This window comes from Arvicola amphibius, chromosome 5 (genome assembly GCF_903992535.2).
Source record: "Arvicola amphibius chromosome 5, mArvAmp1.2, whole genome shotgun sequence".
NCBI lineage: Eukaryota > Metazoa > Chordata > Mammalia > Rodentia > Cricetidae > Arvicola > Arvicola amphibius.
In genome coordinates this window covers 45,721,205-45,792,977 of record NC_052051.1, presented here as the reverse complement: position 1 = coordinate 45,792,977, position 71,773 = coordinate 45,721,205, and the positions used below count along the sequence as shown (strand labels likewise).

Here is a 71,773-nt window from a genome sequence, read left to right as displayed (position 1 = left end):
AGAACCAGAGCATTTGCAAATAAGGATCCTCTGCTGTCTTCCTTTCCCATTTGCATCTCTTTATTCGCTTCTCCTGGCTCCCGCTCCAGCTAAGATGCCAAGCACCACATTGAGTAAGAGTAAATTGAAACCCTTGTCTTGTTTTTAGTGGAAATGATTTGAGCTTTTCTTTTCTTTTTTTACTCTAATATAGTATTGGATATAGATTTGTCATATGCAGCCCTTATCCATTCAGGATTATTCCCTTTTCTGAGTTTCTTCAGCCCTATTAATTATAGATGGTTGCTGGATTTTTTTTCAACCGCCTTCTCCACAACTATTGAAATAACCATCTGATTTCTGTCTCTGAATCCATTTATGCAATGTACTAAATTAATTGGTTTGCTTATGTTGAAGCACCTCTGCTTCCCTGGATTATGGCAAATGAACTTTTTAACATTTTATTGCGCGGATCTCTGTGAGTTCGAGACCAGCCTGGTCTACAAGAGCTAGCTCCAGGACAGGCTCTAAAGCTGCAGAGAAACCCTGTCTCGAAAAACCAAAAAAAAAAAAAAAAAAAAAAAAACAAAAAAAACATTTTATTGCATTAGGTTTGTAAGTGTTTGTTGAGATTTTTTTTGTATCTATCTTTATTGGAACTTGGTCTACTCTTTTTTTGTTGTTGTTTCTTTATCTTGCTTAGCATCAAGCAATGCTGAAGAGTCCTGTGGCATTTTTCTATTTCATGGAATTGTTTGAGAAGCATTAGTGTTAACGCTTGTTTGAAGGTCTGATAGAATTTGATAGTGAATCCATCTGGGCCTGGGCTTAAAAAGAGTCAACAGGTATCTTTTAATCAGTGCATCAGTCTGTACGTTTTAATTAGCTTATCTTTATCTTTGACTGAGCTGCAAGTCCTCTGCCTGCTCTGAGCTCTGATAAACTTTCCTCCTGCTCTATCAGTATGACTTTCCTCTGAGCATTTTATTTGGCTTATCGAATTTTTTGTTTTCAGTATTTCAGATTTTCCTCGAATTTTCCTTTCTCTTTATATGGAGTTCCACTTTCGTATCCTATTTTTGTTCCTTGTTTCATTCAGCTGTGTGTGATGTCTTGGATCTCATACCTATAGTTTTTTGTGTTTTTGATTACTTTAATAAACTTATTATGAGGCCAGGTGGCAGTGACATAAGCTTTTAATCCCAGGACTTGGGAGGCAGAGACAGGTGGATCTCTGTGAGTTTGAGATCAGCCTGATCTGCAGAGTGAGTTCCAGAACAATCTCCGAAGCTATGGAGAAACCCTGTCTCAAAAAATGTGTATGTGTCCTTGCATACATACATATTTAGTGTGTGTGTGTGTGTGTGTGTGTGTGTGTGTGTGTGTGTATATATAATCATTCTTTTGAATTTTTGCCTGTATTCCATACAAATCCTTGTTTGTAGGCCACACTCTGGGCATGGTTAACTTTGGAGGATACATGTTGCTTTTGGTTTTCTTGTTACTTGTGTTTTGTGATGGAGTTTGCACAACTGCAGTGAAGTTATGGTTGAACTCTGTATTCAAGCCACCTTTCTTAGTGAAATGTCTGCAAAGCTGAAGAAGGCTAGAAAAGAGCAGGGCGGAGGTGTCAATCATTTAGGGAGGAAAGGGACATCGACAGGACTTTGCATACTGAGACTTTGTCACACTGAGACTTTGTCACTGTGGATACAAGTGGAAGGGAATGAAGACAGAGGCAGAGGAAGATGAGTGATTTGTCTTGGGCTCAAAGAAAGTAGAGGAGAAGAAGGTAAATAGGACAGGGAATTGTGGGAGCAAATGAGGGGAGGGGAGGAAGATGAGGGGCTTTGCCTAAAGGGAGATTGTCCCAGGAATGTGTTCACAGAGGGTCTCCAGCTGCAAAGCTATTGACACAGCTGAGATCTTTTGGAAATGGTAACTTGCTTCTGCTCTGCGTTTGTCTAGTGCTGAGCACCTAGCACCAGGAAGAGGGGTTTTTCTTAACATCTCCCTCTGCTGATTCTGCTGCCATGGGTATGGCATCCCGCCCCCCCAGTTTTCAGACTGTTCATCCTCTTCTGATATCCTTTTATTTTTCAGATCTCCTTAGATTATTCCCTAGAGACTATGGCAGAACATGCCTGGGTATCACTCATCATTTTGAAAAAGAAAATAGAGTCTTCTGAGACCCAAGTAAGTTTCTTGAAACTGTGAGTTTCTACAAAATCAAAAGACATGTTACACACTTTCAGCATACTATGGCATAATACATATCCATTCCACAAGGACAGAGTGTAGGCAAAGGAGACCAAAGAAAAGCACAACCAAAACCTAGCAGTGCAAATACCAGATTCTTCAGTTCCATGTTCCTCATCTAGGATATAATGGGGTGAATTTTCCAGGCTCTAACAGGTTTGGATATCCTTGAGCCAACTCCTCTCTGTATGTGCAGTTTTCATTGGTAGACATTGCATGGTCCCTGTCCCTCCAGCATCCTGGGGTCTCTGTTGACTTTCAGTTTCCCCTTACCAAATTCATGTAATGGCTTCTCAGGGCCCCACGAAAGGGCCCCACATTGCCTGGCAATAGCAGCTTTCTGGAACCTCGGTGCCAGAAGTCATGGCTCCTCAATATTGTGTCTTATATTCTTTTTTTTATTACTAGTTGCTTATTTATTTATTGTATTTTTCTCTCCCCTGAATCCTCTAAATCCTCCCCTATCTCCCTATCCACCCAACTTCATGTTTCTTCTCCCTCTCAACCCCCACAAACAGAAACAAAAATACTAAAACACCAAACCAAAACAACAACAAAGCACACAGAAAAATAAGGAATCTATGTTGTGTTGGTCAGCTGCTTCTGAGCTTGATGCCTGCTTTGGTGTGTGGTTGATATATCCAATGTCAGTCTATTGAAATATTTGACATTCTCCTAGTAGGTATCAAGTACAAATACCTTCTTGGTTAAAGGACTTTGCACCATCTTTGTTAGGGTTTCTATTGTTGAGACAAAACACCATGACCAAAAAGCAAGTTGGGAAGGGAAGGGTTGTTTAGGCTTACACTTCCATTGAAGTCCATCGTGGAAGGAAGCCAGGGCAGGAACCTGAAGGCAGTAGCTGATTGAAAGGCCATGGAGGGGTGCTGCTTACTGACTTGCTCCACATGACTTGCTCAGCCTGCCTTCTTTTAGAACCCAGGACAACAAGCCCAGGCATGGCACCACCTATAATGAGCTGGGCTCCCCCATCAATCACTGATTAAGAAAATACTCTACAGGCTGACCTACAGCCCAATTTTATGGAGGCATTTCCTCAATTAAGATTTCCTGTTCTCAGATGACTATAGTTTGTGTCAAATTGACGTAAATCTAGACAGTACAGGCCTACTTCTGCTTTTCCATGCTGGGATTTTGTTTGACTTGAATTTGTGGAGATGTTATGCACAGTGTCACAGTTTCTGTGAATTTGTATGTGTATCAACCCTGTTGTATCGGGAAACAGATACAACTCTGTTGTATTTCCTTAGAATCATCCGACACCTCTGACTCCTTTGATCTTTCTGCCTCCTTTTCTGCAGAAATTTCCTGAGCCTTCAGGAAAGGGGATTAACAAATCATCCCATTGAAGGGCAAGTTCTCCACCGTCTCTCATGGTCTGCCTATTGTCCAGTTATGGGTCTCTGTTCATTTCTATCAAAAAAGCCTCTTTGATGAGTGATGCACTGATCTGTGGGTATATCAGTGTCATTAAGAGTCTTTTTTACTGCTGTTTTCATTTTTTAAAAAAGAATAGTATTAGGTTTTTCTCTAGGCCCATGGCCTGTCTAGTCTCAGGTCTCATTAACAGTGTCAGGTATGGATTCCATCTCATAAAGCGGGCCTTAAATCCAATTTTTTTTAAAAAAGTGGTTGGTTATTCCCATAACATTTGTGCCACTATTGTACTTGCATGCAGGTCGCTGTTATACAGGATTCATAGCTGAGTGAGACTGTTGATAACTTTTCTCTTTGGATAGCATGTATAGCAATTTTTAGTAGAGATGAAGTTTTTAGTTGGGTACCAGCTTGATTTCTCTGTTTGATGACATAAGTAAATGGTATCTTCAGCAATAAGATCTTACTGTAAGGTTGTGAAGGGTAATCAATAGCCCTGGCAATAGTTTGTAATGTTTGGGGACATCTGTGGACTCTTTCGTCCAAAGACTGAACAAGATGTAACCCGTTTTGGAACTGAAGATTTTACTTGGTGTGATGTCTAGTTTACGCCATTCCCTCCTTCCCACATTGCATGTTAACACCACGTAAATTCCGTATATACCTCTAGCGTAATGGGTTTCCGTATGTTTCTAAATGGCCTTTAGTGTGAGTCATCCTTACCCACATTCTCTCCTTAACCTTGCCCTCCCATTCCCCTGATATCTTTCTATTCCAGTTTTCCCTTTATTTCTTTATAACACTATATTCTATTTTCCCTTCCTTGGATGGTCTTTCCGTTCCCCAGGGTCTATTCAAATCTACCTAACCTCTGTGGATGTCCTAAATGAAATAAACAGTATCTAAGGCTGAAAATCTGGCATCCACATATAAGACAAAACATGCAATGTTTGTCTTTCTTCTGCTGGGTTACCTCACTCAGGGTAGCTGTGTCCAGACCCATCCATTTACTCGCAAATTTCATAGTTTTATTCTTCTTAACAGCTGAATAATAAATAGTCCATTGTGTAAATTACTACATTTTCATTATGCATTCATCAGTTGATGAGCATCTAGGCTGTTTCCAGTTTCTGTCTGTTGGGAATGGGTAGCAATGAACATCATCATTTATCATTATTTCTGCTTAAGCATGCATGGGCAGCCCATGTATGGCAGTTCTCCAGTTGTTCCCATCCTGGACAGTCCTAGATGCTTGTGCTATTGTCATACCCAAGGTGCCACAGTTTTCCTTTACGTTGTCTATCCAGTGGTTTTTTTTTTTTTTCCTTCCTCCTCACCTATCCCCTGCACTCCTGCAAGCAGTGCTATCTTCGGGTATCTGTCGTCATTCATTCTCATAACAATGAGCACAGATAAGCAAATACCTCTTGTAGTAAGATCTGCCCAAGAGTGGTGTAACTGGTTCTTGTGGTAGATATATTTTTGAGGTTTTGAGAAACCTCCACACTGATTTCCCTAGGGGCTCTACAGTTTGCACTCCCACCAGTGATAAACAATTTCTCTCTTTTCTCTGCCTCCTCTCCAGCATCTACTGTCATTTGTTTTACTAATCTTGGCCATTCTGACAGGGGTAAGATGAAATCTCGAAGTAGTTTGAATTTGTTGAGCGTGGCACCTGTGGCGTCCTTGGCAGAGACTCTGCTGCTTCTTTTATTCTTGAAGGACTTGAATGGACAACACTGCCAAGTTCTGCTTCCAACTCAAGATGGAGCAGGACCCGTCACTGAAGCTTTGGTGGCCTCTGTGTGCCCAGACAATTGTTTCTAAGCAGGGAAGCCCTTCAGCAGTGGTCTCTGTTTCAGCCTATTCTCTGTCTTCCACATATGGTGTATTTTGATATGGCACAGCCATTGCCCTCACAGTAAGACTTGTACGAAATGGGGCCTGTCCGTATCCTGTCATATTTACCCTCTCTCCCCAAACTTCTTCAGGATTTGTTCACCCAACCTTATGTCCTGTTTTTGTTTTAAACTAATCGAATCTTATTTGCTGCTCTGGAGCACTGCAGGCTACCAGGGGCTACACCCTCAAAGAAAACTGCCTATCCCTGTCCCAGGAGCTGTCTATTGCCAATAGCTCCTCAGCTAAGGGTGGGACTTTATTCGTGTGTCCTCTAGTCTATTCCAATAATCCATATGCCTGTTATGCTGGTATGCTGTTTTTATTAGGCTCTGCAGTATAATTTTAAATCAGACATGTTGAGCCCTCCAGCATTATTTTTATTGCTTACAATTGATTTGGTGATCTGGAGTCTTTTGTGTTGCCATGTGTATTTTAAGATTGTTTCTACTTCTGGGGAAAATACTATTGTATTTTTGATGTCCTCAAAACTTGCAGGTTTCTTTTGGTTTTATGGCCTTTTTTGCAATATTGACTCTCCAGATCCATGGGTACACACACATGCACACATGCATGTTTCTCCATGTGTATAAGTGTGCAGCTTTATAAATGCCACAGTGTGCATGTAGATGTCAGGAGACTCTTTGGGAGTCCATTTTATCCTTCAATTCTGTTGAAATAAGATCTCTTTTCTGCTGCACTGTGTATTCCAGTCAGACTGGCCTTGGATCATCCTGGCAACTCTCACATCCCTGCCTCTGTTTTTATCTTAGGAATTCTGCCAGCACATCTGGTTCTTATTACAGACATGTGCTAGCACATCTGGTTCTTTTACGTGGGTTCCAGGGACTGAACTTTCCCCTGCTTTCACTATAAGTGCTTTTACCTGTTGAAAAAGTGGAGAAACAGGAATCAGTTTTCATGGTGTTATATATTTTTTAGTCCAGAATACAAAAACTATTGCCATTTTGCAGTGCAATGAGATATTTTCCATTTTTTTACATGGTAAGTGTTCAAAACTTCAGGTTGAAGGCTAGCCATAGCAACTCCAACATATTGGGGGAAAAGAACTACGAGTTTTGAGTCCAGCCTGAACCTCAGCAAGAAAACCTATTAGGAATACATCGAGATTGATTTACAGCTCATGTCACCGTGGGTCGCCCACTTTGTGAGTGCTCTGTCACCACATAAGGTTCGTATCTGTCACGGTGGGCAGGGAAACTACTTCAGCTCAGAAGAGGAGAATCCGTGTTAGGAGCGTTGCGTCTTGTGGAGCAGGACGAGAGGAGAAACAGGCGGGACATTTGAATTCAGTCACTGGTTAGAAACACCCGGGACATTTGAATTCAGTCACTGGTTATTGGGCGCCTCCTTTGTGCCAAGTGCTGTAGGCTAAGCCTTGAAGTCAACACAGTAACTTAGAGCAGGTCTCTTACTTTCTCAAGGCCTCTGACTTTCTGTTTTACCTTTTGAGAAAAATGAAGACATCCAGGAAGAAACGTAAAGCAGTCAGAGGAAACAGTACCTCTGGAAATTTTGTTGCTTACTGAAGCCGTCTTCAGAGGTCACCCACGCTAATCACTGCCATTGACTTGGTACATGGAGTGCTCACAACCTCTTTATTATTAATGTCAAAGCCACCCAACCTCATCCATGGAAGCCATGAGTTGTCACACTCAAGGTGTCACCGAGACCTCAATTTCATCACAGTGTTCCTGTCCATCATTTTGGGAGGGTCTAAGGAAGAGCTAATAAAATAGTCATAAATTCCATGGGCTATGAACATGCCATGCAGTCATCAGCAACATCAGGATATTTAACTCTGGGAAAATGTCTAAGTGTTGCAAGGCGTGGTGCTGGGACTCCTCACTGCCACTGGGCTTGGAAACACGGTCCTTGTTAGCCTCTAGGAATCCATGACTTAGGTATGACTGCAGCTTAAGGAGAAAAGGGAAATAGATCCCTCCCTCAGCCAAGTAGTGGTCACTACTCCCAACAGGTGGACGATCCAAAGAAATCGGATCCAGTTCTCTGCTGGGAAAAATATTCTACACAGATATGTAGGAGAGAGACGGAGTCAGGAAGTAGAAGTGTTAGAAACATATTAAATAGATAGTGATGAGAAAAATCACCTTGGGTTGCAGGACACATTGGCCCGGTAATGGCCACGCAAAGGGATGGCAAGGCATGGCAATTGCTAACACGAGTTCAAGTGATGAGCACGGGAAAATAATCCCTGACTTCAGTCCACAGCCTTTAGCTTAGCAGAGTGCTCTCACAGCATTGGAGCTGCTTGGCACGGGTGGGTGGCTGTGTGTTACGATGCTCGGTTTGTAGAACACGACATGGTGGGAGTGATGGAACTGGGAAATAGCAAAGCCATCTGCAGGCACCATGAGCTTCTGCTTTTGTTTGTCCTTTCCACGTCTTGCTGTTGTTCAGACAGTAAAAAGTAGCCCCGATGCTTTTTCCACCTTAGAGAACCTGTGGAGCTTTGTGGGAGAGTGTGTGCAGCGAGGGCCTGGCTGCTGTGCATCATTCTAAGCTAACTCAAAAATAGAAACAGGCAGGGCTCAATCCTTTCATACACTATTTTTTCCCTATAGGCAAGATAAAAGTAAAGGACAATGGTTCTTTTCTTCTATAGAGACAGTCGTGCTTGCAATGGTTTGACTTCCAGTGATGAACAAAGGAAATAATAGCTAGACTTTTGCATTTGGTCCGTTCCCAGGGCATAACTCTCTTTCAACGTTGGGCCTTAGCTGCAAAACAAAAGTTCCCATCAGTCCTAAAACCATGCGGGCCAACAACTGTTCCTTGTAATGCCAGCTGTTGCTAAACTTTGATGCTCGATGGATTAGGTATAGTCAATGCCTTTGCCATGGTTTTTCTTTTAATAATTAAAGATACCTTTATTTTATTTTTATGTGTATGAGTGTTTGGCCTACACCCATGTATATGTGTCTGGTACCCAAGGGAGTTAGAGAAGGGTGTTGGGTCCCCTGGAGCTGGAGTTATGGATGGTGCTGGAAACTGAACCTGGGTCCTCTGCAAGAGCAAGTGTTCTTAACTATTGAACCATCTCTCCAGCCCCTTTACTTATATTTTCAATTACGCTGGGCTTGTTGGTACATAATCTCATCCTAAATCAGAGGCCATCTGTTTTTCCAGTGCTACTGGCCACAGAAAGGTCATCACTAAGAAACATTTCCCTGGGAGTGGACATAATGAATTTAATTTAAAAGGAAAACGTATTCTAGATTGCATCTCTGTGGGACACACCCTTCTTTTCATAACACACTTAATAGTTTAACAAACCTTCCCACATACTGGCACGCCACAGATATGTAGACTAATGGAATAAAATAGTGGACCCAGAAGTAAACCCACACAGATACAGTCACCTATATTTTGACGAACGTGTAAAAAAAAAAAAAAAAAAACAAACAGCCTCTTCAACAAGCGATACTGAGAAAACTCCATATCCACGTGTAGGAGAATGAAACCGGACCCCTATCTCTTGAACAAATATTCAACATGATTCAAAGATATCAGGTCTGGGGACTGAAAAGATGGCTCCAGCCGGGCGGTGATGGCGCACGCCTTTAATCCCAGCACTCAGGAGACAGAGGCAGGCGGATCTCTGAGTTCGAGGCCAGCCTGGTCTACAAGAGCTAGTTCCAGGACAGGCTCTAGAAACTACAGGGAAACCCTGTCTCAAAAAACCAAAAATAATAATAATAATAAAAAGATGGCTCCATGGCTAAGAGCAGTTGTTGCTTTTGCAGAAGACCCCGGTTGGATTCGCAACACCCACACGGTGGTTTATAACTGTCCATGACTCCACTTGCCAGAATCTGATGCCCTCCTCTGGCCTCTGCAGGTACCAGGCAAGCGAGTGGCGCACAGGCCAGCAAAACTCCCGTACACATGAAAAGAAAAAAGCATAAATGTGACCTGAGACTTTGAAACTTCTAAGGGAAAACACTTTAAGATATAGGCACACAGAAGAACTTCCAAAAAAAGACTTTTGTTCTTTTCCCAGTGGCACAGGAGATAACTCAAAAAAGACAAATAACATCTCATGAAATTAATACGTTTCTACACAATGAATGAGATCATCCCAGGGTGTAGTAGAAGCTTACTGAATAGAGAAAAACCTTTTACAACTATATATAAGATAGGGGTTGATATCTTAAAGTTATAAAAGACTGGAAAAAAGGCACCATTTTTTTTCCCAGTTAGTAATGGGCTAATGAACCGACTCGACGGTTCTCAATAGGAAACACAGGCGTCCAGTACATGTTTGGAAAGGGTTTCACATCCTTAGCAATCAGGGAAATTCGAGTTAAAGCTACTTTGGGAGCTAGAGATTGCTCAGTGATTGAGAGTTATATATAATAATACTGTTTGTCCAGAGCACTGGCGTTCAGTTCCCAGCACCCATGTTAGCAGCTCACAGTCTCCTCTAACTCCAGTTCCAGGGTTGGAATCCAGCACCTTTAGCCTCTGCACAAACCCACACACAGATACATGTGTATACTCATAATTAAAAATAAAATAAACCTTTAAGAAAAACCTGTTTTGAGATTCTGTTTTACCCTAGCCAGAATGGCTGGCATCAAGAAACCGGTTGCTGAAAGGAGCATAGAGAAAGAAAAATCCTATTGGGGATGCAAATTGGTGAAGCCGCTATGGAAATCAATACAGAGATTTTTCTCAAAAAATAGAAATAAAACTACCACATGAGCCACTGAAACCACTGAGTCCATACCCAAAGGACTCAACGTTCCATGAAGATCCTTTGTTTATCACTGCGCCATTCACACTAATATGGAACTAGGCTAGATGAATGGATAAATAAAATGTACATAAATGAATGGGTAGATAAAATGCACATAAACATGGGAAAGTTTTATTCAGCTGTAAAGAAAGAAAAATGAAATAACAGCCTTTGCAGGAAAATGAATGGAATTAGGCATCCTATGTTAAGCAAATTAAGTCAGACTCAGGACAAATCTCAAATTAGAACCTAGATTTAATCTCCCCCTCTCTCTGTGTCTGTCTGTCTGTCTGTCTCTCTCTCTCTCTCTCTCTCTCTCTCTCCTGTGTGTGTGTGTGTTTGTGTGTGTGTGTTTGTGTGTGTTTGTGTTTGGTGTGTGTGTTTGTGTGTGTGTTTGTGTGTGTGTTTGTGTTTGTGTGTTTGTGTGTGTGTGTTTGTGTGTGTGTGTTTGTGTGTGTGTGTTTGTGTTTGTGTGTGTGTATTTGTGTGTGTTTGTGTATGTGTGTTTGTGTGTGTGTTTGTGTATGTGTGTTTGTGTGTGTGTGTTTGTGTTTGTGTGTGTGTTTGTGTGTGTGTGTTTGTGTGTGTGTGTTTGTGTGTGTGTTTGTTGTGTGTGTTTGTGTGTGTTTGTGTGTGTGTGTTTGTGTTTGTGTGTGTGTTTGTGTGTGTGTGTTTGTGTGTGTGTTTGTGTGTGTGTGTGTGTGTAAATCAGTAGTGGACAATGAGAAGAGACTAAGCAATCTTACAGGAGGTGAGGGTAATGAAATCGATGTGACGGGAACACAAAGAAGGTCTGGGGGAGGGGGTCAGCAAAAGGGGGGTGAACAGTTAGAGAAGGGGAGGAAGGGAGGAGAGAAGAAGGCCGGGGAGAGGGATGAAACGAACAGTACATGAATATGTCTTAAGGAACCCATTACTTTCTATGCTAACTTAAAACACTAGTTTTTTAAGTCTTTCCACAGATACACAAACCTATGAATGCAGCAGTTCTGTAGGTAGAGAAGGGTCTTACACACAATGCTTGTGTATTGCCAGCAATCAAATATCTAAATATCTGTTGAGTAAGTAAACAAATCAATCTCCACTTTACAGATAATAAAACTGAGGCCTAAAGTAGATGTGTTGTGGCTTGTCTCAGCGAGGGAACCGCTGAATTTTCTGTATTTTCTGAAGTCAGGTCTTATCAAGATACTATTTAATCCCTCCCTGAGAAATCTGCTCTATGTAATATAACAAGGGAAAACAGTCACACTTTTCCTGTATGGAATTTCATGAAACAGGGACTCGGGAGTACCTAGGGTCTCCGTAGACATTCCTAATCACTGGCATGGCTGCAATTTAAATCATTGTTCACCCCCCTCCCCGGAAAAAGCCATAAAAATATCAAATTGGCATTGGCTTCCAAAGGAGCCCGAGGCAGAGTGGAAAATGGTAGGGAACAGTAGCCAACTTCCCAATTATCTCATCAAGAAATCAAAGCAGAAGCGCTAATCCATGAGCCACCAATCACAGATGGAAAATAATAACTGCTTGGTGAAGAAAGCAGAAAATAAACATGGGGAACCCCCCCCCCCCAAGCAGCACCTGGCACTGATGTCTCTCCCAGATGGGAGAGCAGATGGCCCCGTGGAGAACGCTTATTTATTTATTCTCCAGGAGTTTCAGTGTCGAAGACAGAAATGAGAAATGGCTTCATATTGTATGTTAATATGATGTTTTTGAGATTATGATTAAACTTACATCGTTTCCCCTTTCTCTTTCTTTCCTCCAGACCTCCCATATACCCCTCCTTGCTCTCTTTCAAATTCATGGCTGCAAAGGTGTTTCCTACCAACCTTACAGGAGGAATGGATGTTGGGGTTGGGGGTGAGGGAAGGAAGGATGTGGCTCCCATAAAGGGAGATGTTTGGGGAGAGGTGTTCACACTGTTTTCTCTCGGGAAGGATTCCGGTACAAATGGGTGGTCTCTACCAGAGGTCAAGGAAATCTTTGTTAGACGTTTCCTAAGACTCATTTCTCCAGATTGGAGGAGAGCGTAAATTGACAGGATAGCCCGATGTCTCTAAAATATTGCTGCTGCTGCTGCTGCTGCTGCTGCTGCTGCTGCCGCTGCAACTGAGCCTGCATCTATCTTCAGGACTAGCAAATCCATCCTGTGAAATACCATTTCCTTCTTCTGAGTTCTCCAAAGTGCTGCTTTATGCTAGGCCCAGACCTTAGAGCTCATTCCAAGCAAGACTAAGCCCTCTTCAGTACACCAGTTCTTCAATAACCAGCTATGATGCTTCCGTCCCAGGAGAAAATGGTTGCAAGTTATGGAAACCACCTGGATTTCCAGACCTACAAACACCAGGACCACCTTGCTGGCCCCAGATGAGGCTTGGAGCCTGGACCCCAGGGATGGGCTGATCTGGAGAGGTGCTTCCTCTGGACCATTCCTTTGCAATGTATTGTCCGCAAATCAAGGCCTGTGCTAGATGGTCAAGCCAACTGCAAGCACCATTTCAGCACCTTCATGTTGCCACTGTTCCAGGTCGTGTTCTACCCTGTAACTCCAGGATCTGTGGAGAGAGGGACTCCCCTGCCCCTGAGAAATCTTCAGGAGCAGCAACTCCACCAAGCCACCCCTCCCTTTTAATTTTTTCAGTTAGGCAAATGCAAAGTTTATTCAAAGCACACAATCTTATCAGTTTAAAAGAAAAATCCCAGGGTAGGCAAGCTGTAAATCTCAACATTGCCTGGAGGAGGAGGAGGAGGAGAATGGAGAAGAGAATGGGGAACAGTGTGCTTGTTTGAGTTGAGTGGGCATGGAGATCAGCTGCATGGTGAGGATGCAGCCATATGGCAGGGAGGTGAGCTTTAGAGCAAGACTGTAGAAGCCAACAAAAAAGAAAAAGCCTACTTAGGCTCTGTCCAACATCTGAAAGAGACAAAAAAGAAGAAGAAGAAGAAATAGTTAACGCCTTTCTGAGTCAAAACTCAGCAATGCAAACAGACACTGCAGAACTATGGCAGCTAAAGCGACTATCCCATCTCTCCACTCTTGTCCCTGCATGTCAACTTTAATTTGTGCTTTCCCAGCAGCAAGTCCCACCCATCTGAGACCTCAGAGTATGGAGCATAATTTCAGAGAACATACGGCCAGTAAGTGGACAAGACGGGGGCACGGAGAAGCATCTGGAGACTGGCAGCCTTTGACTAGATGGCCACTCCAGGGGAACATGCATAGAAATTTGGAGCCAGAGGAAAGCGCAAATCCAACTTCCTCCTTCTTATGTAAGGAAACAGACCCAGAGATGGAGAGTGACCTTCCCAAGACCACACGGTTACATACATATATGCAGAAGGATTTTTGACATTCCAATCCAGATGGCTTAAACATCACACTGAACATAAACGGCAGGCTAACGATTACAGCAGGTTCACCAACCAGAACGGATCCCCAAGAGCAGGCGCTCACAGCAAGTCCTGCTCCTCCAGTGCTCCTTGTTCAGTTACAGCCTGGGTTTTTGTATTGCTGAGTCACCAAGATCTCTTTCCGCTTAACATTCTGTGACAGTTCTGGTGTTAGATGCTCCAGGAATCATGGTCCCCTCATCCAGAGTCATCCAGACTCATCCAGAGTCAACAGAAGTCAAAGAGATAACACACATACATGTCAACTGCCTCTTGTACTATCATAAGAGTAAGAATTTTGAGGATGTGCTTGGAACTAGACAATGGCTTGCTATTTATGATGGATGAATTAGTAACAGGAGGTATCTCAGATTCCCAAAAGGCATGCTGGCACATTGCAGGTCCGGAAAACCTCACCTCACTCCTCCCCACAGAGGGCTTCCCTAACCCCAGGCCGTGGTCTTGTCAATGCAAACTACGCTCTGCTGTGAGGTTGCTATCGTGGCTTGTTTGCCCTGGTGCCTGGCAGGTGTACCTTCTTAATGACCAACAAACTGAGCATCATCTGTGGAAACAGGCAAACAGAACAGAAGTGAGGTGCGATGTGCGTGAAGCACCTTGCTTTGGGTTACCTTGCTACTTGGGCACACCTCCTCTTTCCTTTTTATACCTGAGGGGATGTGAAGGATGAGCATTTTCCAAATTATTCTGTAAAACACTGTGTGTGTGTGCGTGTGCATGTGTGTGTGTGTGTATGTGTTCACATATAAATAATCTCCTTGGGTGATGTGGCACATGAGACATGCTACACTTTTGGAGACTCACGTGGACTTCATAAAGACTCAGAGATCCTACAGTGGAGACTTCTGATTGCATTTAACCAGCATCCTCCAACCCTCGTTGGCTCTTCCTCTTCAGAGCTAAGAAACTGGTGTTCTGGAAGCACTGGATTAGATAACTCTGAATTGATTTTGTAAACCATTCTCTCTCATCTAGAGGTAATGGAGACCGTGGACTTTAAAGTTAGATAGACCCAGGTTCAAATCTTCACTCTGATCATTTAATGGCCTTGGGCATGGCCCTAAAGTTCCTCCCTGGGATTTTATCTGTAAGGTGGGTTTGGTGATGCCTACCTGCTGGGATTGCAAGCTATCGATGGTGTTAAATGAGGTAACAGACTCAAGTATCCATAGCAGCGGTTGACATGCTCTAGGCCCACAGTAAACACCTGCTGCCCTGCTCATTACTCATGCTCCTCTACGCCCTTCCCTACCTCTGATGCTTCAGCCCCAGCTGTTGTCAGGGGAGACAATAGCAGGGAGGTAAGTCAGGGCCAGGCCCTCACGTGACCCTTTGATGTTCACTGGGTTTCATGGACCAGGTGCTTGGTAGGGAGACCTAGGTGAAGGGGCCAAAGAGCAGGTGGCAGAGAACCCTGCTTTTGTTTATCAACCAAGTGAGTCATCTGTGCTAGGCAACTAGGCACTGTTGGATTTGAAGAGAGGTTGCAAGAATGCTATCCATTTGTTCCATAATGAGTGCCCACAGCCTACTACTGTGATAACAAACTGTGTAAGGCGGTCTTGTGTTTGCTCAGGCAAGAAGCAAACACTGGGGAGGAGCTGGATTAGGGCTCTGAAAGGGTGAGATTAAGAAGGCTACTAGCGACTCTGAACAGACAAGAGCCATAGTGGGGGATGCTGGGATACAAAGCCACCCTTTGACAAATGAATCAAAGCCTCGGCTTGGTGGCAGGCATAACTATTGAAGGGACAGACACAAGGAGTCTGTCTACAAGGAGGGAAGGACAGTTGTTGGAGCTTGGGTCTTTGTGAGTACAGAACAAGGCCCTGCAGACCGATTCTTGCTTTTGTAGGCCTCTTCTTCCACTCCCTCCCCGTCACAGGGCAAACTGAAATTAAAAAAAGCACAATAGTGGCTTTGAGTCTTCCTCTGTCTTCCATGCTTTTGTATTCCTGGGAAATTTGCTTAATCTCTCAAAGAAACGTAGCTTCTTCCTGCGTGAGATGATAATGGTGATCCCTACCTTAGAGAACAGTTGCAGGGATTGGAGGAATCCTAGCCAATGGGTCCCGAACTGTGTGAGCTTTCAGATGGGAATACCTTTCCGTTCCAAACATGTCTGTTTTCTTTTTTTTTTTTTTTTTTTTTTTTTTTTTTTTTTTTTTTTTTTTTTTTGGTTTTTCGAGACAGGGTTTCTCTGTAGCTTTGAAGCCTATCCTGGAACTAGCTCTTGTAGACCAGGCTGGTCTCGAACTCACAGAGATCCGCCTGCCTCTGCCTCCCGAGTGCTGGGATTAAAGGCGTGCGCCACCACCGCCCGGCTCATGTCTGTTTTCATATGCCTTAGCAAATAACTAACAAAGCAAACTCTCTTGTGTCAATAATTGGTATGGATTTAAAGTAGATATACAAGTTGAAAAAAGGAAAAAATTATTCAAAGGAAAATATTTAATAAATAAGGACACAGCAGGTGTGGACATAAGGGGACACTCAGGCAAATGGCTTAAGTCTGGGAAGCTCAGAATTCACAGGAATGCAAGTGGGGGCTGGAATAGAGCAGGAAGTCATATATCCCCTACTGTGCTTTCATGGCCTTGAAAGGGAGAGAAGCTGGGGAGAAAATGGAAGTGCTTACATCTTCAGTGTGCAAGACTTTGCTCTTCTGGCTGAGGCTATCATGTGTATAAATTGCCCCATTACTTCCATTTTTTCCCATCTATAGGTCCTAGGTTCCCATCAGGATGCTCTCGCCCCAAGTCCTCTTACCTTAATGGGGGCATTGTATGCTCTAACAGCTTATACCAAGTGATACTCTCCATCTCCAACATGTCTCCTGGAGTTTCCGGTGGTAAATACTCTTTACAGGAAAAGGGAGGGAGAGGAGAGAGCTGGAGAGAACAAGAGAAAGGGGGAGAAAACGGAGTAGGAGAACAAGAGAGAGGAGAGAGGTCTAGTGCCAGCAGGTCAGATCACGGCTCTCGGCAGTGTGACATGTCTCTCTTTGCTAGGGTTCGCTGTCTCTCTCTGTCTCTCTGTCTCTCTCTCTCTGTCTCTGTATCTCTGTCTCCCCCTACCCCTTGTGAAGGAATGGATATCCAGAGAGGGGCAGCAACTTCTAGAAGCCGGGAAAATAACACCGCATCTCAACTCAGATGCCTCAGTTATCCGCCCTGTAGTTTTCTGTCGTGGCAGGGATTCCCAGCCCTCAAAGGACCAAATAGTCTCCTTTGAAGTGGGTACATCTGTGAGAACGAAACTAAAGCAAAAGCCATGGGCCAGAGAGCTCCAAACCCCAGACCCTGTTACCTGGAGGCCCAGCCCTCACAGGACGCAGAGCGGTGAACAGTGGAGAAGTCTGCTGCCTGGAGGGGACTTTGCTACCTGAGCAGAGGGAGAACAGGACAGGACATGACTGAAGGTACAGCTCCTGCTGTCCCCTCCAAGGCTTAGAACATTTCCTTAGATCCTTAGATCTAAGATATGTTTTGTCCTCACCCGCGGTATGGCCTTAGAAGACATTTCAGGTTATTTCATGGTGATTGTGCTGGGAGCCCGGTGAGCTCTCCACTTGGTTGTTCCCATAGTCACCTCTTATGCTGTGACTTTTGTTCTCAAAGCTTTCTTTATAACCTGCGTTATTGTTTGAGAAGATCATGCATGTGCGACAGACACTATGGACCCCCAGGTCCGTACCCCATCTCTCCATTATTACTAATAAGACCGTAGTTTGCACTGGCCACGCATGACATGCATGGCAGCAATCTAAGAAGACGGCTCTTTCCCGGCCCCTCACATCTGGGGGGAGCAGCGACACGCGGCCCCTCACATCTGGTGGGGAGCAGCGACACGCGGCCCCTCACATCTGGGAGGAGCAGCGACACGCGGCTGCAGCACAGCAGCAGTTTCGCCAGCAGTGGCTGAGGCACCCTTCCAACATTAGCTCGTTATATAACCAGCTGGCAATGTTCTCTGCTCTTCTGCCTTCCTGCCAGAAGCACAGGGTGTCACCCAGAGGTGCGCTAACCATAAGCTTGAGGCCAGGTAAAGCCAGATAGAACTGGAAGCAATCCTTATAACTATGTGTCAGCCCTGGGTAGCCTGTCTAAACGGTTCATTTAGAAGGAAGATAAAAACACTTGTGTGATTAAGATCAATTCTTTGTGACTCTGTGGTATGCAGTCAAATGAAATTCCCCAAGCACTCCTGGGCACGGTGGTACATACCTATAGTCTCAGCTCTTGGTAAGCCGAGGTAGGCAGATCAAAAGTCCTACTCCAGCTTGGGCCACATAGTGAAACCGCTGCTTCAAGTAGTGGAGAATTAGTGGGAGAGTACCTACCTAGCGTGTGTAAAGTCCTGGGCTCAGCCCCCATTACTACAAAAGCAAATGGCAAAACCAATGGCTGTAGTCTTCTTCATCATCAGGTTCCTAGATCCTGTCCCCGGAGGAAACTACAGTTAGCATCTTCTTGTAAGTCTTTCCAGATATTACTAAATAGTATACAGGGATAACTACATCTATGTCTACTTTTTCAAGGCTCTTATTTGAATGTAGAATCCTAAAACTTAGGAGTGGGGTTGAGTGAGGATACAAACTACATTATGATCATCTTGTTCAGAGAGCCTCCCTCACTGGGAATCAGGCATGGGGAGGGGTGGCCGTGTTTCCTGGTGATCCCTACGTCTGATGAGAGATGCTGCTGTGGGTTTGCAGACGAGATGATGTAATGGCTGAAGAAAAGGTTAACCCCTCTCGATTAAAACCAAACCTGCATACCCCATGGTATCCAGGTGTGTTAAAGACAAGTCTTGACTAATGCACAAGGCTTCTGTGTTCCCTAACTGTTGGGGACATAGAATCTGAGCCAGAGAGAGGACTGGGAAAATCAAGAAAATGCTGGGGTCTTGTTAGAAAAAGACAGGAGATTATTTATTCTGAGTTGTAATTGACTTAAATTAATAATTCCATTTCCTTTCTTGTTCCCTCAGCAGAGGCCCTGAGGGTATTGCCATATTGCGAGGAGCAAACCTCGTTTGGATTTTCTAGACCTTTCTTTTATGTCAGAGAAGTGGACAAAGCCATTTCTAGAACCATCTCCTTTCTTCCTTCAGTCTAGTCTGGTAGACAAGGTTGTGGCCTCACCTACATTACTTCTCTGGTTTAAAGTTGTTGGCATCCTGCCAAGACGATCCTTGTTGTGCCAGAATAAGCTATCGGCCCTCTAAATTCTATGACTCCTTTATTTTATGGCTCTCTTTACCAATGCATGAAACCTAAGACCTAAATATGCCTGGGAATTCCTGCTTTGCTCCTGCCGAGTAAAGAACCTTTAGTATTGAGTCAGTCTGATGAAGACAAGGATTTCTGGTTAAATGCATCCAACGACAATAAATTTCCCAACCATAAAATAATGCACTGTCTGGCAAATCAGCTCAGTGGTAGAGAACTTGTCTAGTGAGGCAAGCACAGTTCCTAGCACCAAATTCATTGCCAAAACTTCTTTAGTGCTAAATTCTTTAAAGAAATTAATAGCAAATATTGTAGAAAATAATGGGTCCTGCCATGACATTTTGTATATGCACACAATGTTATGTACTTTGATCTTATTCCTTTTTGTCCTCTCTGTCTCCCTCCCACTTCTCTGTCCTTTCTCCCAAATAAGCCCCTTCTACATTTATGTATTTCTTTAAAAAAATAATCTAGATTCTACACATGAGAAAAATATGCTGTATTTGTATTTGGACTCTGGTTTATTGCATCTAACATGTTTTTTCATCCATTCTTCTGCAAATACTATCATCTCATTCTAATTTATGGCGACCTAAAATTCACATATATGATATGCATCACCTTTGCTTTGCCTTACTGAGGAACAGGTACCGAGGCTGCTTCTGCGACGCGGCTACTGTGAGTGGCGCTGGGAGGACGAGTGGGGAGGTGTCTCTACTGCGTGCCCGCTTTGGTTTCCTCAGCTGTGTACCCGAGAGTGGTGCAGCAGAGGAACCGACTTTGATTTAACTCATCCAGCGGTTGATGAGACCAACTGAGAACAGACCTTGTGCCTTCTGTACTGGTCCACGGTGCCTTATTTCAAAAGCTACTGAAAAGTATTATGGCATGCTAGGTCCAGAGAGGGGCTGAAAGAAGAGCTGATCACGTGCCTTCAGGTCCCTGATCATGCGCCGTCGGACCCTGATTACGCGCTGTCGGGCACTGGTCAGGCAGTGCTGTGCCCCTTCCATATGTCATCCATAGGTGCACTCAGGCTCTTCTTCCTACCTTTATGTTAATGAGAATGCCCTCTCTTCCAAATCCTGTTAGTTTATATATCTTATGCCATGATGTAATGTTCTTCCTTGCGACTCCTTACTACATTCAGTAGGCAAACCTTTCTGAGCCCTGGTGTGTATCTGTGTTCTATGCGTTCTCCTCTTGTAGGTCATCATTTCAGTAAAGGCAGGACCCTAATTCATTAATCATTCCTCAGAAAAAGAAGAATAAACCCTTACTTTTCTCTCATGTGCATAATTCCTGTGTATTTCTTGTAGACACTAGAAACATTGTAGACACAGCACAACAACAGGGAATAGAAAATATTTATGATTTGTTACACACATTCTGGACTCTAAACTTTTCTCTGTTTGTTAAAGATATGTCAAAATCAAATCACTCCAAATCCACGGTCACACAGACTGTCTTAGTTAAACTTGGTGGCTTTCGAAACAAAACCAGGAGGCACAAATATGGGAGGTGTGTTGTAGGGAGAAGAGAGGAAGTGGGGGGACAGGAGCTAAGAGAGGGTGGAGTGAGGATCATCAGATTGCTCTATCCACATGCACGAAGCTGCCGAAGAACAAAATAAGAACGTGTTTCGAATCATACTACATATATGAAGGCGTCGGGGAGTTTCTGAACTGAAGCAGGAGGTGACTGAGGGGCAGAGCAGAAGCAGTTCTCGCAGTTGGGCGGTTCAGGTGCGCTGGCCTTGGTGTCCGTGGCTGAGGTGAAATGAGAGTCACCAAAGGAGACGACTGTGCATGCCTCTCACTCTGCCAGTCCGGTCAGCGTTCTGTGATCTTAGGCGGATCATTTATCATTTATCCTTCATCAGAAAAGTGAAAGGAATCTGATGGCCTCTGGTCTGGTTTTTTTTTTTTTCCTGCAAATCGACATAAGCCAGTGAGCCCCTTGTCATGTACAATTTTTCTTTTCTTTTCTTCTCTTTTCTTTTTCTTTCTTTTTCTTTTTTTTTTTTTTTATTGGTGCAGGCAGGGAGTGGTTCTGTCTTGGTTTGGTTTTTTGAGACAAGGTTTTACTAAGTAGCCCTGGCTGTCCTGGAATTCACTCTTGTAGACCAGGCTGGCCTGGATCTCAGAGATCTGCCTGTTTCTGCCTCTCGAGTGCTGGAATTAAATGCATGCACCACCACTGCCTTACTTTCCTGGTGTGCTCTTAAGACACAACTTGGTTCTCCAGCTGTGGCATCAGCAACCAAGTGGTGACTTATAGTTTCTTTTCTGTGTTTGATTGTCTTGCCTGTGCTCACAAATGGCCAACACACAGTTTAGCAGAGAAGCCAATCTTTCCCACAGAGACTTGCAGTGAGCTGCTTTTCCCTCTAGGTCTAAGAACTTAGGGTGACCATTGGGACTACAGGTGGAGTCAAGCCTTTCCAGCGTTCCCCACTGACCCAAGGCGCCGTGTGCGCCACACAAAGCCGTGTGCAGCCAAGGGAGTGCAGATGCTCCCGCACTGTTCTGGCATGAATGCCTCTCCATGACCTTCACCTTCATGGTTTGTCTCAAACGCATCCTCATTCATAAGCATATCTCCCATCTCTCCATGACTGGTTTCTATCGCTCCTTTGGGAAGCAGTTCCTGGTGGGCACACATTACCTTATCAAAGCAATTAGCGCAAGTCTTTGCTTTCTTAGCTGTGAAATGGATCAGTGCTTCCCAGGGAGCACTGGAAGTTAACAGGTATGGAATGCTTAGCACAGAACTTGACATCCAGAATAGCAATGTGTAAATGTACCACATTTTCCTCATCCATTCTTTGGTCGAGAGGCATTTAGATTGTTTCCAGGTTCTGGCTATGACAAACTGAGCTGCTATGAACATGGTTGAGCACATGTCCTTGTGGCACAATTGAACATCCTTTGAGTATATACCCAAAAGTGGTGTTGCTGGGTCTTGAGTAAGGTTGTTTCCTAATTTTCTGAGAAGTCACCACACTGACATCCAAAGGGGTTGTACCAGCTTACATTCCCACCAGCAATGCAGAAGTGTTCCCATTTCCCCACAACCTCTCCAGCATAAGTTGTCATCAGTGTTTTTGATCTTGGCCATTCTTACAGGTGTAAGATGGAATCTCTGACTTGTTTTGATTTTCATTTCTCTGATGGCTAAGGATTTTGATCATTTCCTTAAGTGTCTTTCAGCCATTTTAGATTCCTCTGTTGAGAATTCTCTGTTTAGATTTGTACCCCATTTTTTTTACTGAATTATTTTCTCTTTTGATAACCAATTTTTTGAGTATATATATTTGGAGATCAGCCCTCTGTCTGATGTGGGGTTGGTGACGATCTTTTCCCATTCTGTAGGCTGCTGTTTTGTCTTGTTCTTGTTGACCATGTCCTTTGCTTTACAGAAGCTTCTCAGTTTCAGGAGGTCCCATTTATTAATTGTTTCTCTCAATGTCTGTGATACTGGGGTTTTATTTAGGAAGTGGTCTCCTGTGTCAATGCGTTCAAGTGTACTTCCCACTTTCTCTTCTATAAGGTTCTGTGTAGTTGGCCTTATGTTGAGGTCTTTGATATGTTTGGACTTGAGTTTTGTGCATGATGATAGATATGGGTCTATTCTTCTACGTGTTTATATCCAGTTATGCCAGCACCAATGGAATACTACACAGCAGAAAAAAATGATGACATCTTGAGATTTGCAGGCAAATGGATGGATCTAGAAAACATCATATTGAGTGAGGTAATGCAGACCCAGAAAGACAATTATCATATGTACTCACTCATAAGTGTCTTTTAGAAATTAAAAAAAAAAGCCTACAATTCACAATCCTAGAGAACCTAGACAACAAAGAGGACCCTAAATGAGACATACATGGATCTAATCTACATGGAAAGTAGAAAAAGACAAGATCTCCTGAGTAAATTGGGAGCATGGGGACCATGGAAGAGTGTAGAAGGGGAGGGGAGAGGAAAAGAGGGGAGTAGAGAAAAATGTAGTGCTCAATAAAATCAATTAAAAAGTTAAAAAATAAAAATAATTTTTTTAAAAAAAGAATGAAACAGTTGGTCATTTGCAGCAGCAGCAGATCTTATATGCTGCGAAGGATCAGTGCTGCAAAAGACACCAGTCCTCGGGGAGCTAGCTCCGCAGAGACATCAGGTCAGCACTGGAACCACTCCGGAGACTCTCTACATAGACGACTTTCAAAGGAGAGAGGACCAAGACTAGAGTTGTCATGGGATGTACAGCAGGGCAGGGCAGTGTGCTGGGGGACCATCTGGACCGGACAGCTTCTTTTTCTTGTTGGCCAGTCAGTGCTCAATCTTAAAAGGAAGCATGAGGAATCCATGTGCTTTATGTTTTTAGGAAAGAAAGGTTTATGCTTGTGTGTGATGACCTGAACTCTGCAGTCCTTATATAAATCTCATCTCTGCTGAGTTGGTTAGGCAATTAAAATAAAGGTTAAGTCCACTGGCTCTGTGGGATATCCATTACCATTGTTCAAATAGGTACCATGCGCCAACATAACTTCGACCATGAGGTGTCTCCAGGACAACTTTAATCTGTGTCTGTCTTAGCTTCCTATGTAAGATTCTGATCAATGAGTGGGAGCCCCAAGCTTCTTCAGGAAAACAGATTTTAATTGTGCTGGCAAATTCAGCTAAACTTCTATTTCAAAGAACCAAGCCCCAAATACTGTGAGATGGAGCCTTTTAGAGTTTTCCTTCTTTGTCTCCCATACATGGTAATGTATGATTTCACTGGCTATTTTAAACCACAGGGTGGGATTCTAATTCTAGGGGAGAGGAAGGAAGAGGCTGCAGGAGAGATGTGAGGGATATTCACCAGGGATCACAGATCTGTTTGTGCACCCACTTGCTGTTTTGCTTTTCCTTGATTTTCAGGACCCCCACCTGTGGTATGGAGCTGCTTGTTTGTTCCCGGCTGCTCAGCCCCGAAATAACCACACAGATACTGTATTAATTAAATTGCTGCTTGGCCTATTAGCTCTAGCTTCTTATTTGTTAGCTCTTACATCCTAAACTAACCCATCTCCATTCAGCTTTGCATCGCCAAGTGGCTGTGGCTTACAGGTAAAGTTCCGACCCCGGCGTCTGTCTCCAACAGGGCTACTTGGCATCTCCTGACTCCACCTTCTTTCTCCCAGCATTCAGTTTAGTTTTCCCCACCTACCTCTATTCTGTCCTGCCAGGCACAAGACAGATTCTTTATTAACCAATGGCATTCACAGCATACAGAGGGGAATCCCACATCACCCCCCAACCCTGAGTGACATGGTGGCAGAACAGGTGTGGATCCCAGTGGTAGTCATAGCAGCCACAGGGGAATTCACTGGTCTAGTCAGCCTCACTCTGTTCTCCCTTATTATAGGGGGAGGGAACTAGTCAGCCCATGTTATCCCCAAGACTGTGGATGACGGCCCTTGATGCACTGTGTGTTCACGCATGTGAATTCACACGGCCAGCATCCTGGATGTGGCAGTGGGCCCACAGGGAACTCACAGGGCAACAGAAGCACCGTCAGTCCCGCCACGTCCCAGCAGAGAAGCAGCCAAACTCTGAGTGAAAGGGGTTTGAAAGCATGAGTAATAATAATGTACTCCAGAATTTTTTCTTTTTTAAAAAGCTTATTTTTCATTTTCTTAATTTCTTTTAAAATATATATTTTATATTTATAAAATTTATATTTATAAATGTATATTGTATTTATATAATTTTTCTCCATCCATGTCCCTACCCTATTCTCCCTCTCAAATGCTTGTATTTACACACACACACACACACACACAGAAACTTAAACTCAGCAAGTTGAATTTATATACTTATTCACTGTGTGTATGTGTGTGTGTGTGTGTTTAGGTTTGACCACCTGTCCTGGATAAACAATTTCATCCCTGGGGAGAATTAATGCCCCTTCTCATCAGGCATAATTTGCCTCTAGCTCTTCTTCTAGGGGTATGGCCCACAAAAGCTCCCCTATCCATGGCAGCTGACTGACGCTACTGTGATTCAGGTCTTGTTTGGGCAGCCATATTACTGAGATTTCATGGGTGCAGCTCCCTTGTTTATAGAGAAGATACCCAGATTATGTCCAGGTCTTGTGGCTGTTTATGTCTTTCCGTCCACTGTGATATTCCCTGAGCCTTGGGTGTGGGGTTTGCATTGAAGATCTATGCAGCCTGGACAACTTCTCAGAGTCTGTGCTTTGCATGTTGTGACATCCTCGGCACCCTAAATCCCTTAATTAGAGGGAGAAAAAGGCAAGTGATCAATGAGCTCCTCTTTTAAAAGCCTGCATTTGCGTGCCCCATCTTACCTGGTGTCTGAGCTGCCGAGTGTGGTCAAGCAGGAATTTCATCCTGCGTATAGCTGGCTGACTCAACTCTGAATTGAAAATCATTTAGCTGAAATTGTGACACAGCTAGCAATTATAGTTGGCCTGCAGGTTGGGGCTGTGGCGGTGGCCATGATGCAATCCTCCAACAGCTAGCAGTAGGTTCAGGCAGACTCCCTGCTGCAGCCTGATGCTGGTGAGTTAACAGGCTGCTGGCAGGTCTAGCTGGACAGCAGCGAAGGGGGCAAGGGAAACTGGCCCAAACAATGTCTCATTCCTAGCAATGACTAAGGCAGTTCTGGGTATCTCTGCTGCTTGGCAGGATGTGTGGTCGGGCTGCAGAGGCCAGGTGTGAAAGTATTCCAAGGCCACCCAGTGGGAAAGTTCTAGAGCCTGGATTTGTATCTGGGTCTCCCAGTCCAGTGTCTGTATTTATCTACGGCACTGGGGTAAAGGCTGATCCAAGGGAAGACCCCACGGCTGGACATCAGAATAGACAGTCGGAACTGTGCAATTCTTTAAGGATAATAGTTATTCTAATACTCTCAGTGCTGACTTCTTGCACTGGGCTGTGCCAGAGGACATGCTAATTAAGCTCTTCATGACTCCTTTAATTCTCCCAACAATTCTGCCTCAGTTTTACAGACAAGGAAACGGAAGCTCTGAATGGCGGCTAGGTGACTTGACAAAAACCAGAATATGGACCAGGGTCTGTATGAGCTCAGGCTCCTCCCCTAGAGCAGTACCACCTGCTTATCATCTCTGCAGGTTGCTTCATCATATGACACAAAGGAATACCTGGGGTCCAATTCCTCCTGGTTCTCGGGGCCAACAAAAATACCGGTACTAATAAGTAAACTCCTCTTTCTCCTTGTACCACACTCAGGAGTACGTGAGTGCTTCCACATCCGCTCATCACAGCAACCTTTGGGGCTCCAGGCAGCATGGACCCTGAATAAGTAAGTCCTTTCCCAGAGTCACAGCTGGTGCCAAAGCAGGGGCCAAGACCACCCTCAAACCTCCACATGGGGTTCAAGGCTCTTTGCCAGATAGTTCAGAAACCTCTTCTCATTTCTTGGCCATCCACCAGGAATAGGTGCCAAGCCAGCTCTCCAAAAATCATCAGAACCCTAAAGCGACCAAGCTCCCTCATCATTGAGGCAGCGACCTCAGAGGCTGAGCACCCTGGATCCGAAGTCACTTGAGTATGGGTCCCAGTTCTACAGTTGCAAAGCCTGGAGTTCATATGTTTGTCCCCTCTCTTTTATAGCAGTAATAATAGAACATATGTTGGGTATGTATGTGGAGATTGGAAAAGGTAATACATATGAAGGCATTGGCCAGTTCTTGGCCACAGAAACCAGAACCACTACAAGGATGGTACTTGTTATCATCCTTTTAGTGATGGATTGATTGATTGATGATTGATTGATGATTGATTGATTGACTGGTGTATTCAGAGAACAGTGAGATGGCTCAGCAGATAAGAGTGCTTGGCACAACAGCCTGACATCCAGAGTTAGGTCCCTGGAGCCTACATCAGAGGCTGGACATGGAGACACGTAGCAGCAGTCCCAGGGAAATGGGAGGCAGAGGCCAGAGAATTTCCCAGAACCTGGAGGGCCTGCTAGCCTAAGCAGCAGCATGGCAGAAACAAGAGAGACCCTACTTCATTCAGCAAGGCAGGAGGAGAGAACAGATTCCCCTAAGTTGTTTTCTGATCTCCACATGCATGCGTGCACACATACACAAGGCACACACACTAATAAAAATAATATATTTTGTGTTTATTAAAACAAGTATGTGCTCTCACCATGTTTCAAGTATCAAGTACTCATCTAGGTTTTGAGGAGAAGACTAATAACATACAGCCCGTACCTCCAGTCTAGGGGTGGAAACACATTAAGTAGATAGTTAAAGGACAGGGCAGTGTATAACTGCTGTATCTTAAACGCTCAATTCTCTCTCTCTCTCTCTCTCTTCCCCCCTCCCCCCCTCTCTCTTTATTTTTCTTATTTTTATTTTTGCTTTGCTAGGAATTGAACCCAGGCCCTCTGTGTTGATGCCCAATCAATGAGCTTTACTCCCAACACACACCTTTTCCCAAGCTAGCCAATCACTGGTGATCCTCCTGCCTCAGCGTCTCAAGAACTGTGATTGCAGCTGTGTCCCCACACAGCCAACTACCTCTGGAGGTGGTTGTGAGCCACTTGATGTGGGTGATGGGAACAAAACCCTGGTCTTCTAGAAGAGCAGCAAAAGCTCTTAACCACTAAGCCGTCTCTCCAGCCCTTAATCTCCTTGTTAAGCTTGGGCTGAAAAACAGATCAATGACTCCTCCTACGGTCCTAGAGAGAGCGTGTTGCAGAACTGGAAAGTCAGTGGTTATTTCTGGTGCTCCATGAAAAAAGACTGTGGTTCTCCTTACCTGCCTTCTGCTTCCAAAAGACCTTTGGTTTAGTTCATGGTGAGACACATGTATTCACTTTCCACTTGAATAATCGTGGTGAATTAATCCTTCATCCTTGTGAGGTGAGAGCATAGGTATGATTAGCCTCAAACCTAAACAAAGCTTCCAAGTTTCAAATTTGAAGGACGACCCAGGCCCAGTTAGCACTGGAACCGAGGGCTTTCCACCTCAACATGTGCTTCCTGTTATACTCAACCCTGAGCCCACAAACTATGGCATGTGGAAACAGACAGCCCTAATAATATATGTGTGCAGCGAGAAAGGACGTGGCTGAGTTCTAGACATGTCCTTAGCATACAAGACTTCCTTGCCTCAGCTCCAGACAAGTTGCCTAAGCGCGGTGGTCCAGGAAGTCACTCACCTTTATGAATGAAACAAAGACTCAGAAGAGCAAACCTTTAGACTTTCATCTCCTTTCTTCTTTCCAAGCCAGTCTTGCATAAGTGTGATGACCTTCCACTGGGTGACGGGTATGTTGTAAGTGAAACGCTTACAGGCACCACAGGAATGACTTGGTGCCTCGCCCACCTCATTAGAATCCTAATTGGGGTGTGTAGGAGAGGCTCCTATAAATGGTAAGGCAATCCTCGGCGCCTGTCTCCCCACACCATCTCTGTCATTCCCAGAGGAGCCCCAGGAAAGGCGGAAGAAGCCGAACATGAGTGGTGAGTGCCGTGTCTCTCCGGCAGGTCCTTGTTGGGAAACCCATACTGCCCTCGGGCTCCGGCAGAGTAGCCAGTTGGGACAGCTGTCTGTCGTGGGGGCTCTGAAAGCTGGGCTTCCGTGTTTTAGAGTTATGTTCAGAGGTGACTCTGTTCTGGAGAACCTGCTGGGTTCCTCTGGCGTGTTCCACTGATGGAATACGACCAGAACGTATAGAGTGGTGAGCAGGATGTCGGATGCAGCTGGGGAGGGTCACATTCCCTTTGAGGGCAAGCTTTGTCTTAGGAGTGCTGCTTTCACACATTGGTTGCCACCTAGAAAGTCAAGCCAGATAGCATTCTGCATTTCTCAGTACACGTTTTACCATCTGTCAGCAGCAGGGACAAAGAAAAGCAAATTTCACAGTGATACAGGGATGAGAGACACACGTGGAAGCGGAGCATTGAGAAACCCTCAGCTGGAATGTGCCCAAGTAAACTACAGATCCTGTAATACTGGCAACCTCCCTGACTTGACTAGCTGTGTGGAAGCCCAGTAGCAGACACAGGAAAGAGCGTATCCTGGCTATCCCTCCAGACAGCACCGGGGAAGGCCACTGAAAAGGAACAAGAAGTGCAGGTTTTTTGACTCCGTGGTTACTGTCGAGGATTTGGGCCCTGTTAATTACTGCCTGTCATGGTGATCAGCCTCGGACCTTGACGGCAGCAATGCCAAACCCAAACAAGGCATGAGTCAAACCTGTAAAAAATCTGGTGAATGGTGGTTAGGAGCACAGGAAAGCACCAATCCAGACGTGAATGGTGGATGTGGCCACATGAGAAAAATCTCCAGATGAAGAGAGAACAGGGAATGCTCACTTCTTACCACCCATTCCCTCACATGAATGCAGGCACGGCTGGAATGCTAACCAAAGGAGCTCTGGGGACTAAAAAATTTGACCAAAAGGGAAGGGTAGCTATCATCTAGTGCATGGATTTTCTGCCAGGAAGAGACTGAGGCCTGGTAATGGGTAGAGCCCACCCAGGTTAAGAAGCAAACTGGTAGCAAAAATGAACCAAATCCCCAGCACCACGGTGCCTTTTTCCCATGTCTGTGTCCAGATCTAGGCTCAGATATGACTCTCAGCAGGTGAGCCCAGACCCTTTGCTTGAACTAGGACTTGGGTCACTTTTTCTCCAGGGAGAAGTCAGAAATTCCTCCTGGGCTCCTGACTTCCTTGGATACATCTACAACTTCCCAAGACTTTTTTTCCCACAGCCTTCCTTCAGTTACTTGGACCAGAGAAATAGTTATGCTCCCTGAAAAGCAGACCGTCTCTCTGGGCTCCCTCTCTGGAGACTGCAGCCAGCCCAGTGTGTGCAGGGAAGACCAGCTGCCACGCCCCTACCCTGGCTCAGTGCCCTCCCTTACCTCTCTCTCCCTCCTCATCAGAGGCAGAACTGACTTGGCCTCTGCACTGCTCAGACTGTAGCTGCCATTTCAGAGTAAGGCTGTGGAAGGGACTGGCTTTCAGCCCTGTCCCTTCTAGTGATCTTAGACAGGTCCTGTACCCCATGAGTCTCTTTTCACGCCCCTAAAACGGATTTTTCTCACCTAGAGAGTGTTCATTAGCACAGCCTATTAGTACTTGGAGTTTCTTTAGTAAGCCTCTTTCCCTCTTGCCTTGGGATCTTCAGAAAACCTTAGGAGAAAAGGAGACATGTTGGGGGTGCCAAGAGAGAGTGGGATAGGACACTGGGTATGCATGTGACGAAGACACATTCTTTCCATGTATAGAGTCATCAAAGAATAAATAAAGAGTATTTTGTGTTTTTTTTTAAGAAACCCCATGAGTTACTATCCATTTTCTACTCCCAGGTGATTCCCAGAGGACCCATTCTGTTAGGTGCCTCCCTAGCACACATCACCCCAGCCTCCTCCCCAGCTCCCTGTCACATGTCCCCAGCCTTCCTGGGGTCCATGCACCCTTCTTCATTGCCTATAGTGCTTTCTCTACATTGCTTCTATCCTGCAGGGCTGTGATGTGGATATGGGGCAGTCATTCTCCTCCCTGGGGCCCACATGCCAGGCTGGGGTGTGTGCTGGAGTTTCAGAGATCCTTTATCACTTGGGAGGAAAGGAAGAAGGCTGGGTCTCTTGAGCTTGAGAAATGGGCTGCACAAGAAACCGTGTTCCGTTGCTGAGCCTCCCTCCCCCGGGAGACGAGAGTGGCTTCTCTCCTGCCTCCCCCGCGGAGCAGCTGCCCCCCTCATTAGAGTGCAGGAGCTTTGACGAGTATGAAGTGTAGGCCTAAGGTAACTATTCTCAGTCCCAGCTACACATTTAGAATCAGCAAGGAGGCTGCTTTTAAATGCCAGGGATGCTGCTAATCCGGAGATCCTGGCTCGGTTGGTTTGGGAAACTCTTGGATCCAGACATCACTCTCCCGGTGACTCCCCTGTGTGGTGCCAAGGCTTGATGTCCCTGTCGGGAGAGATTACAGCTCCCTTTTGGAAAGGAAGAGCAATGAGTCCTTCTTCTCTTCCCGTCAGCGGGATGCCTGGGCGTGGAGTGGGCTGCGGTTCGTGGTTGGGGCTTTTTCTCTGCCAGCTTCCCCAGCACCATGGTGGTTGGCCGCAGCTAGCAGCTTGAAGTCAGATTTTTGTCAAGCAAAATTGGATTCCAGCTTGGACTTGGGTCTGGGTTCTGCCTGAGCTTGTGATACGGGAGAAATGAGTTCAGCCAGCTGAACTTACAAATCCCCCCCTGTAAACTGTGGTAATGCCGCAGGCTCTTGTGTTAAAAGATGCGAACGCCGTGCTTAGTGCTTGGCACGGAGGCTGCTGAAGCCGTCCTGACCCTGCGCTGTTTTGCTGTTACATGTGAAGTAGTAAGGCGCATGTGCTCTCTAACCTTTAGAGGTAGCCTTAGAAGAGAGGGTGTGGGGGTCTCACGGTTCCTTTTGTACTGTTGAGGCGCTCACAATTCAGAGATATTGAGGTCCTTACCCAAGGTCCCTTGGCCTGTCCGGAGGTTTATTACTTTTTACCCCAGGGAACTTTACCAGCCCTTCCTCTGTCTAACAAATCCCGGCCTTGAGTGCCAGGGAATGCAGCCAGGTGTGCTGCAGTGGATTTGAGGGTCGGGAGAAGCTAAAAGTAACTGACACAGACTGGAAAGAAATGGGGAGCGGTGGCTGGGCAGTAGTCCTAGGAGCCAGGGGATGGGGCTGCCAGGACCTGGAGGCTGGGGTAGTGGCACACAGAAGACTCAATGTTCCAGTGACCTGTCTCTGAGACCTTGCTTCTAGGACTAGCCCTGCTTCTAGACTACTCTGTGATTTCAGTAGGTCACTTCTGCTATGTGGGGTTGGGGGTGGAGGGCTCAGTTTTTTTTAAAACATACTATGAGAATTGTATTGGATTATATCACTGTTTTCCAAGATGTCCGCTGCAATCCATTTCAGGTTGTGACGTCAGCTTAGTGGGTTGTGATCGGCTTATTTTTGTCAGGTGAAGCAAGATCAGAGTGCATTATGGTATTCAGTCACAGATCAATGTACGAGAACACTAGAATATATTTCTTAATGTGGTCTCTATACTGAGATCTACTCAGCTAAACGACTTTCAAAATTTCCATTAATTGAGGCTGTAGACATTGCTCCGTAGGTTTAGAACATTTGTTCTTGCAGAGGACCCAGGGTCAGTTCCTCCAGCTCTCATGGTGTCCCAGCTATTCCTAGCTCCAGTTCCCGGGGACCTGATGACCTCTTCTGGTCTCTGAAGGTGCCAGGTGCACAAGTGGTATACACACTGGCAAGTCACTCATACACATAAAAATAAAATTTTCATTAACTCTAGAAATCTATAACAGAAAGATACCTCTTTGTCTAAACAGGACATAATAGAGAGTTGAGTCCAGACAAGTGTGTGTGGGAGCCCAGCCCCATAACTGTCTGTCCTGCCACATTGGCATCCTGCCAACTCCCTTTCTCAGCCCAATGCTTAGCAACCAAGCCCTTCTCACCTGTCTGTTCCCTTAGAGCAAGGCTGATAAGGGTCGGGTCAGTTGATAGTAATCTTTCCATAGTCTGCCCTCATCTCCTGCTGCCCTGCCAGTGTGAGCCACAGAAGAGATGGGCAAGGGATCTAATCTCGGGGTCATGGGTCAGACTAACTTGTAAATGGTAGTGAGCCCCCCAAAACAACAACTTAGAAAAATAAACAACACAGAAGTTCGTTTCCTCTTTACAGAAGATCTGAGTGCAGGTAGACCCAGGAAGGGACAGGAACTATACCGTTCTCAGTGCGCAGACTCTGACCAGCCTCCCAGCTTACTATCCCTCGTGTATGGCCCTGTGTAGTCTGACACAGCTATTGCGAGCCCTGTCCACCCCAGTCTACATCACAGACAGCAGGGTGGAAGAAGGGGGAGGAAAATAGGCCAAGCACGTTTGCCAGCTACTGTTAAAGAGGTGTTGTGGCTGGGTGTGATGGCAATGGTGGGGTGATGTCACCTCAGTACTGGGAGGCTGAGGCGGGGGGAATCAAAAGTTCAGGTGCAGTTGGGCGTATTCAAAGTGCTATGGATGTAGAATAGGGTCGTGCCTTCAAGGCCCTCCTGGGCTCTATAGTGAGACTGTCTCAGAACACAATATCTTCTGTAAAAGAATTGAAGACAGAATTTCAAAGAAATACTTGCTTCATAATTAGCACTTTTCACGACAGCCAAAATGTAGAACCAACCCGTGTCCATGAGCTGAGGAAAAGAGAAACAAAATGTGGTATGTTCATATGATAGAACGTGGTTCAGCCACAAGAGAATAAGCTGCCCATGCACCCTACAGCATGAATGAGCTGGAAAACATTGTAACAGGCAAGGGAAGGCAGACCTAAACCTGTCACGTACTGTGTGATTCCGTTTATAGCAGATGTCCAAAATAGACAGAACCCTAGAGGGGGAAACAGACGGTCAGGAGACAGCAGGGAGTGAGGAGAGTCTATAACGGGCCACAGGCCGCTTTCGGAAGCTGGATAGAGTTCACACAACACACAGATATACTAAAGCCCACTAAAACATACCTTTAAAATGCTTATGATTAGTTTTTATGTTATGTACATATTATTGCAATTAAAATATTTTTGAAAGACTCATTGGAACTTCTGGCCTACAAGTCACCGGTCAGACATGATTGGTGTGCATCCAGCTGAGGTGACCTGTGGAACGCACGGCCTATCAAGATTGGGGTCTTGTTATAGGAAAGGGGAGCGAGTGAACATTGAGATAGAACTTAGCAGCTCCCATCTGAATGCTGGTGACACTGATTTTTCGGGGCCAGGGGAGTTGAGACATCATCCTGACACTGGAGCCAAGCCGTAACTCAGCCTAGTGCAGATTGGGGCACCAGGGGCTTTTGCTTGGAGGCAGCTGCTTCCTCCTGCCTCACCTTCTTCATGCAGCTTGGAAGCTTTTGAGTTGTTTCTCGGGGTCTTTTCCCTTTCCCTTTGTTTCCCAGTACTGGGACTCAAACCCGGATGTGTGCATTCTAGTCCAGTGCCCTGAACACACTCTACCGCCAGCCTTTCTTTTCCCTCCCATGATTTTGAGTGTATGACTTGATGTGTCAGCCTCAGGCAAATGAGGCCCTCCCTTCATCTCTTCCTTTCACCCAGACTGGTGGAAAAAACAGCCCTGAGGCTAAAATATATTCATGAGCTTCCAACTCGAGGAGACCCTGAGATGGCTGACTCCGTCTCTCCCCTTTCTCTCCCTGCTCCTCTGGAAAAATAGACAAAGTGCTGTCGAAAGCAATGAGGTGGGCTTAGCCAAAGGCCCTTGGCACCCACGATTCAGAGGTTCATGGCTGGGACAAGGTCTGAGGGAGGCAGCTGGGAGGGGGCTTTTGAACACATAGCTTCCCCTGCAGCTCCCTCAGGGACAGAAAGGCAGATGGCTCCTGTTCACTCAGCTCACCCTAAAGGTTGTCCTTGAAGAACAGGTTTCTTCCCCTGCAGGTCCTTACTGTCGCCTATGTGTTTAGGATATGATGTTGGGGGCAGACAGTGCGTCCTGAGGACCTCTAAAACCCCCCCCCCACTCCCACACACAGTTGCTTCTGGATTCTGAGTCTCACATGGGATCTATTTACAATAGAAGAAGCGGGGGACACAGAGACAGAGTAGAGTCAGTAAGATCTGGTGGAGAGGAAGCCCTGCTTCCTTCTAGACTGCTTATGGTCCTTCCAGCTACCAAATGGACAGCATTTCCACACAAGCCAGTTCTTCAGAGCACCACCTAGATGCCCTATGGCTAGACTCAAGCTTAACACTGTTTGGAGTTAGCACAGAACAGACACTGTGGGTTGAAGACTCTGTTTCACAGGCCTGTGTGAATCCCACAGACTTCAGGAGAAAGACCACCTACCCAAATTATGGCCGAATAAAGAAAGTTTTATGCATGTACACATCAGAGCTGAGTCCCCAGGCTGTCTCCCCATGAGGTGGGGTTCGTGAGACCAGCCCCAAGCCAATTTCCCAAGCTCCCTTTCTAGGGCCTACCCGAAAGGTGGGAGATTTTGCAAATAAACGTGGTTACACAGGAGAGACCAGGCAGTTAGGATTTTATGAAGCAGGTAAGGAAATCTTTCCGGAGACCTTGTTGTAGAACATTTCATGGTTCCAGGATAGGGTGCACCCCAGCTCTGAGGAACAGAAACGTAACCTGGCTACAGACTCAAAATGTCTCCTAGGAACAAAATGGAGACTAGCTGGTTTCTCAGCTGCCCCTACTACCTTGCTTTTGACCAACCAGCTACAAAATTGGGAGGGGGTTGTTCGAAACCCATGATCAAATATCTGTTAGAATATCTCATAGAACTTGAAATATCTCATAGAAAACAGCATATTTTCTAGATTGCCTGTTTATTGTCAAAGGACACAACTTAGGACCAGGCAGATGGAGAGACGTGAAGGGCAGTGTATGTCCTCCCGCCCCAGCAGCTCTGACATTCTCCAGCATAAAAGCTTTCCAAGCCCTCTTTCCGATTTTATGAAGGCTTTGTTCAAAGGCATGCTTGATTGATTACAGAGTTAATTAATGATTAATGATGACTATAGTCATCGATGATTGAATCAGTTTTCCTTCCCTGAAGATCAGTGTCACGGCACTGAAAGCTCTAGCCCTCTGGCCACATGGTTGGTTTCCTAGGCAACCAGCCACTATCCTGAAGCTCTTGGAAACTCCCAATCATCTTATTAGTTTAAAAAGATGTCCACCCTTTCCAGGATTCTAAATGTCTTAGAAGGCTTATGCCGGGAAAAGGCAGAGACCAAATCTACTTTCTTGACTGTGTCACACAGCACAGCCTGGGTGCTGCTGACTTCTAGGCACAGGGTAAGATGCTTGTCTCCTGAGCTTGTTTTCAGTTGTCAGGTTTCGTCAATAGTACACATCACGGGTTCTGTGTGCTGTCACCAGCTGACACACTGCATGCAGGTGACAAGCATGAGTCCACCTGTCCTTCTTCCTTCAGCTCAGGGAAGCCTTCCAGTCTCACACACCCCCCTAGGGAGCAGATACTTGGTGTCAAGACAGGCAGAGAGAATGACTCTCGTGACTGTACCCCACTCAGGGATGAAGTAACTATGACCAAGGCTTCCCCACGTCTTGGCTCTTTCATCTGTAAAGCAGGTGACTCTGAATGCAACTCCCAGAATTAATGGGCTAAGGCACGTAAAGACTTGGGATGATGGCAAGCGGATCAAAGTCCAGTAAACCTCAGCTAATGTTGCTGGTCATCATCCCCACAGTCACTCTGGGCCTGACCCATCTGCTGCTTCCCTGGTCCTTACAGCCTAGGAACCCTGAAGTTCAGTCTCGTCTTGACCTAGGAGGAATGAAAAAGACACAGCTACCATAGAACACATACCTGTTAGTATAACAAAGAAGGAGGTAGACATGTTGGAGGGGAATAGATGCCAACCATAAATGTGGGTCTCCCCACCCTTCTGTCCTTGCCCCTGTCTTCAGTGAAGGGCCATTTGGAATATGCTTTCTGCTCCCGAACAGCTAATGGTTTCACAGAGTGAGTCTTACTTTCTGGTCATGCATCATTTGGGGAATAAAGAAGCCCAGAGAGGCTCAAGAGGTCTGATCACCTATCCCATAAAGACCTTCTTTCCTTCTCTTTTTCTTTCTTTTCTTTTTTTATTTTTTGGGTTTTTTTGTTTGTTTGTTTTTGTTTTGTTTTTAGAGGCAGGATTCCTTTGTGTATGTAGCCTTGGCTGTCCTGGAACTTGTTTTGTAGGCAGGCTGGCCTCAAGCTTGGAGATCCACTTGCCTCTTCCTCCCTGGTGCTAGGATTAAAGGTGTACACCACCATCACCTGACAAAAGCCCTTCTTTGCTTTGAAACAAGACAAAAAGCAAAGCGCCACCACTTCTCCGCATCTGGGATGCTCAGAAGGTGGTGAGCAAAATTTTTGTAGGAGGCAGGGTTTTTAAAAATCAGCCATCATTGCCCTAAACAGACCTAGTCCCTAGTCCATAGCTATATAAGGTTCTGTATATCTCAGCATCCGCCAGGCAATGTCCTAGGTCCGACCTCTCCCCATCTGATACTGTGTACAGGAATGTCCCTTAATTTGTGTAAAATGCTTTAGCTTATTCTTTCGATAAATATCTGTTGGATGAATCAATGAATGAGAAAATATTTAGTATCCGGGTTCACTGGCAAGATCACCTTTCTCCCCTACAGCAGTGTCTGTCTCAGCATCCCAGGTGAGCCTCTACCTGAAACTGCTTCCGCAGAAGCCCCTATCCCAGGCCCTCCACCCTCTCCTGCTCTCCTTCTCCCTTCAGGGCAGGACCTGATCTAGACACACACGGGGCCTCACTTTCCTGAGCCTCTGGAGCCTGCTTATCTAGAATGCAACACGGCCTTTGGAATCCGACAAAATCTTCTCCTTTCTAGGTCCATATACATTGCACACACCTAACATAATGTCCTCTAGTCCTACTCAGGCTTGGCCCAGAGAACGAGATTTCAATTTTTTTTTGTATCTGAGTAACATTTCACTCTCTATATAGATACCACATTTTCTTTATCCATTCATGAACTGACTTGTGTTTGGGTTGTTTTTATTACTTGGCTACAGTGAATAATGCTGGAATAAGCTTGGTACGGCAGGGAAGGCCTGTGACGTCAGCCCCCAGAAAACTGAGATAGGAAGGTCATGAGTTTGAGATTAGCCTGGGATATATAGCGAGCTCCAAGCCAGCCTGGCCTACAGAGCAAGATCCTGCCTCCTCCATCCCCCAAAATAAAATAATCATGGAACTAGAGATTTCTTTTTTACTTACTTCATTTCCTTTGATACATACCCATGGGAGGACTGATCAATCATGGGGCAGTTCAATTTTTAATTTGTTTTGAAGGACCTCCATACTGTTTTCCATGACGGCTGTGCTGTCATCATTTCCTTTTGGAGGGGTAGAGTTTTCAAAACAGGGTTTCTTTGGGCAGTGCTAGCTGTCCTGGAACTCACCCTGTAGACCAGGCTGACCTCATACTCAGAGATCCGCCTGCCTCTGCCTCCCAAGTGTTGAGATTAAAGGCGTGCACCACCAACAGGGCACAAGGGCTCCTCTCCTATCCTCTCACGTCACTTCTTTTGGTAGTAATGATTCCTACTGGGGCAAGAGCATCTCACTGTGGTTTTGATTCACAGTTCCCTGGTGATTAGAGATGCTGAGGACTACATACCTTCATATATCTTTCTGACATTTTTATGTTTTCTTTTAAGGTCAAGCATTTTCAGGAAAGCCTTTTCTGATCTCTACAGACAAAAAACAAAATGCTCCTCTCTTGACTGCATTTCCCATGCACCTCTATAGAAAGAGATGGATTCTTCCCATGCCATCGTTCACTGCGTCTTTCTCTTGTCTCACTTCTTCACTACTGAAGACCTTTGAAAAGTCAAACTGCTTGTCACATTTTCTACTCCAATGTGTCTAACAGTGCTTTACAAATAATTGGTCACACACATACACACACACACACACACACACACACTTTGAATACCCCAAATTTACCTTGTTGTTTGGATTGCATTTTGAGCTGTATTCAAAACAGGATTGTTGGGTTTGTTTGGGTTTTTGTATTTGTTTATTTTTGCTTTATGTATGTGGATGTTTTGCCTGTGCGCACGTCTGTGCATCATCTGTGTGCCCAGCGCCTGCAGAAGCCACAGAAGGGTGTAGGATCCCCTGGAACTAGAATCACAGACAGTTCTTGGCCTTCATGTGGGTTCTGGGGCTCAAACTTGAGTCTTCTGAAAGAACAGCCACGCTCTTAACCACTGAGACATCTCTCCAGGCCCCAAGACAGTTATCTTTGATGTGGACACCAGATGCTGGTGTGGGGATACCTTCCTCAGTGCCCCCTTCCACATTCCTCAAGGTAGGCCTTTCCCTGAACCTGGAGATTGCTGTTTCATCTAGATTGCCTGGTAAGCAAGCCCTGGAGATCTGTCTGTTTCTACCCCTAGTGCTGAGGTTACAGCTGCACCATTTCTGGGGATGCTAAGGGTCTGGACCCAGGTCCTCAGGCTTTCAGAGCGAGGGCTTCACCCACCACGCTGTCTTCTCAGTCTCGTCTGACACTGCTCTTCTAGCTGGTTGGGTGCCATTTCCCTGAGTGCTCGGCTGCTCCTCGAGGCCTGACAACAAGGCACCAGGCAGATGGAGAGCTTCTGAGCAGAAGGGATAGCGTGTGGAGTGGTCTAGAAAGGCCACGCGCTCGTGCGATCTTGGGTCCTGTGCATTGGAGTGTTTGAATGCAGAAAGGTTGGATGGGAACAAGTGGTGACCATCCTACTAGGCAGAGTCAAAGCTTTTGTGCTTTAATGTGACTCCTTCTAGAAGCTCAGCTCTGCCCTGCCTCCTCACCCATGGCTGTCCTTTGGTATGCTGCACACTATGTAAGGACCCCTCAAGACTTCAGGTTCTGCTTTCTGTCTCATAGCTTTAGAAGTCCAAAATGTCAACTGGCAGATGCCTGTGAACCGGAGGGCACATCACACAGACAAGTACTCCAGCCGGGATTTCATTGTTCGGAGAGGACAGCCTTGGGAGATGGTAATATCCTGCAGCCGAAGTCTCGAGTCTGGAGAAGATCTGAACTTCGTTGTTTCTACTGGTACCCATTCTGCTTCTTCTGCACATGCACACAGCTGCGTTGCCCTTGAGGGGTCATTGGGCTTTGGGTTATGTCACTGATTGGTTGACTTTGGTGGCTCTGTATCTCTGAGCATGAGACTTATCATCTTCAAATCAAGATGGATGTGGCCTACATGTTCCCGCAAGCCCTGTGATGGGATGCTTTACTGGATGAAATCCTAGATCCGTGGTTCTCACCATTCCAAATGCTGCAACCCTGTAATACAGTTCCTCATGTTGTGGTGACCCTCAACCTTAAAATTATTTTATTTTATTTTACTTCATAACTATAATTTTGCTACTGTTATGAATTATAATGTAAATATCTGTGTTTCCTGATGGTCTTAGGTGAGCCATGACCATAGCGTGAGAACCGTTGACCTAAAGGAGCTCACAGTGTCACCAGAGCCTGATTTCGCCTCAGGACCTATCCAGCTCCCGTTTGTTTCCTTCATTTTCTATTTCCTTGACAGGTCCCCAACCCTCAGAGTCAGCCAGGACAAAGGCTGTGTTTTCAATCTCTGGGAGAAGTACAGGTGGCTGGAATGCAGCCCTCAAAGCCAACAACAACAATAATCTGACCATTGTCGTCGCCAGTCCTGCCAATGCTCCCATCGGGTGGTACACAATGAATGTTGAGATCTCCTCCCAGGGCAGGGTCTCCTCTCAGAAACTCGGGATGTTTATACTGCTCTTCAACCCATGGCTGCAAGGTAGGTCTCTGACCACAGCACCCCCCCCCCCCCCACGACCCTAATAGAAGCAATGAGTGTAGAAAATAAGGACGATTGAGAAGTTCTCCTTACAGGCCTAGAACTGACTGTAGAAAGTTTATGGACTGTAGGAGGAGCGGAAAAGCTAACCCAGCCATGTGATTCTAGGCAATTACATTATCTCATCCTCAAATTTGTCCCCACTGAGTGTACATCAGGCTCCCATGAGAATTGTATAAGCTTTTATATACACATTATATATAACGTGATACATTATAAGAGATAATGACTACAGTACAATTCTGCAGTGAGGTCGTGCCCTACTACCTTTCTATCTAAAGGAGCGATCTCATTCTTGGGTCCAAGTTTTAGGCTTTTATTCTAGCTTAGCCTCTCTTTCCAGCCTGAGCCCCCACAGGGAGAGCTGCAAGCATCATAGCTCAAGACTTCATTCTTCGGTCAGATTGCAGGATAGGTGGGGCGGTGGTAGTGCAGGCCTTTAATCGTAGGACTCAGGAGGCAGAGGCAGGCGGATCTCTGTGTAGGACTCAGGAAGCAGAGGCAGGCAGATCTCTGTAAGTTCAAGACCAGCCTGGTCTACAGAGCTGGTTCTAGCACAGCAAGGGCTGTTACACAGAGAAACCCTGTCTTGGGGGAATAAAAGAAGAAAAGAAAGAAAATTAGTCAGATAGTGGTATGGGTCCAAGTGACTCTTGCTCTTCAGTCTTCAGGAGTGGAAGAAAGCTTATTTCATTGATTCACTATAGGCTCTATTTTTGTTTCTGTTTTTCCCCGTGTGTGTGTGTGTGTGTGTGTGTGTGTGTGTGTCAAACAGCGGATGATGTTTTCATGAGTAACTCCGCCGAAAGACAAGAGTATGTTGAGGAAGACTCTGGCATCATCTACGTGGGCAGCACAAACCGAATTGGCATGGTTGGCTGGAACTTTGGACAGGTAAAAGGACCATAAAAGGGCAAGGGTTATGTCCCTAACACAAGATGCTCAGGTCTTCTAGCAGATTTGCTCACTTTCCTGCCTTTCATTTCCTGCTCATTCATTTGGAACACATTTGTTGACCGTCTACTCTGCTCTAGACCCTAAGCTGAACCCTAAGGATACAGATGAATAAATTTTCTGCTTCAAGTGAGTCACAGTCTAGTAGGCAAGATGAACTCATTACTGAATTGATGAGGTGAAATATTTCTGATGCCTGACACACAAATAAATAGCAGGCCCAGCAAAGAATCTCAGGACACTAATGCAGCTTCTGGCTTTCACGTCACATGAAAACGTGGTAAAGCTCCATCGCTGTGTAGCTTTGGCCTTTCAAAGTCATAGCTTTTGTGTCCTTGACACCTGAGTTCAGCAAGTTCCCAGGTTTTCTCAGTTTAGAAAATGTTTAGGAGTGTTTTTTTTTTCACTTTCAGTTTTTCCAGGTGGTAAGCAAAAGAATTAGAATGAGGGACCTTGGGCACCCAGGCTACCTAGATGCCCAGAAGTTGGTGGGGAGGTGCACTCCTGCAGATTCCAGGTTCTATTATGTAGCCAACTCCAGTAAGTTTCTAAGTTGAGTCTATGTGTTGACTTCGTTAAAAGGAAGAAGATGAGGAAGATAAGAGTATATAGTACACCCAAGGGTGGGAGCGGGGCTCTCTTGGTGGGATGGCTTGTGAAAGCCTTTCTAAGAAGGGTCTATTGAACCTGACAAGGTAAGGAAGTCTTGGAGAAGAACATTCCAGGAAGAAGGAGAAACAAATGCGGAGACTTAAGGCAACAAGAGCTAGCGTGTGAAACAATCTGTGTGTGTCTTACTTTATGAAAATAGCTTTAGATATGTCTTCAGCCGCACGTTTTATCTGTAGACCTAGTTTGCCAGGAATCTAAGTGACACACTCACGATAATAGTCAGAGCCACAAAGGAACCTTGAGATGCATTTTGCTTGATCCATCATTAAATAGATGGAGAAACCAAGGCTAGAAAGGCTGACTTGTTCTTGAGTTCATGACAAGCTAAGAATGAACAGTTCCCTGTTGTCTCCCATTCACGTTAGTGGGGTGGGTTCTGGCTCATGTAGAGGGGTCTGGTGAGCTTGCTAGGTAAAGGCTGGGTGCAGTGGCTTCTTCCTCAGCAGCTGTTAGCTCTGAAGGCCACCGAGCAAAAGGGCCAAAGGAGCCCTGTGGTCTTCACCATTGTGCTTCTTTTTTTTTTTTTTTTTTTTTTTTTTTTTTTTTTTTTTTGGTTTTTCGAGACAGGGTTTCTCTGCTGTGGCTTTGGAGCCTGTCCTGGAACTAGCTCTTGTAGACCAGGCTGGTCTCGAACTCACAGAGATCCGCCTGCCTCTGCCTCCCAAGTGCTGGGATTAAAGGCGTGCGCCACCGCCGCCCGGCACCATTGTGCTTCTTGCTCCCTTAACTAACAACAACAACGACAACAACATGGATCGTTTCTTCCCTCTTTCCATGTGGTCCCATTATGAACAGTTTGAAGAAGACATTCTGAGCATCAGCCTCTCCATTTTGGATAGGAGTCTGAATTTCCGTCGTGACCCTGTTACTGATGTGGCCCGCAGAAATGATCCCAAATACGTTTGCCGGGTGCTGAGTGCCATGGTAAGAAACAGGAAATGGTAGTAAGTATTGCTTACCAGGCTGCCATGTGACCGCACATCAGACCCATGCACTCCATGCCTCATGGGAGCCTTGCCAAAGGCGTTTGGTAGCTGCGACCCGGCCCATTTTGCCAATAGAGACCATGGGACTCCTGTAAGTTTAGTAACTGAGAAGCAATGACAGAACCAGACCCAAGCATGGCTAGTTTCAAAGCTCTTTCTGCCATATGGCCAGGCCTTTCTTAGATGGGATGGGAACACAGCCTTCAGTTGCTCACCAGGATGTGATGAAAAGCTAAGCCTCTGCTCCATCACGAGGCCTCCTGGGAAGAGAAGCATGCACCCACTGAGACAGGAATATACACCTGCTTGGCAGCATGGAACCCTCAAGTGTCACAACAGGAAGAGAGCAGATTGTCCTACTCACTATCTAGACAGAGAGACAGGCTCCGTGGGCTAATGTGACCTTTCCATGGTGTGCCCTGTGAGTCAAGCAAGGTTTTGAGTTGTCGGCTCAGGGACTCTTTCCATTCTCATGGACCCATACATGGGAAACCTATCCCACCAGAGTACACACGTGTGTACATGCACGTGCACACACACACACACACATCTCATAATCCTGAAAGAATCCATGGCTCTGTACTCAGTGTACACAGGATGTCTCTATCAAAAAGTGACCAGAGGATCTACCTGCTTAGAAATGAAAAGCTCACTGGATGTGATGGCCCTTGGGAGCCTGAGGAGGCCCGAGGATCAGGAGGAGTTCCCAGTCATCCCGAGCTTCACAGTGGGGCCCTGTCTCCAAAGAAGGCTCACAACCAAAGTCAGTTCTTTCATTCTTACTTTCTTGAACTAAATAATAATCCAGAAATCCCTTTAGTGTCTTTTTATGTTGGCGCATGGTTTAGGCACTTCTTGGACTATTCCCAAGCTGCCCAGTTACTTTGTTAGAAATCTGAACAGGCTTTGGGCGGCATGCTGATGCCTTAGCTTAATTAGGGAGGACTTCTCAAAACAATGGGATCTAGAACAAAGGCTTACAGGAAAGAGGTGAAGTGGACCCAGAGATGCTTAGAACCAGATCTGTAAGACCCAGAATAGCCAGGACAGAGAATGGACTAAAGGGGACTGGGCAGAACCTCACAAAGCAAGGAGCTTGGATAAAGGGGTAGTCAATGAAAACAGATTAAGTAAAACTCGAGTTCAGGGTCACTTAAGAAGCCAAGTTTCCTGCCAGCAAATAGAGTATGTGAGTCGGACCTGGAAGCCGGCCGGCTCCCTCAGCTGCTGACTCACTCCCAGCCTGGGGCCAACCCACTCTATCTCAGAGCCGATTTCCTCAGACGTGCCTCCCTGATGCTCTCTCCAGACCCTCCTGTTGGGCTGGGTCAGGCCAGGAGCTAATTATGGCTTATGCAGAGCTTTGAAGTGCTAGGCTTTGAGCCAGCAGGGACCTACCCTGAAGCACCTGTGACCCAGGAGCCTGTGAGCTGCCGCTCTTCCACGTTCAGGGCCACCCTAGCTGGCGTGGCACCACTAGAAGTGAGACAGAGCTCACCTCTTGGGGCTTCGGGAAGGCTGGAGGCTTGTCCTGGTTTTTCTGTGTCTGCTGTCCACTCTTGTAAGCCTGGTACACCCACGTGTTCCAAAGAGAAGGGGCAGATCCGATGGGCTGAGAAATGTATGAGGTCTCAGTCTAGGCTCTCACTGTATGGTTGAGATAAAGGGCAAAGTTTAATGGACTCTGAGAATGGGACAGCTGGGAAGGTTCCTCTGGGGCATCTAGTTTTCACTTCCCCTGTACTGGAATGGGAAGGCCTAGTGGTCAGGGAGACAAACTGACTCCCAAGATCACCAAGGAAACAGGTGACAGGTAGTGCTTCTGAACTCTCCCTCCTCTCTCACCTGGAGAGATGAGAATATCAAAAGAGGCATGTGAGTCTGTACTGCATGCACTGGGGATTGAACCCAGGGCTGCACACAGGCTAGACAAGTACCCTACTACTGAGTTACCACAGGCTAGACAAGTACCCTACTATTGAGTTACCACAGGCTAGACAAGTACCCTACTACTGAGTTACCACAGGCTAGACAAGTACCCTACTACTGAGTTACCACAGGCTAGACAAGTACCCTACTACTGAACTACATCCCCAACTCTCTTTGAAGAAACCCAGGCCTATAGAAAAGTAGAGAAGAAGACACAAGTCCCTCCACATCTGCCATCACTTTCAACAGTTGTTCACCGCTTCCTCTCTGACCCTTCCCCACAGACAACTTACTTGATGGATCCAGCATCCCATTCTTCGAGATGGTTTCATCTATAAGAACTTCATGTTTGTCTCTAAAAGAAATGGAAAAGGAGACTGAGGTCCCCTGAGCCCTCGCCCAGGGTCCTATCAGTGTCGTATCACAGTTGTGTCCCTTACACAAGCACCGTGCTTAAGCTGAGTGGATAAATGAACAAATTAATGAATGAACGAAGAAGAAAGGAACACCAATATTCTGCCTTTATTTTTTCTAAGAAGTCATATGTGAAAGTTCTAAAGTAATTTCGGGTTCACACACACACACAGACACACACACACACACACACTTCAAACCACAGGCACCACCCACATCCCCAAGCAAACAGCCATTGTCTCCTGCAAACAGGACTTCTGGTCCCAGTCTTGCTGCTGACAAACTGTGGAGTCCCCTACTTCTGTATCGTCCAGCAGTACAGAATTGATGTCATTCAAGAGCAATCAAACATGACCCATTAAACTAAGTACTTCTAAATTCATAAGCTCCACTCCCCCTGAGAGATTTGTTACAGTTTTTGTGAAAGAAAAGTGCACTCAAGACCCCGTGGCGTCCCCATCCCCCACCCACTCACTCCTATGGGAAAGGCATGGTATTGATTCACTTGGACGTGGGGGTGTTTCTACACAGATCAATAGCAATGATGACAACGGTGTTCTTGCTGGGAACTGGAGTGGCAATTATGCTGGTGGCCTGGACCCCAGGACCTGGAATGGCAGTGTGGAGATCCTCAAGAACTGGAAAAAATCTGGCTTCAGACCAGTCCAATATGGCCAGTGCTGGGTCTTTGCTGGGACCCTCAACACAGGTATGTGGGTGGGGTGTGGCTTTTATGGGTGGTAATGGGGCACGTTAACGTACCATCTTCACCACGGCCAACATCCTCACACTGACCTTGGTTTGCAGTGCTGCGATGCTTGGGGGTTCCCTCCCGGGTGATCACCAACTTCAACTCAGCTCACGACACAGACCGCAACCTCAGCGTGGATGTGTACTACGACGCCATGGGAAATCCCCTGGAGAAAGGCAGCGACAGCGTGTGGTAAGCCATCAACCACCATTTCCCTGGGCATAGAGCACCAAGTTTGAGCAACCCCCCTCCCCAACCTTGCCCCGGAGCCCAGCTCCACGCTGGGACTGGAAGAAAAGTGACTGTGAGCCAGGCATGGTTGAGAGCAGAGATGCTGCCCGAGATAATCACGTCCCTCGCGGGAACTGCAGTGCAGACCGTGGAAGGGTCTGATGCCGGTAGAGGGCGGAGCCAGAAACTCCGGACCGTCCTGGGCTTATAGCATCCATTAGTCCTGGTTCCACTTGAGAAGTTAAAATCTTGTAGCTACTGATTTTCCTACAACAGCAACAAAACACCGATTTACCTCAATTCAAACAACCAGATGACTTAAGGTGACTTAAGAATATTTTTTCCTTCTCCAGGGGACACTTTGTCTTCTTCTTGTTGTTGTTAGAGCTATTTGTTCCTTGTATTTCTTTTTTTTTCTTTCTTTTTTCTTTTTCTTTTTTTTTTTTTTTTTTTTTTTTTTTTTTTTTTTTTTTGAGACAGAGAATGACTCCGTAGCCCGGGATAACCTCAACTCAGGATCTTCCTGCCTCGGCTCCTGAGTGCCGAGATTACAGGCGTGCACCACCACACACAGCTTATCTTCTTAAACAGGACAAAAACAAAGCAATGCATTTTCTCATAGCTTATACATATTTATTATGCATCTTAGTCGACAGAATGAAGACATTTTATTCTGGGTTGCAGATGAAAATAAGAAAGCTTATATGTTTAGGTATCATATATTTCTAATTATAAATAGGCCATTGTCACATGTAGACATATGCACACAGATATATAATTTATAACAGATGCCGACTAGAAGAAGGTTATATAAAACTTAGAAATGTATAACTATTTATAGCAATGTGTATACAATATATGCATATTATTACAGCCATTTAAGGTTATACCATATGATAGATTATTATCAGTTGTTAGCAGTTGGAAATGGTGTGTACGCGTAGATCGCTGCCAGTCTCGATAGCCCCACACTCGTAGTCAAGAATCCATTGCCTGAATCAGTTTCAGAGGACACATGGCTAGGTGAATTTTAGAGCTGATATCATTCTTGTTCAACTTTGAGACTGTTTATATAACATATTATTATTTCCGGAATAAGAAGGCCCAACTTTTCTGAGCTGTTTTTAGTCTGATAGAATAAAATGAAGTGAAAATAGGAAAAGTGGGGAAAGCTGTTAATGTAAATAAATAACCCTATGTCATCAGCTGAACTAACCGAAACATCCCCTCGCTCCACAGGAGAGCGAGCTCCCATAACCCGCAGTCGCATGGCAGATATACAACTTTCCCTCTAGAGACATCAATACTTAGAACAAGGGTTTTGTTTTCCAGCTTCCCACAAATGAGTATTTTTTTTTTCTTCTTCCCTAGTTTTGCTTTGTTATTGTGTCTGAAATCTCCTCACAGTCAGTTCTGAATATTGGGGCAACAGCACTCCATTACAGGAGGAAGACAGCTGGCTAACCAAGGGCAGCCTGACTCAGCTTTGGGGGAAGGTCCCTTCTGTTTAGCTCATCCATGATGACCCTGCACACCAGGGACTGCAAGGAGATCAGATAGCTTAAGCCCGGGTTCCTCTACTGAAAGAATTCACAGCAGTGTTCGGGACAAGGGACTGGGGCATTGAGTGTGGCTACTTAGCAAGGCAGCATACCGTGTGATGTCCAGGCCAGTGATTCAGAGTAAGCCCTGTGAGAACCCAGGGAAGGAGTCCTCTAGCAAGCCTTCAACAAAACAGAAAGGTGGGGCTTTTAAATTGCATTTATTTTCTTGCCAGCTTAGTAATTTATCTGAAATATAATCACCTGTAAGACAAGGACCTGACGGAGACAGACCTGGGTAACCCCACTGTCATTTTAGAATCAGACAGTCCTGTGGGTCCTGTCCCCCGCGCTCTCCTTCTCCTTTGATGGATCCCCTCTTAGAAGGCAACAGGAATGGCATCCTCTCCCCACCCCACTCCCTAACAAACAGCTGGGTGTGGAGAACCAGGCCTGGATGGTGTTAGAGCCCTGAGCCTTGTTTGCAGCTCTGCTACCCACCTGCTATAGACGTGTGCAAGCCTCCTTATCCTTCTCTTCCCACGTTTCTCCTCCAGGGAAGCATAAGAGCTGGTCTAGGACTCGATTAACATTCAGACCTCTTGCCAGCTCTTCTGAGTCTCAACCACATTGTTATTCTGAGACCATGTGTTTGGTATGAGATCTAGCTGTTCCCTCCAGAGACCCACATATCAGTATACCAACAAAGGCAGAGTTACTTCCCTGTTATAATCAGCACTGCTTAATTTTAGGCAGAAAGTCTTGGGTCTAAATCTTTGTGTCATGAATATTGGAAGCTTTCAACTCCTGTCCATATGAGCCTAAAGTTACGGAAAGTGAGGATCAATTTGAGTTGCTTAGCAACAGTAACGACAGTCAATACACGGTGGCATGCCAATGAGTGTGCTCTGTGCTAAATGTTTACACTTCACAAATGATGAGATAGGTATTATTATTTTATTATTTTAAGGCCCAACTTACAGTTGAGGGGCTGAGGCACAGAAGGGTTGAATACTTTTCCCAAAAGACATAACTAGAAGGTAGAGATGGGATTTGAACTCAGGCAGGTTTGAAAACTACAAAGCACCAGAGAACATTGTTGCTATTATCCCTGACTAAAGCCTCCCAAACACAACACGCCTTTCCTGGTATTTTCCAAAGTGGGGGCAGCCACCGTGGTGTGGTGGGTGGGATCTGCTTAGGCCGGATGCTGTCCGACCCACTTGGATGGAAGAGCTGGCTTCCTTGGCTCACATTAAACAGTAAGTGGCACTTCCTAATAAGACCAACCATGTCTCAGGGCTGCCACAAAGAAAAATGACTTGCCCAAAGTCACACTGTAAATTTGTGACTAAGCTAGAAATAGATTATAATAGGTCTCTACTACCAGAAAGCACATTAGGTCTAGAATGGTCATCTTACAGAGGGGAGACAACCAGCTCTCTGTGAATGAATGAGTTCCACACTCACAGACTCAAGAGACTGTGATCGGGAAGTGTAGTTAGGCCTTTGGTGATTTTGTCTGTCTGAACACAATAGGCCTTTCCTTTTCATTATTTTCTAAACAGTATTATATAACTGTATACCACATTTATTTTATATTATATTAGGCGTTATAAGTCATTTAGAAATGATGTCAAGAATATGATGCTACACATAGATTATGTTGAATATTATGTCTCTTTATGGAAGGGATTTGAGCACTGAAGAGTTTGTTACCCGAGGGAATCATGGAACCAGCCCCTTATGGCCTGTAACTTCTCTAAAGAAGGGCAGCTAGAGACAAATACTCTCACTATCTGCAAGTTGCTTAATTTCTTTTTGCTGTTTCTATTGTCTCTTTTGTTTTTTTAATTTCCCACCTATAAATTGAAGGACTAGGTCAGGAATCCTCTGCAATTTCTTCCCGGGCTTTCTTTTAATCCCATGCCCAGCCTTCTGTGGAGCACACCCTTTCCCTACTGGTGCTGCTGGTTCCGACTAAGAGATAAGCTTTTGTGTCTATCCAGAGCCTTTGACTTCCTCAGGAGCAGGATGCTTTGGGGGAACTTAATGTTGGTGGGTTGAAGTTGTTGTTGTTGTTGTTGTTGTTGTTAACCCAGTTTTCTGCTGGGCCACTGTGAAGGGGAGGGCTCTGGAGACTACCCAATCAAATTATTAGAAAAAAGTTGCCCCGAGGTTTCTTGCTGATTCTAGCTTCTTTTCCCTATTCATTCTCCCTCTCAATTTCTGTAGCCACAGACAGGACCCATCTGTAGATTTTGCAGAGCTCCAAGGTAGGTCTGCCTTGCCCTGCCCTGCCCTGCCTTGCCCAGGGAGTGAGTGTCCAAAGAAGAGCTGTTGGTTCCAATTCTTCTGCAGTGGCCTATCCCTGCCTGCTTACACAGAGTTCTGCCTTTGGATTCCTGCCCTTAATAACCCCTAACCACGTGACTGCAAAGAGGTCACCAAGGCTGTTAGAGTGGCCTTGCCCCCAAAGCAGTTCAAATCAGCAGGTTTGGCTCAGAACTTGCACCGCGACACAGGGTGCCCAGAGGTCCAAACTTGTAACCGCACACAAAGAGCAGTGATTATGGAGTAAAGATGGAGTCGCTGGGCAATGCCCAAGACTCAGAGGCAGCACCGAGCTCTGTTTAGCACACTCTCCAGATCTGGAAAGAAAGCTGTCCAGATGAGACAGCACCTAAGGCTGTGTTTGGAGTTTACCTGCAGAAGTCAGAGGGGTTTGAGACCGCTCTCTAGACAGAATCTCCTCAGCCTGGGAACTCAAACTTGACCAGAGCTCAGGACACCTCCAGAGCTCCCAAGTTCGCATTACAACTAAGGTGACTGGGGAGCTGGGAGGAGCAGGCTTCAGGGAGCTCTGAGGTGGAAAGTGTCTCTTCCAGAGCGTCTGTCCTGAAGCCTTCAATAGAAATCGAGTTGAAGGTCAGTTAGTCAGGAAAGAGTGCTCGTGACCAGAAATAAGAACAAGGATCTCCTTGGTGATGCACATCCCCAGCACAGGCGACTGAAGTGGCCAATTGTGCCAGAGGGAGGAGCCAGGATGCACCTGTATCTGCTCTGTCTTCAAATTCCCATCTTACAAATAAATGGTAAAAACACAGCGACTGTACAGATTTGTCTAAGCTAAAGGACCCTTCCCTTAGGGTTCTTAGCCAGAAACAATGTGATGTGAGGCTCGGCATCCTCACCACCTCCTCCTTCCTGTGCCTCTTATGTCCACCTGTGGTCATCGTCACACTTCCTGGGCCTCCTCCTTGGTGTGGACTAGCCAATCTTATGGACCATTTGAAATTGGACTTCCTGGATCTTTCTGGAGATAATTTTTATGACTTTTTTCTCTAGTTACAGGAAATTTCAAAACCTAAGAGAAGCAAAACTCATCTATGGCCATATTGTTCACACATTTTAACATTTGATAGTTTTCTTTCCATTCCTAGTGCCCTTTTATTGATTATAGAATGAAAGTAATACATTTTGCAAAGTTCAAGATAGAACATGTGATAGATGCTGTCTATTACTTCTCATATTTGGAAGCCAATCTCTTCATGACCTCAGCCATAGGATTTGTTTTTTAGGATAGGTACTTAGCCTAGAGTCTTTAATTTGTTTACATCTATTATTTGTCTAAACAGCCTGTGTCTATGTATGGATGGATGGATGTTTATATGTGAGGGCATATGTGTGCCACAGTGAGCCTGTGAACGTCAAAGGACAACTTGTGGGAATCAGATCTTTCACCATGTGGCTTCCAGGGATGGAACTCAGGTCATCAGGCTTGGTAGAAATCACCTTCGCCCACTGAGTCATCTCTCCAGCCCTGAGCCCAGGATCTTGCCCATGCTAGGTAAGCACTCTACCACTGAGCTCCAGTCTTAAACATACTCTCCTGCCATTGAATATCCTCCAAAATGAAATTATTTTAAATGTAGTATAACCCATCATATATTTAAACTATTTTACTTTCCCTACTAATATTATGATATTTCCATTTTCTCTCCCTTATATTTGAATTAAAATTCACTCCATGTAAGATGCTGGATCATTTCTCTTGGTGCCATAGTTTATAAATTGTCAAAAAGGGATGGTAATTATTTCCATTTTATACAGTCACAGATTAAAGGAGTTAATGCAGAGGCAGGGCTGTATATCAATGGTAGAGTGCTCACCTAACATACACAAGGTCCTGGGTTCGATCCCTACCACCACACACAAAAAGAGTAAATATACTGAAGGCACTTAGAGGACTAAATGTTCTATGTTCACGCTGTCCTGGCTTTTGTCATTTTTTTTTTAGTATACATAATCTTTTAAATATTCATTTGTTTTCTAGTCATGCAAGTAGTGAACAATTTTCCTAATTAAAAAATGAAACACTACAAAAATAATGTAAAATTTGTTTTATATGTATTGTATATATCATAAACTGTTAATTTGGCTAATACAATTGAATCATTAGAGACTAACTCAGTTCAATCTTTTCCAATGATGGAGACCAAACCTAGACCCCAAGCTTCTGAGGCAAGTGCTGTACCTCTGAGCTAAGTTCTTAACTCCTCTATAATTGTTTTTAGTGATTTTATTATTACCCTGTGTGTGTTCATGAGGGGTAGGGTGGGTGGCACTGAGCATATGTGTAGGACAGTGAAGTAGAGCTGACTCTTTCTCCTTCCGCCTCTACACTCTTCCAAAGATCCGATTCGGGTTGGCAGCGTTGCGCGGCAAATACCTTTGCCCACTGAGACATCTCGCCAGCCCCAAGCGGTTTTAATTGAAAAGGATTTATACACACACGTGTACATGTTGAGATGTGCACACTGTTTCCTAACCTGATTTTTAATTAGGTTTCTGCTTTCATTTTAGAACATCTAATTGCCAGTTGATTTGTTTGTTTGTTTGTTGGGTTGGTTGGTTTGGTTTGGTTTGGCTGAATTGAGGTATCTTAAGGGGGTTGTTTGTTTGTTGCTGTTTTATGTGGGGTCCGTTTTGGTTTTGAGATGCGTGTCACTACTTAGCCCAGTCTGGCCTGGAGTTTACAGTCTCCTGATTTGGCATCTCAGGGTTACAGTGCGCACCACGCACACACAGCTTGCGTTTGTTTTTCTTACTTTATGCTGTACTTTAGAGAACCCCTCCTTGTTAAATGCTAGCTTCATTTTGCTTGTCATTTATTTTACAGCTGTGTGATATTCCATTTATAGCTGCACAACAGTTTTTCTGGTTATTCTTTTATTGGCCAGTTTTTCCTCCGGCATCCTTGCTCTCACGAGCAACGCCGGAGTGGAGTTCCCTGGCCTAGATGACTGTGCATATTCATAAAAATCCCCCCTGGAGAAATCCCTCATGGTGGAAATACTGGCTTAGTGAATATGCAAATTTTTTAGAGCTCTTTATACTCATTGCCAAATTGCCCTCTGCAAAGGTCATAGCAATTTAAATCCTCAGTAGTATGCAGTAACACTTGCTTTCTTAACTGAAAGTGCACAAGGCCCCCAGCCTAGACTTTAACCTCTGCTAGACTAGCAGGTAGAATCTGCATGGCTGCCACGGTTTCTCTTTGTCATTTTAATCTTCTTTTAATAGCAGTGAGGTTAAAACTATTGTCATATATCCAGTCATCATTTATACTGCTTATTAAAACCGTCTTTATTGGCATGTTTTTCTTTTATTTTTGTTTTTATTAATATGTAAGTCTCTGTCTGGCATCTATGTTGTGCCTATTTCTCTACTTTATTGGGTTTTTTTTTTTGTCTTTTTTCCCTCTTCCATTTCCAGACTAGATGATCCAAGTGCTCTGCAGATCTCTCTTCGAGTGTGTTCATCCTTCCCCTGTTACAGCTCTTCCCTAATAAACTCCCCCAGTGAATTATCCAATTTCAGATATCAGGGAGGTTGCACTTAAAAGTTTCCATTTGGTCCTTCAAAAAATATTTCTATCTGTCCACCAGAAGTTCCTCTTTTCATTCTCCGTAGATCTATCTCCCTACACGTCATCGATTCTGGTCATAGTAGCTGCTGTGAGGGCCTTGCCTGACAACGCCAACACGTGACCGTTTTCTCTCTCCATGCCAAACTAATGTAATCGCTGGTCCTTTGTATGTTGCGTTACCTTGGTTTACCCTAGGTGGGGCAAACGACCGTATTCCTTTGCTGTGTAGCAGCAAGATCCTTGCGAGACCCAGATCTGAAACTCCCAGTATAGTGGGGACAGCTCAGTTCCATCATTTTCGCTGGGCTACCTGGTCTGCCTTGTGAATACAAGGTTCACCCAGACATGTGAGCAGCTTAGAGATGAATTTGGGGTCCTTTTCCCTGACTCTTACTTTTCAGAACAGACCCCTCACTCCCCTCCGTCCACCCGAGCTGTGGCTCCCGTGTCTCGGAATCTCAGTTCACAGTCCTAGGATGATTTCCGGGCGAGGATGCCCAGCAAGGCCAGCAGGATCTCTGGCACAGCGTCCGCACCTTCAGGGAGGAACTGGGCGCCACATTGTTTGGCGGGAGATGTATTGTTGCCATTCACTAGTTACGGGGCTTCTGTCTGCAGGAATTTCCATGTCTGGAATGAAGGCTGGTTCGTGCGGACTGACCTAGGCCCCTCATACAATGGATGGCAGGTGCTGGATGCCACCCCGCAGGAGAGAAGCCAAGGTAATCTCCCCGGAGCTGCCGGAGCTTGGCTCTGTTATTTACAGGAGGGAGTAACCCAAAGCCCTCTCTAGCTCCCCAATGCACAGTGGGATGAAGGATTTTTTTTAAAAAAAGATTCCCGTGCTGCTGTTTAAATGGACACCTCCTCTGCAGCCCCTCCAGCTGCTGCTACCACTGAAGATCCCTAGCACATGGCAGGCAACAGGGAAAAGATACCTGCCCTTGTCAATAATTATTTCCTACCACTGCCACCAAAAGCATGGTCCTCCCAGGGCAGAAGCCCTGTGCATTCAGTCCTATTATTCTTTCTGTGACAGGCCTGCCCAAGGCAATAGCTGCTGTTTCTGCTCCTGTATGCCTTCTGGCAGGCTAGCCTCCCCTTTAGACCCAGTGCCTTGTCCCTCCCAAGGGCCCATACACTCACTTTCGTCTCTTACCTCCTCTCCCATCAAAGTTGGGTCTTAGACTCTCTGGAGTTTTTCATCTTCTGCCTCTAACCTCTAGAGAAGCCTGTCTTGACTGTTAATTTCATTTTGAGCTGTTCCTTTCAAACAATAAAAAAGTATTAATTAATATATGCTATGTATATAAGTAATATACATAAATAATTGAAAGTATCAGAGCAGCTCAGAAGTTATGAAAGGACTTAGAATAAAAATTCAGCCTTATTGTCACACTAATGTCCCTACCCTGACCTTGCTAACAGACACCCTTTTGTAAACTTGGGGCTAGAGGGGAACCTTTTGAGTATTTTCTAGCTAGTATTTTCTAGACTTTTCAGTGCAACTTGTGAGAGGTTATAAAATCAAGTTAATGAATTGTAACCATGCCAAGAAGTAAAAACAAAACGGAATAGAAAGGAAAATAAAAAGTATCAGAACCAAGACTAACTACTGACCCACTAATGTCTTACGTGTGCCAAGATATCAAATTTACTTTCTGTGATTTATGGTTTTAAAAAAAATCTGGGTCACCCTTTCCCCCGAGTATAAAAAATTATGCGTGTATCTTTTTGTTAGTTTTATAAACATATGGGTGTGTGTGTGTGTCCAAATAATCCACCTGTGCTGAATACTGGAAGAGAAAAGTGAAGGTTGGGGTTAGGACATAGAGCAAGGAACTCCATGCACTAGATGTTCAGGAAAGACTTCTAGAAATGGGGGGTCAGTGCATCTTTGGGCCACAGTGAGTTCAGAGGCAGAAAGGCAGCGGCGCCTCACAGCAAGACCAGACTGGCATCAGAGTATCAGCCCAGGTGACACACATGTAGGACATACAGTTCAGCCTAAGTGGAGCTGGACCTGGGACTTGGTACAGAATGATGGTGGTGGGTAGCTGTTCCATGTCATACCAGCGGGTCACGGTCTGGGTTGCAGTTTGGCTGAGGGAAAGGCGGAGGGCTGACATGCTGGCAGAAGGCCCTCAGAAGCAGTGCCTAGGCAGGCTGGAAGTGGATGAGCTTAACTATGGTTTGCGTGCATCCAAACACTACATCTTGGCCGCCAGGTGTGTTCCAGTGTGGTCCCGCTTCCGTTAATGGAATACGAGACGGTGATATAAACCTGAATTTTGACATGGTCTTCATCTTCGCGGAGGTCAATGCCGATCGCATCACTTGGATCTATAACAGTAGCAATGGCAGCCAGAAGCAGAATTCTTTGGACACTTACTCCATTGGCAAATACATCAGCACCAAGGCCGTGGGCAGCAACTCTCGCTTGGATGTCACAGACAAGTATAAGTATCCAGAAGGTAAGATTGGCGCTGACAGAGTGATGTCACAAGGAACTTAGTGATGGGCGGACAGCTTTGGGAATGACAAGACAAAAGCCCTTTACCCAATACCTCTACAGTTCGGTCTGTTCTGTACAAATGGTAGGGTGTGTCTCTCTACCATCGAGTGCTCAACTGCTTTTTTCAGTGGGGACAGAAACATCAAGAGCAGCTAACACACAAGCTACATAGCCACAGAGCACAGACAGCTGTCAGCCCAGCCCACCTCCAGAGGTGATCCTTTCTCAATCGCACAAGTGAACTAATGTCACTATGATGGAACATCACAGGGAGAGGCACATTTCTCAGGGCTTTGGGACACATTTTTCTATCAGTCCATTTTGTCTCCCAGAACATAAACAGAAAATGCTATTTCGACAAAAAAAAAAAAAAAAGACAAAGAAATTCAGGAATGTGGGCTTATGCCATATACATTCATAGCTCCCATCCCCTAAGAAGCCCAGAGGTATGGTCACCTGAAGAGGCAAATGCCATGGTCCCTGAAATCTCCATCATTTGTACCGCTGCTGGCATCCTACAGTCGCCTTGGAAGGCCATGTGCTGCGAAACTGTCTTATCTCTACTAGAGTTGCTTCGGGAACCTGGAGCACCATAGTTCTCAATAATGGCAGGAGTTCTCCCTTTGAAGGTGGAGTTCGACTTTAGAAATAGCCCAGAGGCATTTGGCAGTGGCTCTAGCAGGCCACAGGCCTCTTCAGTGGGTTGATACTTCACTCTTCCCAAAAGACCTGGAAGTAGTTGACTCACTTGATCTGCAAAGTCAATTTCTAGGAAGGGAGCAAAAAAGCGTCCTTCTAAATGTGCCTGCAGTGCCCCTAAAATCAGACTAAATCTCTGACAACCAGTGGCTGTTGCTGTTGGCTGGAGTTCACAGAAGGAGAAAACCGGCTCCAGGAGGCGGAGTCTGGCTTCAAGGACAGGGGCATCCACACCAGGTACCCGTGGATGGATGTTTTGCAGGTTGTCCTCAGTCAATAAATACTCCTGAGTCTGTCAATATGAAAAAACAAACAAACAAAAAAATCCCAGTGAGATTCTCTATAACTGAAACCCACTTGTTTGAGAATGGTAGCACATTGGAAGAACACACACACCGTAGAAAACCATCGGTCTCTTCAAAGGGGTTGAGGTGAAGAGAATGCTTTCAGAGGCAGAAATGAAGACAATGTCATCAGATGTTTTGAGACATTACTTTTTGGCCACAGTAATGAATAACCAAGGTGGTAGCGGTGCAAGGTTGAACAGACAATTGCGGGGCAGATGTCCTTGTGGTTCTTTTGGGTTGAGTTACATTTGTGGCCTCTGGAGAAGCTCATGGTTCTGGTAGTCTTTTGCCAAAGCAGCCATCAGGCGTTTATGAAAAGAACTCTTCCCTTAGTAACCTCTCGGCTTCAAGTATCTGTTTATTTTTGTTATGATTGGCACAAGTGATTCTATTTCGATTCTGACGACTTTCCGAATGCCTACTGTCTGGATGCCTACTCCAGGTACCTTGTAGATAAAACACAGCAGATGCTATCACTGGAGAGGCAGGTGCCAGACTGGCATTTTCAATGTCATGATGTAAAGCAAGTGTAGAAAACAGGAAACAAATAAACCAGGATAGAATGTGACTCTCAGTCCTACCTCCCACTTATAACAAGCTTGTAGGCTCTCCGGTTCTCTTGTCCCTTTGCCGGTAAGACGAGAATAGCAATGCCTCTCTGGGGTTGGTTCTCAACACAAAAATGTACGTAAAGTGTGAAGTGCGGTGCTTGGCACACAGCAAGGACTTAATGACTAGGGATGGTGATCTTCCATCATTTGGATGTCTGTGCTCTCCCTGGAATGAGGCCTTTTCATAGCCTGCTTTGCGCAGGTACCTTTTACCTGGTTGTCTGAGCCGGTGAGAGTTCCTATTACTCTCACCCTTTGATCCTGCTTCTCCAAAGTTCTAACAATTTCCTAAGCAATAGAGAGGGGCCCACAGGACTCCTGGCAGCACCTCAGCTCATGCACGACAAGATGGAGCAGCTGTCTGATGTATCCAGATCTTCTTGCCTAATGATGCCAGTTGGTCTCAGAGGGCCCCAGGCAGGAAAAGCTCATAAAATGGGTTGCTAAGCATTTACACAATCACAATGCTGTGCTGGGAAAACAGCAGCAGGAAGCATAGTCTTGAGTAAGCTCAGCGGGTGACCTATATAGGCTCTGGAACCTCCTTATGCAAACGCCTGCTTCAAGGTCTCAGGCGCAGAGGCTCAGAAGCTCAGCACAGCCTTCAGCCCTGGGTGTGGACTGAGAACTCAGCAAGAATGGAAGGGCATCCAGAGGAACCTGGCCCTCCAGGAGCTGTCAAGCCTGGTAATCCAGCTACCTTCTTGCAGCTGGGGACAGGGGAGGATCCTTGGACCAGGCTGCGGATCCCTGGAGACGAGTCTATCCCTTTCTTCATCCAAATTCCAGAGTAGTTCAAACCAGCAGCTTCTCTTAGCATGAGCCTCTGAGGTCCCTGCCAGGAAATATACATAATTCATGGAAAGGACTCGCTAACTTGGAGAGCACCCGTAGTAAGCCTTCTGATTTACCTTGAAATGTTCACAAGTTGGTTGGAAAAAGCCTAGGGGCCACCAACATGGCCCACAAATGCCAACACGGTTACTCTTCTGTCTTCTTGGGAAGCCAGGACCTTCTGCTGTATGGTACATATGTCTTCAGGTCAAGGCAGGGAATCAGAGGTGAATTGCTTAGCCAGCTGGGCTTGAAATAGTTTGCTCTGTTCTCAGTGTGCCACAAGCCTTTTTAGGGTGTCACCAGGGCTCTCCATGCACTGCTTCTGCTGTCATAGTCAGCAGCACCTACAGCCTGGTCTGGGTCGGGGAAAGGCACCATCTTAGATTAGCCCTTGCCATTTGGAGAGTCTAAATTTCTCAGCAATTTGGAATTTATAACTAGTCATGACTTGGAACCTTATCAGTCACAGGAATTTCTTGTTGACTTGTACAGACAGAAGTGTCACCTCCTGACTCCCATAGTTCCTATAGACACAAGGCAGGGGCACAGGGGAAGGGTTTTGAAGTTCTTTCTCGTAACTTTGATTTTGCTTATGGATTCGTTCTAAGACTCCTTGGCTCAGTTTTGCCATTTGTTTATAAATGATTGTCCTTCAAGGCTCACAAAAGACTTTTCATCCAAAGAAAGAGAAAAGAAGAGAGAAAGAGATGGAAGGAAGGAGGAGGGAGAGGGAGGGAGGGAGGGAGGGAGGGAGGGAGGGGAAGAGGAAAGGAGGGAGAAAGAAAATGAAAAAAATCTAACTTAAAGCAAAGAAAGGATGATACCCCATAGTGCTTATTTACAGGAACTGACCCAGCTTTCCCCTTGGTTTCCTGACAGTGTAGACTCGATGGGGAAAGGACCAGGGACTGGTTGGTCTAGAAGCCTTATACTAGGAAGTGTTAATGGAGACCTTACAAGATCAGACACTTGCTGGGAGCAACTGGGACCCACAGAAGTGGTGTCAATGTTAGTTCTACGTCACTTTCGGGTGTGGGGTTGGTCATGCCGTCCATTGTGGGAATAGCGGTCACATCCCCGAGGTGTCCTTGTTTGGTTTTTGTTCCTTTCACCAACTCACAGGTTCCAGTGAGGAACGACAAGTGCACCAGAAGGCTTTGAGTAAACTGAAACCCAATGCATCTTTCGGCCCCACGTCTGCGAGAGATTTGGCAGGGGAGGAAGGGACGCCCAGCATTTCTGGGAGGTTCAGGGTCGTTGGTGCACTGGCAGTGGGCAAAGAAGTCAGTCTGGCCCTGATGCTCAAAAACCTGACAAGGGATAGGAAGACAGTGACAGTGAACATGACAGCCTGGACCATCGTCTACAACGGCACCCTTGTCCACGAAGTCTGGAAGGACTCCGCCACGATCTCCTTGGATCCCGAGGAAGGTAACTCATCTTGTTGCTGGTGGGACTCAATAAGCCTAAGGAGCTGATCACAGAAGGGCTCCTGCTGGGCTTTGGGTGAGTCAATTCACTATGGGTGGGGTAATGAATGGCCTCCATGGGTAAGCCTTAGTTCTGACGCTCTGGACGTTGCTGTCCTATGAGCAAGGCCCGTCATTGTGGTGCTAACCTCATATTATTACACCCTAGCAAGGGAAGAAGGGAGGCTTTAGTAGCTCATAGCCACAGCACAACATCCCTGTACAGGTTTGTGCTACCCTGCATGATTTTCATAGTAAATGTGACCTCATCTGACCTTCTAAATGAGGTGGACTTCAAGACCTATGTTACAGAGTCCGACATAAGGCTTTCAGAGACTTGTGACTTGCTTTGCCATAGTGATTATGGGTTGAGGTCTTGGTCCTTGGTTTCCTGATGTTAAACCCAATGTCTCTTCTTATCTTTGTTGCTGCCACCCTGCTTTCACCCCCTAGTCCTGTTGTATGTTTGGCCTTGGGTGGCCTGCAATAGATTCCAGGATCTTAAACCCTTGCCCCATGCTGCCCATAGCTCCCAAGGTCTGAGTGCCATTTCTTGAGTCCTGATGACAGTGACAGATTTTCTTGGAGATCTAAGCTTTTGGGAGGTTCACTGCTGCTTCAGGGCAGCAGAGATGGGCCGGGAACAAGGTGGAGCCGAGGGAGGTTGGTTCCATGGGATTAGAACGCAGGTGTGCCCACATTGCCAGAATCCTTGAGCTGTTAGGAAAGTTTAGGCTGACAAAGCAGATCAGCAAGGGTGGGGTGGCTCTTTGCTTCACACCAAGAATTAATAGAAACTGATTAATTATACAGCCTGTCTTGGAAGAGTTCCAAGAGAAAGTGAGCTATGTTACCTTCACTGATAGGTACATACATTACAGTTTGTCTTTCAGCAGAAATTGCAATATCAGAAACAACTGTTGCTATTATTTGCCTCTGACACTAAAAAAAAAAAAAAAAAAGAGCCTTTTTGTTTTAGTCGGGGGGACCTAGGGATGGAACTCGGGATCACCTGAATGGTAGACAAGAACTCTAGCAAAGATACATCTCTCGCCCAGGAAGACCTATTTCTGTAGGCCAGAAATATTCCGTACAAAGGAAAAAGGTTTTTTTTTTTTTTTTTTTTTTTTTTTTGGTTTTTCGAGACAGGGTTTCTCTGTAGCTTTGGAGCCTGTCCTGGAACTAGCTCTTGTAGACCAGGCTGGTCTCGAACTCACAGAGATCCGCCTGCCTCTGCCTCCCGAGTGCTGGTATTAAAGGCGTGCACCACCACCGCCCGGCTAGGAAAAAGTATTTTATCCTCTGTAAAGACAGCAGAACCGAACGAAACAGGGAGGAAACAGGGAGGAGGCAGGTGAAGCGGTCCTGGAGTCCCAGTGCTCGGGGACTTGCTGGGTAAGCCTGGGTGAGTCTCCTTCCCTTTCTGAGCCTCAGAGTTGGGCCACTGAGAAGCGAGGATCAGCAGATCCAAGGAGGTCTTCTCCAGCTCCTGCCAGTTCTTCTCATTGTAAAATGAGAATGTAAAATGAAGGAGCTTTCTCCTAATTAGCTGCCTTTACCCCCAGGCCACCAAGAGCAACTGTGGGAAGGGAGAACAGTGCGCAGAGTGTCTGAAGAAGGAAATCCCTGCCTTCTACAGTGGTGGGAGAGAGGGGTGGAAGTGTAACTTGCTGATAGGGTGTGAGCTTAGCGTGCACAAGGCCTTGGATTCTGTCCTCAGCGCCACAGAGAGAGAGTTCTCAGGGTCTAGAGAGAAGCCAGAGGAGGGAAAACCCACAAGGCAAAATGTGTGGAAACACGCCTAATTTGCATACAGAATGATAAGAAGGTGCGGGGTGGTTTTTTTTTAAGGAAGCGGTGCATTTTGGACAGTTGGGACAGGGACAAGTTAAGAGTCTGGACTTGCTCCCTAAGGCAGCAGGGAACCATGGGGGTTGTTTGCCGTGAAGCACAGGAGGAGCGCCATGACTTAGAAGAGACTGCAGTCTTTAAAGTCTGCCTTGCTAGTGTGTGCACAGCTGCGGTGGGGGGGGCAGAGAGAGGAAGGAAGTCGAGGGCACCTTCACGCTGGAATCGCAGTTTATTAGATGGCTGGGAGAACTGAAGCATTGATTTGGCCAATGATGCTAACCGATTGCCTAATGGCAGCAGCGATAAAGCCATTAGGCAGTCGGTTAGCATCCTTGTTCTTACCCTGTCCCTTAGAAAGAAACACATTCTCTGATATTCCCCAGGCCTGGGAGGGGCATCTGTACTTCAGCTCAGCAAGTCCCCCATTTTTGGAGTCTGCTTGTTGGCTTACATCCTGGCACCTTCTCGATCCCTATTCTGGAACACATACACATACTGCTAAAAATCCAAACCAAAACCAACACACACACACACACATACACACACCCCACAAGACCTGAGCAATGAAAGTAAATAGGCTACCTATGGATCCTCCTGCCAGCTCAGCCCACCATAATTCAGTCCTAGGGACGATCTCAGAGCCCATCTTCACCCTCAGATCGCCCACTCCCTGCTTCTCCTTTCAGAAATACAGCATCCTGTGAAGATTGCGTACTCTCGGTACGATAGATACCTGAAGGCAGACAACATGATCCGAACCACAGCCATATGCAAGGTGACAGATGAGGCTGAGGTGGTGGTGGAGAGGGACGTCATCCTAGACAACCCCACCCTGACCCTGGAGGTAAGAGGATGTGGGGAGTGCCTCCCACAGACACCAGAAAGTGAGCAGAAAAGGCTGATTTTCCCTAGGGGTGTACACAAGACCCTCTTGTGGATCAGGCCGCACCTTCACCTACTGTATCTATACATAGTTTTTCTCTTCCTGTACAATCCCACTGCCGGCTTCTCAAGCGCCCATTGTGTAGGATCCAGGTAATTGTGTCCATCTTGGTCCCATCTCTTCTAAGCTGCCCATAGCTCCTAGGGTCCCTGGTATCAAGAGGGAACCCAGTGTGTCCACTTTGATGCAGGCTCCCATCTCTCTGTGCAGCTAGCCTTGCTGTCCTGATTGGTCCAGCTGTGTTTCAAAACAGCAGCAGTCCCACCTCAGGGGACAGACAGTCACTGTGAGGCAGTAGTCCCAACCGTGGGTCTTGTACTAAAGTGACTTGGCCTTATAGCTGGGCTCCAGTATTCATCAGTGTAGAAAGTGAGCAGGTCCTTTAGCTAAGTCTGCTGCTCCAACTCTGTCAGGAGAAGACATTCCCCTGGCAGGGTGTCAATTCCTCAGGGTTAGCATCTCTTGATAGCTCTTCACAGTCAGGCCTGGTCACCAGTGACACAGCCTCAGAACGTTCTAAACATTTGTCCCAGCTAAAAACAGACTTTGTATAACAATTTGTCCCCTTATCTGTTAGTCAATGCCAGTAAAAACGGGTGTCACTGCTGTCCCGGGATCCATCCTACCACACAAACTTTTAAAACAGAAGCAGCGCCCTCCGTGGGTCCCAGTCACAGCAGAGCTAGTGGCTTGCCCTTCCTCCCTTCCCAGAGGGAAGCTGTTGGCCATCCAAGAGGCCCTGCATGGTGCAGCCCCTCTTGCTTCACAAGGCATTTCCAAGATGTGATCGACAGTTGAATGTTGTCCCCCACTCCCTAAGCTGGGGAACAACTCTGGTCAGTGACCAGCTTAGCTGTAAAAACATCTTGCCCAAAAACCATGATCGTTTAAATTAAGTCAGTTTTCCCCATTTTACTCCCTAATCCTCAAACATCCTTAGAGTCATCTTTTATTCATATATTTAATTTTGCTCAACATTTTTTAGATTTCCATATGATGTCTAATTTATCTTTAAAGACACTATAGCATCTTTATCACTGTATCCAGTCAAGAACTCTTTTTATCAGAGATACCCAATTTTCCACATTCTCCCCTCTTTTGGAGCTTCTAGAAAACAGGGATATTTTTGTCCACTAAACAAGTCAATGTGTGGTACGCTCAGAGCAGCCAGAGTTCTAAACTCATAAAGAAAATCTATAAAAAGATAAATGTTGGGTGAAACTCTGTTGTCTCCTCTAATGCGGATTGGTGATTAACACGGGTTAACACAGGGACCTTAGACAATGAGATCAGAAATAAAATCTGAGTATTTTCCCAAAGGGGCGCGAATCTTCAAGTTCATGGCTAGTGGTCCATATCCAGTCTGATGGATGCATTTATAGACCCAGATTAATACATAACCATAAAGATAAAAAACAGATATTTGAACACAGAGAAACCCTGTCTCAAGAAAAAAAAAAGAAAGAAAGAAACAGATATTTGAAAATGTAAATGAATGTGTTTATAGACTTGGTTAATAAACAACAATAAAGATAGCTAAATATACAGATGTATAAATTTAACGTCAGCAAGAAGAATCTGGTACTACTTATGTAGCGTTGTCATACATCAATCGCATAAAATTATGCTTTTCTCTTCAAATTATTACAAATACTTTGAGTTCCAGGAGAAAAATTATAGTAATCGTGGTGTTTAATATGCCTCACTTATTCACAATGCACTGCTCTGTGTTACAGAATCTGTCAAAAATAGCCTATGCTTTGGGGCAGGAAAGTCCTTCTTTTTCCCAGTGTGTGAGTTTCCCAAGCTGTCAAATCTGTCTGAGCTTGGCCTTTGACACTCTACAATGGCAGCCATGAGCACTTACGACAAAGGAAAGAAACTCACAAGCCCAGCAATCTCCAGTGTTTCTCAAAGGAAGAAAAGAGAGCAATCTGCCAGTCACACAATTTCAACATCTATTTCCAAAACGCTTGCTTCCTTTTTCCATGACATCATTTGTTCCTAGCTAGAAGGGGAGAGATAAGTAATTATCCCTCTTGCCGGCTATGTCTGCCCAGATTCGAAGCTGATGCTTATCAAATAAATGACAGTCTCCACCTTTTGGGGTGAATAAGTAGTTTGTGTTGCTTATATGACCCCAAATCAAGACATCATCCCCTGTGACTCCAGCCTGGTCGACCACAACGTGACACATAGGAATTGTCTGGGCTCCCAAAGCAGGGAAGGAAATTGGCAGCCTGGGTGTCACCACAGAAAAATAACCTGTTTGCCCCAATTCTTGTGATCAAGCACAGAAGGGACCATGGCTGTGAACCTCTACCTGAGTCACCTCGGGAGTCTTCGGTGTATCCGAAGTAGATGGCATCTCCCAGGAATGACTTTAAGGGTAAAAAAAGACACAACCAATAAAGTGGCTGGAGAGATGGCCATTTAAGCAAGTACTATTCTTGCCCATGTTTGGTGCCCAGAACCATGTTGAGTGGTTCACAATGGCCTTTAACTTCAGCTCCAGGGAGCTGAGGTCCTCTTCTAGCCTCCTGAAAGGCCAAAGACACACACACACACACACACACACACACACACAAACAAAATAAATTTTTTCTTAAGAAAAAAATAATCAGGAGGTTCAGGAAAATTAACTGTCAGTGGGCTGTCTTCAGAGGCAGTAGCTGCCCCTTCTGGAGGAGTTGTCATATTATTGCTTCCAGTCACAGAGGACAGCACAGGTCCCCCTCTGAATCTGTTTCCCACCACAGTGTAGGGATAATAGTGATGTCTTGGTGCCACACGTGGGTTAGGAGACCACCTGATAGTTGGGGCTGAATGAAGCTCCCTTCCCTCCTGCATCCTAGGCCATGTTCCTCCTCCTCCACCCATCACCATGCTCAGCGCTTACAGGGCAGCAGGCAGGGGCCACACAGCTAGCACCCTGACTCATGGACCCTCCCTACAGGTGCTGGACGAGGCTCACGTGCGGAAGCCTGTGAACGTGCAGATGCTTTTCTCCAACCCTCTGGATGAGCCAGTGAGGGACTGCGTGCTGATGGTGGAGGGTAGCGGCCTGCTACGTGGCAACCTCAAAATCGAGTGAGTTCCGGGTCTAAGCAGCTTTGTAGGGATGGCCAGATGTGGGACAGGTGGGCCTGCCCTGGGCCTTTAAGTAGGACAGGGAGAGCAATCTATGGCCTCAAATCTTCATTCTTTGTGGGGCTTGGTAGGCAAGGATCTTCATTTGCATTTTGTTTGGAGTTCATCAAACTTGAAGTCCTGATTGCCAGTGCTGACATCTGATCACTAGGGCTTAGCATATTTGGGAGACTGTAAGACTTCCTGCCTCCCCACCAACTAGAAGTCACAGAACTGAAGGGACCCAGGTTATCAGAGGCAGTTAGAGAGAGAGATGAAGAAGTGGTAGCTTTGCCTGACACCACTAGAGCCAAACTTGGAGCCCTCTGGCTTTCACATCAACACTTAATCTGTATCCTTCCCCATCAGTGTGCCAGCCCTGCGTCCCAAGGAGAAGTCCCGGATCCGATTTGAGATTCTTCCCACCCGGAGTGGCACCAAGCAACTAGTCGCCGACTTTTCCTGCAACAAATTCCCAGCCATCAAGGCCATGCTGTCCATTGATGTGGCCGAGTGAAGGACCCGGCGGCGCTCCCACAGACTTGGGAAACACAGAACAGACAGGGCTCTCCTGGGGAGTGAAACTGCTCTCTATGCTGTCCAGCTTGAGAAGCCTTCTGTGTCCCCACAGCTGCCAGACATGGACTTCTAGCGAGCCCCCACCCAACTCCCTTCACCTCAAGCTAGGACAGGTCCACCCTGGTCTAGGACTTGATCATTTTTGCACATGTCCTCCTTGCTTCCCTTGGAGCCCTTGGCCCTGCTGATCTCTCGCCTCTATCAATGCTGCGGACAGAGCAGCGGCGCCTCCTCTAGGAACTCAACGCACCTTGGGAAGAAGCCAGCCTGGATTGTTTGCTGATCCCGAGCCTGCAGTTGGGATATCCGTTCCTCCCTCAGCCTCCATGGAAGGCAAGGAGTAGTTTAGCTAATCACATAACACAGTACTCACATCCTTTACCGTCAAAATAAATGTTAAACGATGCAATCATACAACGCCGATTCCACCGTATAGTCAAAATAAATGTTAAATGCAGGCAATCATACCACGCCGGTTCCATCCTTACAGTCAAAATAAATGTTAAATGCGTGCAATCATACAATGTCAATTCCATCAGACCGCACTGCCTCGGGTGGTGAAGGTGGGGAGGGACTGGGGTCACCTCATCTAGAGACGGGCTGGATGAGGTGGCCTTCTCTGCTGTGTCTCTGTGTCCATAGGGAATGTGCTTGTCTTTGTGGCTTCAAGGAACAAAACAGGGGAACACTGTAAGACAGTTCAAACTTCCTAATGTAATGTACAAATTATATGAGGTTGCCTTCGCAGGGAGTTCCTTGTAAAGGCAGGTCCTAACACTGTGCACGCTCAGGGAACTCCTTCAGGACCTGTATATATGCACCAGGGAGAGGATTTCAAGGTATTTTCAGGAAACCTAAGGTAGAGCAGGCTCTGCTTGCGCCACTGTGCTGTGTTAGTCTGTGCCCTGTAGCTCTAACAAAATGCCTGAGGCTGGGCAATAGCCCGATAAGAGGATTAGTCTGCTCACAGTTTGGAGGGCTAAAAGTCCAAACAGCACCGTAGTAGCTCAGGTAGGGATGTCATTGCGGGTGGCAGACGTATATGCAAGAAGAAAAGTCATCTAATACGAAAGGAAGTCAGAGAGTGGGGCAAGGCCAGTCCCTCTGTGTTGTAACAATTCAGTCTCACAACTTGGGGTCCCATAAGAGCTGGCTATTCCTCCTGGAAGCAGCACTCCTAATGGCTGCCTGATTGCTTTTTCCCAAAGCTTCCCATTGCCTCTTAACATAGCCAGACTGAGGACTGGGCTTCTGGCTCATGAGCCTCCGGGAAAAACTCAAACTGCGTCAGAACTATAGCCCCCTCCTGGGATAGCCTCAGTTAGGAGTCTGTTGTCAGAGAGCCACGTGACTCCCCAGCATTTGCCCGTTGAAATAACCCCAGCATCTAAGCACCTGCCTGCATTCCCAGCTCTTGGAAGGTGTGTTAGGGAGATCATAGTTCAAGGCCAGCCTAAGCTATATAGTAAAACCCTGTCTCAAACAACAAAAATGACCTCAAGCAGGCCCAATAATTCTTCTGTCGTCGTTCTAATCCCATTCAGGGCATTGTGTTTTATTTTTCCAAATTTCAGTAACCGGTCCATTCTAAATAGAAACCGCCAGATCACGTCCAGTTCAGAGCCGGCTCCCATTACACTCAGCTCAGGCCTCCCCCATGCTTGTGAAGGAGAAGCCAACCTCGCCTTCCTCCTTCTCCTTCCTGTTGTTCCACCTACAGAGTTAGAGCAGGCCGGAAGTCACAGAAAAATAACAAAAGTCTACTTTCACCACCACGTGCCCACGAACCTCATTTGTGAGCCTGTGTTGAAGCGCAGGCTTTGTCTACGGCGTGCTCCCTAACACAGGCAGCGTGGTTTTGTTGCAAGAGGTGCACCTGCTGTCCCTAGCTTCCCTAGAAGAGTCCAGAAGCACTTTTGTGATGGCTGCAGCTCAGGTCCACTGGCCCAGGAGGCTCACATCCCCTTGCCCCACCAGTGAGTAAGCGTCACCAAGCATGCTGGCCTCTTTCCGCTAGTCAAGCTGCTCCCACACCCCAATTCCTGGGTGGCGGGGTGGGGGTGGGGGCCGGGGAGACCAACAACAGAATCTGTATCCACACTTGCTCCCCATGCCAAGATCTCCCCAGGACTCCCACCTGGCCATGACTCTGGTGACCAAGGGCAGCTGAGCCCTAAGTCTCTGCCACAGAGCAGGTCCCCAGCTGTGCAGGATAGGTTTCTATCTCTGGCTGCAAACTCCACAACTCCCTCTCTTTCTCTGCCAGCCACTCCTGGGGTTTGCCCTTCACCTTGAGTTAAGGACAGGGGTATCCATTCTGTCTCGGAGACAAGCTTCACACTTGCACAGGAGGAATTGCCCCTTGTAGAGAAGAGGCCTTTCCCCTTGACAGATGCTGTTCCCTAGTTAATTAATTAATTTTTTTCAAACAGAAAACAATCTTTTTTTTTTCGTTATACATACCAATCCAAGTTTCTACTTCCTCCCCTCCTCCCATTCCCTCCATGTACCGTTCCCCCTCCACCCCCATCCAATCCTCAGAGAGGGTAAGGCATATTGTTTTGGGGAAGGTCCAAAATGGCCCTTCCTACCTTGGTCTTAACATAGAGTAGGGAACCCTGATGGCTCCTTGGCCTGGAGAGGGAGGGGGGTTATGGGTGGAGGGGAGGGGAGGGAAGGGGAAGGAGGAGAGGAGGAGACTGAAATTTTTAAATATAAAAAAATAAACCATGAAAAAAAATAAAAAAACCAAAATGGCCCTCCCTACTATATCTAGGCTGAGCAAGGTATCCATCCAAAGAGAATAGGTTCTTCTACTGGCAAAAGCCAGTAGAAACAGCAGGGATAAATCCTGGTGCCACTGCCAGTGGCCCTACAGTCTGCCCCAGCCATGCAACTGTCAACCACAGGTCCTATGCTTGTTCCTTCCCAGTCTGGCTGGAGTTGGTGAGCTCCCGTTAGCTCAGGTAGACTGTACCCATCATGGTCTTGACCTCTTTGCTCATATTCTCATTCCTCCCACTCTTCAACTGGACTTTGGGAGCTCAGTCCAGTGCTCCGATGTGGGTCTCTGCTTCAGTTGCAGGATGAAAGTTCTATGGTGGTATTTAAGATATTCATCAGTCTGACTACGGGGCTGGGGTCATCCTTGTGGATTCCTGGGAATTTCTCTAGAGCTAGGTTTTTTGCTAACCCCAGATGCTGCTTCCTTAATCCTCTCTGCTCTTTCCCACCATACAGGGCTAAGGTGTTAGTCCCAAGTCACTGTGCTCAGGTCTGCAATGTTCTTGATACACCCTGTGTTCCCTTTGTGCAGCATCATTTGATTAGCTTCTTGCTGTCTTTGTCCCATTGGATGATAGTTTCTCCTGACTCTGTCCCACTTTTTCCCCTGAAAATAATATATAAGATGCTATACTTCTTAATAAGCTTACTTGGCATAAGACAGCTTATGCAAGACCTCCCAGTCAGCCCCAAATGTTCTATCTTCTCTATCGTCTACCCTCTATCTTCTATCTCCTGGTCCTCTCTCTCAGGACCCTGTCACAGAAGAACACCTTGCTGGTCCAGGTCATTTATAGCCAATCGATAACAGATCATCTTTCTTTCTAATGAAACTTCAATATTTGAACACAGGCAGACACATTAAAGTATTTCATGTAAGAATGTTAACAACATTAAAACAGCTTAACTATGTTTTTTTAAAAAAGAGGATTTGCTGCTGTTTTAAAATAGACAGCTACGTTCCCCCATTTCTCCCAGAGGATATATTGCAGTGCATTCTTCCCAATATATTACAGTCCTTAGAAATGGGAGAGAGACACCTCCTAGTGGCCTGCGGGAGAATTACATGCATCTGTAAATCTAAGGCTTGAATCCTGAAGAGCTGAGAGTTTAAAGGAGTTGGGCATTTTTTTAATGGGACAAGGACATGCTTCACCCCTGAATGATGTAACCTTCTGATATTACCAGGCCCTAAAATTACCAGCCCAAGATTTCAGTGAATGATAGATAAGTGGCTAGAGAGTCCCTGCTTCCAGTCAGATTCTGAGGCTTCGGCAGCAATACTTCGTGCTTTCTACAAGCTCGTTGTCATGCCGACGGAGAAGCTGCCCTGGGGGTTGTGGGAGAGAGGTAGGAAATAGATGATGCTGTGAGCATTTAAATAAGCACAGACCACAAAACCAAATACTGGTTAGTGCTGGAGAATGTCAGGAAGGAAGTGTGGTTACTAGCCACTGTAACTTGTCGGTGTTTAGGATCACCCGTGAGAAACCCCACACCTCTGAGCATGTCTGTGAAAGTCTTTCCAGAGAGGTTTAACTGAAGGGTCAAGACTCACCCAGAGTAAGGACAGCACCATACCCTGCACTGAGGTCCTGGACCCACACAGAACACGCTACACACTGCTCTCTACTTCCTGATGGTGGGTACACAGGACCAAGCGTCCCACATCCCTGGCATCACAGTCAGAGCAGCCCTTCCTGCCTCTCATTCCCTACCCTGTCGTGATAGACTGTACCCTCAAACCGTAAGCTAAAATAAACTTGTTCTTCTTAAGGTTTTGTTAAAGCAACAAGAGCAGTACCGATATTTAGTGGAAGGTCAGCACTACACGGGAAATGTGGAGAGCAGGGGCCTGGCTCATGATGTTTCCGAGAAGAACCAGGACGCTCTTGGGAACTGGCTAGGGATTATCCATGCTACATTCTCACGGAGGATCTGGCTGCATTCTGCCCTTGTCCAGAAAATTTGAGTGAGAATAAATTTGGATTTTAGTTGACCACATTGCGCACCAACTTGTTTAAGGGAGGCCACTTGTCCCCAACTGCTCAGCCCTGAAATAATTACACAGAAACTATATTACTTAAATCACTACTTGGCCCATTAGCTCTAACTTCTTATTGGCTAACTTTTAAATATTAATTTATCCCATTTATAG

At 45.8% G+C, this 71,773-nt stretch overlaps 1 protein-coding gene across 1 annotated transcript; it reads left to right on the top strand.

Moving 5' to 3' along the window:
- Positions 1-38,847: 38,847 nt before the first annotated feature.
- Positions 38,848-66,769, top strand: Tgm3 (transglutaminase 3). Its single transcript, XM_042055137.1, has 13 exons — positions 38,848-38,959; positions 39,454-39,648; positions 40,142-40,381; positions 41,217-41,335; positions 42,863-42,991; positions 45,928-46,105; positions 46,204-46,339; positions 54,470-54,573; positions 56,080-56,325; positions 59,983-60,291; positions 62,867-63,024; positions 66,080-66,213; positions 66,622-66,769. Exons 1-13 carry the CDS (start codon positions 38,848-38,850, stop codon positions 66,767-66,769), a joined length of 2,208 nt encoding a protein of 735 aa, XP_041911071.1.
- The last annotated feature ends 5,004 nt before the right edge of the window (positions 66,770-71,773 follow it).

Excerpts from the sequence above, each read along its gene's own strand:
- Tgm3 (XM_042055137.1), top strand. The coding sequence starts at position 38,848 with ATGTGGACACCAGATGCTGGTGTGGGGATACCTTCCTCAGTGCCCCCT. Across the intron at positions 41,336-42,862 it reads TTGGCTGGAACTTTGGACAG|TTTGAAGAAGACATTCTGAG; the intron begins GTAAAAGGACCA and ends CATTATGAACAG. Across the intron at positions 54,574-56,079 it reads CCCGCAGGAGAGAAGCCAAG|GTGTGTTCCAGTGTGGTCCC; the intron begins GTAATCTCCCCG and ends CTTGGCCGCCAG.